The 61,659-nt window shown below is 43.5% G+C and overlaps 2 protein-coding genes across 2 annotated transcripts; both read left to right on the forward strand.

Annotated features, from left to right (window-relative positions):
* The first annotated feature begins 15,906 nt into the window (after positions 1-15,906).
* LOC311148678 (tripartite motif-containing protein 16-like) lies at positions 15,907-31,947 on the forward strand. The gene is made up of 5 exons (XM_084185658.1): positions 15,907-16,531; positions 29,863-30,045; positions 30,720-30,879; positions 31,005-31,064; positions 31,301-31,947. Exons 1-5 carry the CDS (start codon positions 15,941-15,943, stop codon positions 31,813-31,815), a joined length of 1,509 nt encoding a protein of 502 aa, XP_084041784.1. The 5' UTR covers positions 15,907-15,940; the 3' UTR covers positions 31,816-31,947.
* Positions 31,948-43,652: 11,705 nt separating this feature from the next.
* On the forward strand, positions 43,653-56,780 carry LOC311148978 (tripartite motif-containing protein 16-like). The gene is made up of 6 exons (XM_084186033.1): positions 43,653-44,235; positions 44,660-44,755; positions 54,191-54,424; positions 54,595-54,754; positions 54,881-54,940; positions 55,182-56,780. The coding sequence occupies exons 1-6, from the start codon at positions 43,654-43,656 to the stop codon at positions 55,688-55,690; spliced, it is 1,641 nt and encodes a 546-aa protein (XP_084042159.1). The 5' UTR covers position 43,653; the 3' UTR covers positions 55,691-56,780.
* Positions 56,781-61,659: the final 4,879 nt, after the last annotated feature.

The raw sequence follows: 61,659 nt of genomic DNA on the forward strand, positions 1-61,659 counted from the left end.
CTCCAGTATTACTACCATCACCACAGCAGCTAGATAACTGTGGTCTACATCCTGGGGTTTACCCAGGACATCCTCCAGTATTACTACCATCACCACAGCAGCTAGATAACTGTGGTCTACATCCTGGGGTTTACCCAGGACATCCTCCAGTATTACTACCATCACCACAGCAGCCAGATAACTGCCTATGCAAGACTCTAAGCCAAACATACTGCAAGCCAAACATGTTGAATAGCAGGTTTATTCATAGGGTCACAGTCATCATGTGACTCCCTGATGGATTACAATGAAAACCTTGTAGACTGATGTAGGACACTTTAATCCAAAGGTGAACGTCTTTAAACTGCATTTTTCTCATGATGTATTGCATGTGTCAAAGAAGTCAAGTTGTTAACCACTATGTCAAATTCTCCCAACATGTTTAATCCATCATGTGACACCTGCAGTGGCGATTTTAGCATGTAAATCTTGGTGGGGCAAATAAATAAAAAAGTGGGATGCATGCCAGCAAAGCCACTACACAACACAACACTAAACAATACATTAATTGCACTATAACGCTGACAAACGGTGCCCACAAACTGCTAGAGCCTCCATAAAGCTGTCCCAACAGCAGTCCCAACAGCAGTCTCAATACCTTACCACTGCTACACCTGGCTATCAGTGGAGCCTTGTCTGGCAGCGAAACAGTTCATTTTGCCTAATTTGCTGCCTTAAAAACAAATATATAGCTGATATGGCTGACTTGCTTAAACAAATGTGGTTTCTACTGACAATTGAGATGTACAAACTACGGCATAAGGGGACGACAAGCGGATAAGAGGCAATCCGTAATTTCGATTAAGACATTAATGAGCGATCTAGGACGGAGGTAGTCAATATAACTATTTGTTCAGCACTTTTGAAATGTACAGCGACAGAATTCAGAACATGGGCCGTTCTTACAGTGTTCTCCCTGTACACCAAGTCAGAAGCGTAGGATAAATAAAGGGGGCATACAAGCAGACAATGGAAGCTCTTACAATATTCGATGATTACATTTCTCTAAAACAGGTTATAGGCTACACGTGCACCACCAAGTCAGAACAGTAGGCGAAATTAAGAGGTGAAAATATACCAAATGATTAGGGTGAGGCACATGGGCTACTAACAGCTTACTACCCAACATACATCTCCCTGGCATATTAAATCATTTATGCAGCAGCATACAAGACATGTTTGGACTCCCCTTGTTGTGCTGTGTTCACTAGAACAGGAAGGTGGCGTGGCGGTCCTTCGTGGGCAAATGTTGTCATCAAACTTTGTCATCAAAGTCTGGCATTCTCTGGATTTATGGTGCTTTCAAGACAACTGGGAACTCAAAGAAAAAAAAAGGTTGAATCATGATGACGTCAGTGATCTTCAGGTCGTAGCTCTAGAAAGATGCCAGAGTTCCCGATTTACAATTCCGAGTTGGATGAAAGTTCAAAGCGTATTTTCCCAGTCGTAGCTCGTTTTTCCCGAGTTCCCAGTTGACTTGAACTCACTAAAGTCCGATTTTCTTTTCTTTTTTTTTTTTCTTTTTTTTTGGGGGGGGGATGGATCAGCTTAATATTGCAGATAGATTGTATCTTTTATCAATGTAATTGTCTGCATCACTTCCAATCCCCCATGTTTTTTATATATATACTCCCCTTTATTACTTTTCAACCCCGCCATCCTTTCCCTACTTGGAGTAAATTAGTGAACAACAATGCCCAGGCCTCTACTTCCAGCCTATACTTACTATCTACACCTTATGGACACAGTTAATTTTACAATAATTCTATTATATATATTTTTAGTTAATTTTTATTGCTCCTGAACTTCTTCTACTCTCAACCTCTCCGATCATTTTCATGATGTCCATCCGGTTTGCTTCTATATGCCATATCTTTCTAACTGTGCTCTTTCCCAAAAGCTCCCAACATACAACCTATATACATATTATGGACACAGTATGCTTACATTATTAGCTATCTTTGTTATTATTTGTTGTTATTTGTTATTAGTCCCATCCTTCAACTATATTCAATACCTCCCATCTATCTCTTAACACCATCCATATAGGATTTCTATTTGCCATATATATTTCAACCGTACTGTGATGTTTTACAAAAGTTCTGAACCTTTCTATTCTCATTGCTTCTACAGATTGTGAATTAAAAATAAACATTTTTGCTAAAAGTATTATTATAATATTGATCGATTGACTATGACTTTTCAGATCACCCAGTAATGCTTTCTGCAAGGTTAGCTCCAGGTAAATATTGCAATCCTTTAGCCATTCCTGGACCTGTGTCCAAAAACAAGCTACAAATGGACAGAACCAAAACAAATGATCTAATGATTCTGTCTCTTCACAGCAAAATCTGCAGAGCTGGGAAGATTGTATCCCCCATATAAATAACATTCTATTGGTAGCAAGAATTGTATATAATAATTTAAATTGAAAGATTCTAATTTTTGAATCCGGTGTCATTTTGCGTGTCAGTTCATAAACACTATGCCATGGGATCGGTACGTCAAAAATCTCTTGCCAACTATTTTGCAATCTATATGGGACGGCTGTCAATCCTTTGGTCCTTAAGTGAAACTGATATACTTTTTTATTTATCACAGTTTTCCTTAACCAATTATGTTCTTTAATGCAAGGCCGACAGACAAGTTCCTTACTTTCTCCCCCTTCCACTTTCCTCTTCCACTTTTGCGGTAAGGCTGCAATTATTTGGTTGTAATTTTGGGTAGAGCAGACATTTCCATATGTTTTTGTTAGCTGCATGTGCGACATAACTTCACCAGTCCTACCGATGATATCATTTACGAAGATTAAACCTTTTTTAAACATTCTGTCAAAAAATAAAGGTTTTTTGTCAATTAGTATATTTGAATTTAACCACAATATTTGTTGCATTATTTGTTCTGTCGTTTCTGGAGGATTAAATTGAAATTGCAACCAACTTTCTATGGCTTGTTTTAGAAATAGTGATATTTGGGAGATTATTTCCATTTCAAATAACTGCAAATGAGTTGTTGTAATCTGAATAAAGGGAAAAAGGCCTTTCTTGAACATTGGGTGAGACAATCTTACTAATTTGCTTGAGAACCAATTCGGATTTAAGTATAACTTTTGGATGACTGAAGATTTTAGTGATAGGTCTAATGCTTTAATATTTAATAATTTCTGTCCTCCGAATTCATATTCATTATATAAATATGCTCTTTTAATTTTGTCTGGCTTGCCGTTCCAAATAAAATTGAATATTTTTTTCTCATATAATTTAAAAAACTGTTCGCTAGGCGTAGGCAAGACCATAAGCAAATAGGTAAACTGGGATAATACTAAAGAGTTAATCTTTCCACAAATTGACAGGTATTTTCCTTTCCATGGTAGTAAGATCTTATCTATTTTTGCTAACTTTCTATTAAAATGTATTGAAGTGAGATCATTTATTTCCTTTGGGATATGTATTCCGAGTATATCCACATCACCATCAGACCATTTTATTGGTAAACTACATGGTAATGTAAAAATTGTATTTTTTAGTGATCCAATACGTAATATAGTACATTTGTCATAATTTGGTTGTAATCCAGAGAGGTTAGAAAATGTAGATCTAGATCCTCTATGAGGCTGTGGAGGGATTCTAGTTGTGGATTTAAATGAAAACATGAATCATCAGCGTACAATGACACCTTTGTTTTTAAGCCCTGGATTTCTAATCCTCTGATATTATTATTGGATCTGAATTTAATAGCTAACATCTCGATGGCCACAATAAATAGATATGCCGATAGTGGACAACCTTGTCTCACTCCTGTTGACAGTTTAAAACTTTCTGAGAAATAGCCATTATTTACTATTTTACACCTAGGGTTACTATACATGATTTTGACCCATTTTATAAGAGATTCTCCAAAATGGAAATGCTCCAGGCATTTATATATAAACCCCATTCGAACTTTATCAAATGCCTTTTCGAAGTCTGCTATGAATAGCAGGCCTGGTTTCCCATATTTTCCATAGTGTTCTATTGTTTCCAATACTTGCCTTATATTATCTCCAATGTATCTTCCATGTAAAAAACCTGTCTGATTAGAATGAATAATATCCGACAATACCTTTTTAATTCTATGCGCTATACATTTTGCTAGGATTTTTGCATCACAACACTGAAGTGTAAGGGGCCTCCAATTTTGTAAATTGACTGGATCTTTATATTTTCCACTTGTATCCTGTTTCAGTAATAATGAGATCAGACCTTCTTCTTGAGTGTCAGATAATCTACCATTTACATAGGAGTGGTTAAAACATGCTAATAATGGTCCTCTTAGTATATCAAAAAAGGTTTGGTATACCTCGACTGGTATGCCATCCAACCCTGGAGTTTTCCCAGACTTAAAGTATTTAATTGCATCCAGAAGTTCCTCCTCTGTTATTTCACCTTCACATTAGTCTTTCTGTGTGGCTGTTAATTTGACATTATCAATAGAAAAAACATCTCTACAATTAGCTTCAGTTAGAGGAGATGGAGGCGACTGAAAAGAAAACATATGCTTAAAGTACTTTGTTTCTTCCTTCAAAATATAATTTGATGAATTATGGGTGGCTCCGTCAATTGTAACCAGTTTCATTAAGTTATTTTTGGTAGCATTCCTATGTTGAAGATTAAAAAATAATTTTGTGCATTTTTCCCCATATTCCATCCAGTTTGCTATATTTTTATAATATATTACACTTGATCTTTCTTGAATAAGTTTCTCCATTTCTTTTTGTTTTTCCTCTAATTTATTCTGAGCCTCTATGTTACAGTTTTTATTGCCATCTATCTGTTCTGTTAGACCTTCTATTTCCTTTCTTAGTATAAACTCTTTTGACCTAAATTGCTTTTCTTTTCGAGATGAGTACTGAATTGCATGGCCTCTAAAGGCACATTTAAAGGTGTCCCATACAATAAGGGGATTCGCTGTACCTATGTTATGTTGGAAAAAATCAGTTTTAAATTCCTTTGTTCTAATTATAAATAAATTATCATCCAATAGGCTTTGATTAAATTTCCAATATCCTCACCCACGTGGAAATTCAGTTAGAGTAATTGATATGCCTATTATATGATGGTCCGACCGCATTCTGTCCCCTATCAACACTTTTTTAAACTTTTGGTGCCAACGAGAATGACATAAGAAAGAAGTCAAGACGACTAGCTTGATTGAGTCTCCGCCATGTATATCTCACTAGATCAGGATATTTAAGCCTCCATATATCTACTAGTTCTAATGTATCCATGACGTTCACGATTTCCTTAAGAGCATGTGGGTGATTGTTTGTGGTGTGATTTCCTTTACGGTCCATTGAGCTATTTAAAACAGTATTATAATCACCCACCATAATAATATTGTCTTGAATTGCTTGCAGGGTTGATAATTTATTATATATATTGTCAAAGAATTGTGGATCATCATTATTTGGTCCGTAAAGGTTAATGAGCCATATCTGTTTATGGTCCAATAACATGTTTAAAATAATCCATCTACCTTGCGTATCTATTTGGACAATTTGCACATTCGGATCGAAATTACTATTAATTAATATCATCACCCCTTTTGAATTTCTTTGCCCATGGGAGAAGTATATTCCCCACCCCCCCCATTCTTTTTTCCACGCAACTTCATCTCGAATTGTTGAATGAGTTTCCTGTATACAATAGATATTATATTCCTTCTCTTTGAGCCATGTAAATATTGTTCTTCTTTTGTTATTATCAGCTAAGCCATTACAATTATAACTGGCTATACTTATTTCACCATACACCATAATGAGATACAAGTTTCAAGTCTATTTATCATTATATATGTTTGTAAATTTACCAATAAAAAATACCGTAATGATTGAATGTCCATATAGCTGTACCGTGATATTTGCATTGCTACGGAGTAACCCTTCAATTGTTCTCCACTAATTCCCCCGCTAAAGCCACTCCCCATCCCAAGTTGAGCCGTCATCCCAGTGATCAGCATCCCACCCATGTCCCTCCGGATCCCTACGGCCTCGAGAGGCCAGGACCCATCCATCGAAAACAGCACACAGTGCAACCCACAAAACAGAAGCAGATTAACCGCCAAAAGCATTTCCAATGCTGTCACCTCTATATATACAGTGGGGAAAACAAGTATTTAGTCAGCCACCAATTGTGCAAGTTCTCCCACTTAAAAAGATGAGAGAGGCCTGTAATTGTCATCATAGGTACACATCAACTATGACAGACAAATTAAGATTTTTTTTCTCCAGAAAATCACATTGTAGGATTTTTAATGAATATATTTGCAAATTATGGTGGAAAATAAGTATTTGGTCACCTACAAACAAGCAAGATTTCTGGCTCTCACAGACCTGTAACTTCTTCTTTAAGAGGCTCCTCTGTCCTCCACTCGTTACCTGTATTAATGGCACCTGTTTGAACTTGTTATCAGTATAAAAGACACCTGTCCACAACCTCAAACAGTCACACTCCAAACTCCACTATGGCCAAGACGAAAGAGCTGTCAAAGGACACCAGAAACAAAATTGTAGACCTGCACCAGGCTGGGAAGACTGAATCTGCAATAGGTAAGCAGCTTGGTTTGAAGAAATCAACTGTGGGAGCAATTATTAGGAAATGGAAGACATACAAGACCACTGATAATCTCCCTCGATCTGGGGCTCCACGCAAGATCTCACCCCGTGGGGTCAAAATTATCACAAGAACGGTGAGCAAAAATCCCAGAACCACACGGGGGGACCTAGTGAATGACCTGCAGAGAGCTGGGACCAAAGTAACAAAGCCTACCATCAGTAACACACTACGCCGCCAGGGACTAAAATCCTGCAGTGCCAGACGTGTCCCCCTGCTTAAGCCAGTACATGTCCAGGCCCGTCTGAAGTTTGCTAAAGTGCATTTGGATGATCCAGAAGAGGATTGGGAGAATGTCATATCGTCAGATGAAACCAAAATATAACTTTTTGGTAAAAACTCAACTCGTCGTGTTTGGAGGACAAATAATGCTGAGTTGCATCCAAAGAACACCATACCTACTGTGAAGCATGGGGGTGGAAACATAATGATTTGGGGCTGTTTTTCTGCAAAGGGACCATGACGACTAATCTGTGTAAAGGAAAGAATGAATGGGGCCATGTATCGTGAGATTTTGAGTGAAAACCTCCTTCCATCAGCAAGGGCATTGAAGATGAAACGTGGCTGGGTCTTTCAGCATGACAATGATCCCAAACACACCGCCCGGGCAACGAAGGAGTGGCTTCGTAAGAAGCATTTCAAGGTCCTGGAGTGGCCTAGCCAGTCTCCAGATCTCAACCCCATAGAAAATCTTTGGAGGGAGTTGAAAGTCCGTGTTGCCCAGCGACAGCCCCAAAACATCACTGCTCTAGAGGAGATCTGCATGGAGGAATGGGCCAAAATACAAGCAACAGTGTGTGAAAATCTTGTGAAGACTTACAGAAAACGTTTGACCTGTGTCATTGCCAACAAAGGGTATATAACAAAGTATTGAGAAATTGTGTTATTGACCAAATACTTATTTTCCACCATAATTTGCAAATAAATTCATTAAAAATCCTACAATGTGATTTTCTGGAATTTTTTTCTCATTTTGTCTGTCATAGTTGACGTGTACCTATGATGAAAATTACAGGCCTCTCTCATCTTTTTAAGTGGGAGAACTTGCACAATTGGTGGCTGACTAAATACTTTCCCCCCCACTGTATATATATAACTATTTTAAAAATATTATGCATATCCTATTTTCCATCATATCAATTAATATGCGTAATAATGTTGGCAGTTCACGCGTTCACGCGTAGGATTTTAACATATAACCCGGATTGCCATTGTATTACATTTAATTCATTGACAAGCAATTATTATCCTAGCAAATAATTCTCTTCATATGACAAGGATTAAAAAGGATTTGCCAGTAGATTGTCGACTTGATTCATGATGATGACTGCTAGCTAAGATTTTGAAAGTATGATGTTAACATGATCAGTCCAATCAAAGCTACTGTAGATATAACGTGATTTGATGTAGTTTTATCTGTGGCCAATTACCTTGAGCCTTCTTGGATGGGCATTTCTAATGTAACTCTATGGCAGCACCCAAGGGGCTTGAATTTTCTAGTTCTACCCTTAGACTTGGCGGTGACTAGTCTCCCCATGAGTGACAGAACACTGAGCCAATCACGGTGCAACGCTCCGTATTTTCTGCTGGCTTGTCCCACCACCACAGAAAGCACTGAGCTAGGCTGAAACACCTGCATTTTGGAGCTACCTTACTCAAGAAAACAAAAAAGAGACCATGTTTGTATGCAGCTTTATTAATTCAATGACATATTATTATTTTATTTTTTTACATTGTTTGCAAACTGATATGTGACACATATTATTGCCAAAATAACATGCAAAACAGGCAAGCCCCCCCAAAAAACAAAAAACATGTTTATTTTTTTCATTTTCTTTAGCTAAATATGTGGGTCTCAAAACAGAATGACGGGTCGTCACTGGACACCTGTCCTTGTTCTCATCACATAAAGGGCTGTGAAAACAATGAACACAATATATTTTGGGATGTAAACCAGAAATATGAATCACTGATGATCCATACTGTTCTGATCTAATGAGATGGATGTAGGGTCTTCTGGGCCTTTCCCAGTCATGGAGGACAGAAACATGCAGCTGTGCACCTCACTGAAGACCACTACTGAATTGGGGGTAGGGAGGATATTGTGGCAGTAAATACATTTATGACAAGTTAGGGTTAGGCAGGATATTCCATGTCAGACTCTTTAATGCCACTTTTATCAACATCATAGACCCCAAAGGATGTTAATGAACCCTTTTTTAAGCTCATATGACTTGTCATATTTTGATAGAGGGCTGAAAACCTCAGCCGAATGGGTTACAATTGACAATTTCTCTCTAGATATCGCCTCTTCCACAGATCGCAGGTCAGGGTATATATTCTGTCAGACTTTTCAATACCACTTATCTCAACATATTAACACCCCAAAGGATGCCAGGTCAAGCTGTTTCTTGTAAGAAAAAACCAACATGTACAGAAATACAGTGATGAAAAAAAGCAGAAGTCCATTTGATAAAAAAGCATGAGTAAAAACACTGTCTAAGCTCTGTCCCACTCCCAAAATAATATGACCCAGGAATACACTGGGTATGTACCACACCGCTCATTCAGCTCTCCTCTCCTTCTTTCCTCTCCTTCTCCTCTCCTCTCTCAGCTCATCCTCCACTCTCACCCCAATCTAGGTCAAGTGAGGGCCGAAGGAGAGCGTGTTGAGAGACCTGCTGCTGACTCTTCAGGCAGTGAGTGATGCAGAGGGCCGAAGGAGAGCGTGTTGAGAGACCTGCTGCTGACTGTCAGGCAGTGAGTGATGCGGAGGGCCGAAGGAGAGCGTGTTGAGAGACCTTCTGCTGACTGTCAGGCAGTGAGTGATGCGGAGGGCCGAAGGAGAGTGTATTGAGAGAGCAAAACAGCTATTGGCTGAGTCACGTGAGCGAGAGGAACGAGAGCATTACGCACGTTGTTAGAACTTTTTACCAGTTGTAGGTGGGATATTTAGATTCTCATTATGGAGACACCTATTTCCAACCCTTTTCCCATTAAACATATTCATACGCTACAACTGATGCACGTCAAGAAATAATGGAGACAAAACACTGGAAAACGACTCTGAGGTGGTTTAAACTGCATTCTAATGTTGACTGCTTAAAGAAAACATTATCAAGTGAATCGCTTTATGCATGCTCAGTTCTTGGGTCTCGGGGGCTGCCAGAGTGGAACTTTGAAATGGAAGTCCTTCGCGTGGTTCTTTTTATGGGGGAAAATCCTCAATGAAACTGACATTAAATGAGGAGAATGATACATTTGCCTCTGTTGGCCATCAAGTAGCCTATTAATGTATATGCCATTATAGGCTACCATTTGATACAATAAATATGTTGAAATGACGATATCACTCAATTAGTGCCACTTGTGTAGCCTACCTGGAGCTGAAAAACCTATTTAATAAGTAGCCTATAACTTCAATTTGTTGTAGACTTGTGTTATTATTCAATTATTAATGGACATTTTTAGTTAATTAAATTTGAAATGATCAAAGCCGATCAGTTGTTAGAACGCAGTAGATTGATGGTAACAGTAGTCAGATTAGGCTATAGGTAAAACAAATTCTAAAAAATAAACACTGGCTGTTGTTGACAAGCATATTTAGTTCATATACATATTATTAATATTTAAATCAGTGATTGGTAACCAGTTTATAATAGTAATAAGGCACCCCGGGGTTTGTGGTATATGGCCATATCCCATACCCCATTGTGCCTTATTGCTTAATCATAGCAGTTAAACGAGTTAAATCAACATCCATTGATGGAAAATGATCTGGCGATTTTAATTAGGGCAAATTATCTTTTCTCTTGCCACATATTCAAATTCCTTTATTATGTTATGTCATAGCTTGCAATAATTATTATTTTGAGGAAACTCGAATTTTGTTTCTAAAGCCGTTACAAGTTACTATGATATTCCTTCTTAATTGGCTTGATAACATTATGGAAAAAGGGTTTATTGTATAATGATGGCAAGTCCTCTCTTGCTGTGAAAAAAATGAAATGGGGATAGTGTTCAGGCTTTTGTACGGGTTTTGAGTTGTCATTGGGTTAGAAATGTAGCTTCACCTGGCAACCCTGCCTCTGTGGCATAATGTATCTGACACGAAGCCGGCGCAGAAGAGTGTTATGGGTGGAAGATGGCACAATGATGCCATCTGTTGGTAAATGTTAATTACTGCAACTCCAGTGTTTTACCGGTGTACTTGAGATACCCGGATGTATTGCAATATACTGAACAAGACTGGTTACTCGCATCAATGCCTCTGTCTCGTCATTTAACATTCAAACAAAGAGTGGGAGATCTCAGCTTAATGCACGATACTTGTACGGCTCCGGTTAACTTGAATAAAGAAGTACTTATGTTATGTGTCAACGATGACCAGGACAACAGTGGTGACAACAAGTACAGTGAGGGGTCTTTGGGTGACCTCTTTGTGGGAACAGTCGCACTTGCAGGACCAGACGAGGACTGCTACCTACAAGACTAATGGAACTGATATTGTGTTCAAACTTGACACTGGAGCACAGGTCAACATCATTCCAGAGACTGAATTGTTACGGTTACAGGTAAAACCAGTGGTCTTCAGGGACATGCAGGTTGGTGCTGGAGGTAGATGATGAATCTCACAAGGTTCGGTTTTCATAGTAAAGGGAGAAACAACACCCATCATTGGGTTAAAGTCATGTAACTTACTGGGTCTAGTGAAATGGGTTCATATGGTGAAATGACTAATGTTGAGGATGCATATGCTGATGTTTTTCAGGGAATAGGAAAACTCAAGGTGCAGTCCAAAATGGAGTTAGATCAGCCAAATAGACCAGTGATCCATGCACCTAGAAAGGTACCATTATCACCAAGAGACTAGCTAAAAGCAGAGCTGCTGAGGCTAGAGTCCTTAGATATCCTAGACAAAGTAGAAGGGCCTACTGAATGGGTCCACTCACTAGTAATAGTTGAGAAGGAAGACGGCTCGCTCAGACTGTGTATGGATCCAAAAGAGCTAAACAAGCATGTAAAAAGGGAACACTTTCAGCTGCCTACCAGAGGGGAGATATTCTGGGACATAGCAGGGGCTAAACACTTCTCAAAGCTAGACGCCTCATCAGTGTCATGAACCCTGCATCCTGAGTCGGTTCCTGCCTGTGTTGCCATTTTTCTGCTCTGAATCTCCAGTTTCCTGAGGGTTCGTAAACGCTCCCGGCCTGGTTGCCGGGCGACGTTGCTAGGCGGGAGATCTCCCGATTAACCGCACCTGCATCGCATCAGTGGCCTGCACACCTGGTCCTGATCATCACCCTTCTTAAGACCTGACCTGACATCCATTCCCTGCCGGATCGTTAGCCATGAACAGTATGTTTGTCAGTGTATCAGCCTTGGAGTTTCTAGCGTTAGTTTTGTTGTTTTGCACCTTGTTGGCTTGCCGTGTACTTACCTCCGTTTTGTTTCTATCTGCAATCAAATCTCCCGGAACCTTCACCCAACCCCTGCCTGGTTGTCGGCGGCTGCCGAGCCATTCTTGGACCTACCACTGCACCTCCACCAACTCATCTCCGCCGTCCGCTCTGTCCTCTGGATTATTCTACATCGTTTTTTGAATCTGTTAAATAAATACTCACCTTCATTTCTACTCACCTTGTCCTGGTCTGCTTCTGGGTTCTGGCTTAGTAAACCGTGACAATCAGGGTTTTGGCAGATCAGTCTAGACAAGGAGAATACAAGGCTTTATACTTTCAATCCTCCTTTTGGTAGGTAGTCATTTAAAATGCTCCCGTTTGGTCTCACTTCAGCACCAGAAGTCTTTCATAGGACAGTCCAACAGATATCTGAGAGTGTGTCAGGCACCACAGTGTCCATTGATGATGTGCTAATATGGGGTCAGACTCTTGAAGAGCACAACACCAGGTTGAAAGCAGCACTTGATCTAGCCAGAGATAATGGGCTAAAGCTAAACGCAGACAAATGGGAATTCAGAAAGACAGAAATAACCTTCTTGGGTGAAAAACTAACATGTGAAGGTGTTCAGACAGACCAGAGCAAAGTGACAGCCATCAAGAACATGCCACTGCCTACCGATCAAGAGGACATACAAAGGTTCTAAGGGATGGTTAACTATGTGGGCTAATGTGTACCTAATCTGGCAACTCACACTAGTCAGATGAGAAGTCTACTGTGTAAAACTACAGAGTGGTGTTGGAACAGTAATCACCAGAAAGAGTTTTGAGGAGCTCAAGGCATTGATCATGCATGCTCCAGTACTTTGGTTCTATGATAAAAAGCGCAAAACCAAAATCTCAGCAGATGCCTCTAAAGCAGGTTAAGGTGCAGTGTTATTACAGCAGTATGGCACTAGATGGCGCCCAGTTGCATATGCCTCCAGGGCTCTGACAACTTCTGAGTGTAACTATGCTCAGATTGAGAAAGAGGCATTGGCAACGTCATATGCATGTGAGAAATTCAGTGAGTTTATCTGTGGTAAAACAGTGTGGGATGAAACAGATCATCAACCTTAAATTACTATTGTAAAGAAGGGTCTAACACACACACCACCAAGAGAACAGAGACTGTTTCTAAAACTTCAGAAATATGACTTGCAACTCGAGTACAGGCCAGGGAAAATAATTGTTATTGGCAGACACATTGTCCAGAGCTTTTGACAGCTCAGAACCAAACTAGATATAGGAGCAGGATGTAAACCTTATCAGAAAGAGTTGCCCAGTCTCAGATGAAATGTGGACAGTTATTTCATGTGCTGCTGCAGAAGATGAGTGTTTGCAAAAGGTAATTCAAGCCATAACATGCAGGTAGTCTGTATAAGCTATACCATACCCTTATGGTCAATACAGGGATGAGCTATCTGGACTTGATGGAATTCTGTTTAAGGGTTCAAGAATTGTGATACCAAGTTGTTACAGAAAAACACACTGATCAATATATATATATATATATATATATATATATATACAGTGGGGGAAAAAAGTATTTAGTCAGCCACCAATTGTGCAAGTTCTCCCACTTAAAAAGATGAGAGAGGCCTGTAATTTTCATCATAGGTACACGTCAACTATGACAGACAAATTGAGAAAAAAAGATCCATAAAATCACATTGTAGGATATTTAATGAATTTATTTGCAAATTATGGTGGAAAACAAGTATTTGGTCACCTATAAACAAGCAAGATTTCTGGCTCTCACAGACCTGTAACTTCTTCTTTAAGAGGCTCCTCTGTCCTCCACTCGTTACCTGTATTAATGGCACCTGTTTGAACTTGTTATCAGTATAAAAGACACCTGTCCACAACCTCAAACAGTCACACTCCAAACTCCACTATGGCCAAGACCAGAGCTGTCAAAGGACACCAGAAACAAAATTGTAGACCTGCACCAGGCTGGGAAGACTGCATCTGCAATAGGTAAGCAGCTTGGTTTGAAGAAATCAACTGTGGGAGCAATTATTAGGAAATGGAAGACATACAAAACCACTGATAATCCCCCTCGATCTGGGGCTGCACGCAAGATCGCACCCCGTGGGGTCAAAATTATTACAAGAACGGTGAGTAAAAATCCCAGAACCACACGGGGGGACCTAGTGAATGACCTGCAGAGAGCTGGGACCAAAGTAACAAAGCCTACCATCAGTAACACACTACGCCGCCAGGGACTAAAATCATGCAGTGCCAGACGTGTTCCCCTGCTTAAGCCAGTACATGTCCAGGCCCGTCTGAAGTTTGCTAGAGTGCATTTGGATGATCCAGAAGAGGATTGGGAGAATGTCATATGGTCAGATGAAACCAAATTATAACTTTTTGGTAAAAACTCAACTCGTCGTGTTTGGAGGACAACGAATGCTGAGTTGCATCCAAAGAACACCATACCTACTGTGAAGCATGGGGGTGGAAACATCATGCTTTGGGGCTGTTTTTCTGCAAAGGGACCAGGACGACTGATCCGTGTAAAGGAAAGAATGAATGGGGCCATGTATCGTGAGATTTTGAGTGAAAACCTCCTTCCATCAGCAAGGGCATTGATGATGAAACATGGCTGGGTCTTTCAGCATGACAATTATCCCAAACACACCGCCCGGGGAACGAAGGAGTGGCTTCGTAAGAAGCATTTCAAGGTCCTGGAGTGGCCTAGCCAGTCTCCAGATCTCAACCTCATAGAAAATCTTTGGAGGGAGTTGAAAGTCCGTGTTGCCCAGCGACAGCCCCAAAACATCACTGCTCTAGAGGAGATCTGCATGGAGGAATGGGCCAAAATACCAGCAACAGTGTGTGAAAACCTTGTGAAGATTTACAGAAAACGTTTGACCTGTGTCATTGCCAACAAAGGGTATATAACAAAGTATTGATAAACTTTTGTTATTGACCAAATACTTATTTTCCACCATAATTTGCAAATCAATTAATAAAAAATCCTACAATGTGATTTTCTGGAGATAAAAAATCTCATTTTGTCTGTCATAGTTGACGTGTACCTATGATGAAAATTACAGGCCTCTCTCATCTTTTCAAGTGGGAGAACTTGCACAATTGGTGGCTGACTAAATACTTTTTTCCCCCACTGTATATACACACACACTCCGGACTCCAACATTGCTCGTCCTAATCTTTTTATATTTCTTAATTCCATTCCTTTACTTTTTAGATTAGTGTGTATTGTTGTGTATTGTAAGTTATTACTGCACTGTTGGAGCCAGGAACACAAGCATTTCGCTACACCCACAATAACATCTGCTGAATATATGTATGCGTCCAATAAAATGTGATTTGATTTTTGAAAGTGTTCTATAATTCTCAATCCACGTTGCGTTGTGCCTAAGAACAGCCCTTAGCTGTGGTAGTGTATATTGGCCATATACCACACCTCCTCAGGCCTTATTGCTTAATTTAAACAAGTAAGTGTATTATAAGGCATTATAAAGGTCATTAAAATAATTATACATATGTTCTTCATAGAAACTGTTATCTTTTATATATTCTAACAACTCACATTTTAAGATTCATTATTTCATTTGTTCCATGTTAAGGCCTCTAACCTAGGAACAAAACTATCTGTCTCCCTCTTGCTGTTGCATGCAGTTCCTCTCTCTCTTCCTCCCTTCTTCTAACCCCTCCCTCCTTCTAACCCCACCCCTCTGACAGAACCAGGAAGTCAATCCCCCTGCCACAAACTCTCTTCTGAGGAAACGAAACTGATCTGAGTCTCTGTGTCGTCTGTCTGTGTGAGAGTGAACAACTGTCCAAATGTCTCAGCAGGGAGTTCTGCTGGACCAGGACCAGTTCTGTTGTTCTGTCTGTCTGGATCTACTGAAGGAGCCGGTCACCATCCCCTGTGGACACAGTTACTGTAGGAGCTGTATTGAGGGCTGCTGGGATCAGGATGTTCTGAAAGGGGTCTATACCTGTCCTCAGTGCTTAGAGACCTTCACTCCAAGGCCTAATCTGAGGAAAAATAACATGTTGGCTGAGATGGTGGAGAAACTGAAGAAGACAGGACTCCAGGCTGCTCCCCCTCCTGCTCTGTGCTATGCTGGACCTGGAGATGTGGCGTGTGATGTCTGCACTGGGACCAGAAAGCGGAAAGCCCTCATGTCCTGTCTGACGTGTTTGGCTTCTTACTGTGAGACTCACCACCAATCTCACTATGAATCTCCTGCTTTGAAGAAGCACAAGCTGGTCAAAGCCTCCGCACAACTACAGGAGAAGATCTGCTCTCATCATGACAAACTGCTGGAGGTTTTCTGTCGTACCGATCAGCAGTGTATCTGTTATCAGTGTACAATGGATGAACATAAAGGCCATGATACAGTGTCAGCTGCAGCAGAGAGGACTGAGAAACAGGTAAGACCAGAACTACTTGTTGGTGACTGTCTGATAAACAAAGAATTAAAGATACAGTACCTTGCAAAAGTATTCATCCCCCTTGGCGTTTTTTCTATTTTGTTGCATTACAACCTGTAATTTAAATTGATTTTTATTTGGATTTCATGTAATGGACATACACAAAATAGTCAAAATTGGTGAAGTGGAATAAAAAAAAAAAACTTGTTTCAAATAATTCTGAAAAATAAATAATGGAAAAGTGGTACGTGCATATGAATATGGCACCACATTAAACCTGCCAAGAGAGGGCCGCCCATCAAAACTCACGGACCAGGCAAGGAGGGCATTAATCAGAGAAGCAACAGAGACCAAATATAACCCTGAAGGAGCTGCAAAGTTCCACAGCGTAGATTGGGGTATCTGTCCATAGGACCACTTTAAGCCGTACACTCCACAGAGCTGGGCTTTACGGAAGAGCGGCCAGAAAAGAGGCATTACCACACGTTTGGTGTTCGCTAAAAGGCATGTGGGAGACTCCCCAAACATATGAAAGAAGGTACTCTGGTCAGATGAGACTCAAATTGAGCTTTTTGGCCATCAAGAAAAATGCTATGTCTGGCGCAAACCCAACACCTCTCATCACCCCGAGAACACCATCCCCACAGTGAAGCATGGTGGTGGCAGCATAATAATAATAATAATAATAATATGCCATTTAGCAGACGCTTTTATCCAAAGCGACTTACAGTCGTGCGTGCATTCATTTTTTTTTCATGCTGTGGGGATGTTTTTCATCGGCAGGGACTGGGAAACTGGTCAGAATTGAAGGAATGATGAATGGTGCTAAATACAGGGAAATTCTTGAGGGAAACCTGTTTCAGTCTTCCAGAGATTTGAGACTGGGACAGAGGTTCACCTTCCAGCAGGACAATGACCCTAAGCATACTGCTAAAGCAACACTCAAGCGATTTAAGGGGAAACATTTAAATGTCTTGGAATGGCCTAGTCAAAGCCAAGACCTCAATCCAATTGAGAATCTGCGGTATGACTTAAAGATTGCTGTACACCAGAGGAACCCATCCAACTTGAAGGAGCTGGAGCAGTTTTGCCAGTGGCTAGATGTGCCAAGCTTATAGAGACATACCCCAAGAGACTTGCAGCTATAATTGCTGCAAAAGGTGGCTCTACAAAGTATTGACTTTGGGGGGGTGAATAGTTATGCACGCTCAAGTTTTCTTTTTTTTGGTCTTATTTCTTGTTTGTTTCACACACAAAAATATTTTGCATCTTCAAAGTGTTAGGCATGTTGTGTAAATCAAATGATACAAACCCACAAAAAAACCATTTTAATTCCAGGTTGTAAGGCAACAAAATAGGAAAAATGCCAAGGGGGATGAATACTTTCACAAGGCACTGTACAGTAGGAACTAAGGCTGTTTGAACATGAGATCATTCAAGTGAAATCAATCCACGGCAGAACAAATATGAACACAAACCTTGAGTATATAGATATGTTAACCCAGAGTCTCCAAATGTATCACCATTTTCTAAAGTCAAACACCATTATCATTCGTTATCAAACATCATTATCATTCGTTATCAAACACCATTATCATTCGTTATCAAACACACAATCAGCTCCCCTGTTTTGTGCACTGTTAAAACTATAATCATTCACATAACAATATAATAATATAATTCCACACAGACACTTCCTCAACATATTAATCCCTAACTTCTATGGGCCCTATGTCCCATTACTATACTATTGATCTACTGGACAAATAAAGCTTGATAGCTCATTGAAGAGTGATTCTCCACAGAGGCAGCTGGGGATGAGTCAGCAGAAGGTCCAGCAGAGATTCCAGGAGAGAGAGAAGGAGCTGAAGGAGCTCCAACAGGCTGTGGAGTCTCTCAAGGTGAGTATTGTTGACCAGAGGAGAGGCATCATTTCACTTCTCTCCTCCAGTCAGAGAGGGAGAGATGCCCCTATCCAATCCCACTGGCTCCACTGTTGGGAACAGGCTGTCTGGACCCCTTTCAGAGAATAGACTGCTTAATGTAACCGGTGGGATATGAACCCAGGTCTACTGAGGAGAGAAACCAACATCTTGACTGTTTCACCAAGAGGTCATTCCCCATTAGGCTGACACTGATTTTGAAGTCGCAAGAGGGGTTACCTCATCACATAACCTTGAGTAACCATGAAAGACTCAAGTCCCCTATACATTAACATGGAGCTCTCTCTCTCTCTCAATTCAATTGAATTCAAAGGGCTTTATTGGCATGGGAAACATATGTTTACATTGCCACAGCAAGTGAAATAGATAATAAACAAAAGTGAAATAAACAACCAGAAATGAACAGTAAACATTACACTCACAAAAGTTTCAAAGGAATAGAGACTTTCAAATGTTATAACTCAAGTGCAAACAGAGTGAGCCGTGCACCAGACCGAGTTCTGGAGGTGAAATGGAAATGAATGAGGGAGAGTTAAGTGAGGTAGAAGGTGTGGTGAAGAGCTCAGAACCAGAGCCTGGCATCAATGGACATGATAAAGAAGAATCTGGTGCAGTAGGAGTTACATTGTTGGAGAAAGTGGATCCATACCTTTTGGTAGATCCATTTGTGGTTTCATTTTGGGTGGGAAAACAGTTGGGTGCAGTTGAATCAGTGAAGGTAACCTGTAGTGGACTTGTGATATTTGTTTGTGTTTCTTCTGACCAGAGGGAGTGGGCGCTCCTTGTCACGCAACTTGGGTCAAGATCTGTTTCTTGCTTTGCTCTTAGGAACAGGGCACCATTGAAAGGAGTGATTTCTGGGGTAGCGTTAAGTGTGGAGTTGGAGAAATTGAAGATAAAGATTCCTGGTGTTTGTGATTCCCGCCGTTTGGTGGGACGCAGACCCGGTGGTGAGCGTGGTGAAACATAGGAGTCAGTCCTTTTGAGTTTTGAGTCTTTACCAGAGAAAGTCATGTTATGATATATCAGTTATCTTGATTCAAGCTTTTGTGGCAAATCCATAAATTCAGGTGCAACGTTTATGGTCATTTCGCAGCAGTTTGTGGGAGGGAAATTCCAAGATGTTTTATGTGTGCGGAAGAGAATTGGATAAAGGATTGTTCTGGTGAATAAAGTGTGTGTCAACTTTTGGGATACCCATGTTGCTGGGGATCGGAAGTGTCCGGTGCGAGAGAGGCAGGTTGAGGTGGCTAGAGTCAGAGTAGTGCAGAAGGTGTCGTATGCTGAGACAGTGAAGAAAGTAGAGGAGGATGGGTCAAGGGTGAGAGATCCTGAGAGGATCCCTGTGAGTAGTAGATCTGTGCCAGCACAGAGGGATAGGCTAACGAGTGATATATGCTTCAGTAAAGATAGCTTCTTAGCATTCATAGCAATGGTTATCAACTGTACCGCACAAATGGAACGTAAATCAAAGAAAAAAGATGTTGTGGTGGCAGCTGCAGAGAAGTATTTGGGCATACAAGATTAGACTTCAGAAGAGTTACAGGGTGTGTTGAGTGGTCGTGTCCCGTCCTCCCAGGCCGTTGGCATGGTGCAGGAGCAGATAGGGTCAAAGTAGTGGAATGGGGTAGTGGGTATTTAATGAGTGTAGGGTTAGTTGGAAGGTTTTTAATTAAATGTTCCTTTCCCCTTTTCCCATTTTGTATCACAAATTAAAATAGATTTATATTATAGTCCAGTTGGGGCGGTAATGCAACATATTGGATGCCAACCGCCGTTAAACTCCAAAGAAGAAGAAACCTTATATTATGGCAATGTACAGTGTCTCTGCCTCTCTCATTCCATGACTTTTGCAGTAGTTGGTTGTGTGGGTCTCTGTCTGTCAGCACCCCATTCATAACCAATAGTTGATGGATATTTATAGAGCTCTGATCAGGACGACAATTGATTACTGGTGTACAGTTTATGGAACAGAGGTAAAGACTTGGCTTCAGAAGCTGGACAGAATCCAGTATATAGTTTTAAGGATATGTATTGGTGCATTTAAATCAACATCTGTATGTGCCTTACTGGTGGAGGCAGGTGAGATGCCTTTGTATGTACGGCGTAAAAAATGGTCATTATCTTATTGGGTTGAAAGGCTGTGAGGTTGAGCATCCCACTGCTACTGTTCTAGATGACTGTTGGGAATATACTAGTAGACAAGGCAGTGGTTTTGGTTGGACAGTTGGAAAGCTTGCTGATGAGAGTGGTTTGAGGGAGTTGGAGGGAGTTGGAGGTTGGCCCTTCTGTGGTGATAGGGGATGTTCCTCCATGGTTACTCCCAGACCCTGTTGTTGATCTAACCTTGGTAGAGAAAAGGAAAGATTGGTCAGAAGTCAGTGATATAGAGAAACTGGTTGACAATTACATTGGTAAAAGTTTTTATGCTTTTCTACCACTTTTCACAGATTGATCCAAGGACCCAGATAGTGGGCTCACAGGAGCAGGCGTTTACGTTCCTGAATTTGATGTGCAGATATGTAGAAGACTAACAGATGAACTGTCAGTATACTCAGTTGAACTGTTGGTGATAATAGTTGCCCTCCAGTGGGTGGAGGACGTACAACCTGTTAGAATTATAGTATACTCAGATTCTTTGTCTGTATTGAATAGTTTATAATCTGGTAAATCTAATAGGAGTGACCTACTATTGGAGTTATTAATGTTATTATGGAGAATTGAGAGAATGGGGGTAGTAGTGACATTCTGCTGGGTCCCAGCACATACAGGTGTGGAAGGGAATGAAACTGTAGACCAGATAGCTAAAAGAGCTTTGAAACTAGATATAATTGATATTAATGTTCCACTGGGTAGAGGTGAGGCCAAATGTAAGATCAGAGCCATTTTGATAGATGTGCGGCAGAAGAGATGGTACTCTGAGCACAAGGGCCGGCATTTATATGAATAGTTTACAGTTTTACAGAAAGGTTGATGGACCAAGATTCAAAGGTCAGATTAGGAAGGAAGATGTGGTGTTTACTCGATTGCGCTTAGGACATTGTACATTGAACTCGTCATTACATCTGGTTGGCAAGCATGTGAATGGTTTGTGTCTGGGGGGTACGGTCGATGAAACGGTGGAGCATGTGTTGTTATATTGTTGTAAGTATGTTGAAGAGAGGGAAAGATTGAAGTGTAGGGTCATTGAGGTTGGACGGGGTTGGGGGGGTTTGGAAGGGATTTTGGGGATGGGGGAGGGTCTATTAGAAGTTAGTAGGGCTCTTTATTTTCTCAGAAGTACTGAGTTAGGTAGGAGGATTTAGAAATGTTGGAAACCGTGATTGACCACACACTCCAGCACAGTAGGTGGCGGCATGCACCTTTAACGTTGGTTTGTGGACCGCCATTATATCATAGAAGAAGAAGTTGGTTGTGTGAGAGATTTGTTGTTCGTGAGGAGGGCTACTATTCTTTTTTCTTTTGGTTCTTGCGTATTTTCTGAATTTATTTTCTGATGGTGGAGGGTTTGTTTATTGGTTTCCACTGTTTATCGTTTAGAGTTGAGGGGGGAGTAGGGGTAGTTTGTTAGGGCGGCGTGATGGCCTCAACCGAGTGGAGATGAAAAGCTGTCGCTTCGGGTGCGTTCCGGAAAAAGGTGTGGAGGAAGTTTTGCTCATGGACGGCGAACAGGTTGGAGCAGAACATCTGCACTCTGCATCCAGAATGAACAAGGCGGTGGTTGTGTTAATGAAAAAGGTTTGTCTTGTTGTGAGTGGGATTTTTGTGAGGGGTGTGTTGGTGCAGATGTCGCCTCTTTCGATAAGAGTTGTGGTGGCTAATCTGCCTCCGTTTATTGCTTCCGAACAGACCCCAAGTAGTTGGTTAGTTTTGGTACATTTGCAAGTGGTTTTCGTGTGCTCTTGGCTGGGTGCCAAGCGGAATCCGTTAAACATGTCTGTTTTCATAGACAAGTGTTTGTTTCTTAACAAACTTCAAGGTTACACAGGGGAGGGGTTGAACACAGGGTTTGCTAGCACAGATAGTTTTTGGTGTTTCTAGTGTTGGGATCTTCAGTTATAGGCTACAAGCAGCAATATGATTGATAGGTAGGACAGGTATTGAACCCAAATAATCCCTACTCAGATGCGCTAACCTCAACCCTAGTAAACATGCATTATAAAAACCTTCTATATAAAATTATCTCATATTGGGAGTAAATATAGAAAAGAAAAAACACTGCATCTTCCAGCCCACCAATAAATGACATAATGCAACCGTCGCGGTTAGCATATTTACCTCAACATGCCCCTCGCTTCCGTGAGAAGGCAGAGAGCTCGATGCTGGTTGATGAATTTGACAATTAATGTACTAGGAAAATACGTTTTTGTCGACCAGAGGTGACTGAATTAATGTTCAGGCGTATTGATAATCATTATAGTAATGAAGTATAATTTCAAAACATGACCATAAAAACAGGTAATAATAAACATGAATCATCATTATATTACTTCACAGTAATGTGTTTTCAGTCCTTCCTCTTGCGTTAGCAGTGTGGAAAGGGACAGTAAAAAGCTCAGGCAGGAGTTTTCCTGTGAGGGGGAGTGGTGGTGTATCCAGGGAGAGAACTAAACTAATCTTCTGAAATGTCATTCATGGTCTTATGCTGCCATCTATTGGAATTATTAAGCAACTGCAGTAGTACTGAATAAAGTGTTTTTCCTTACTAATCCTTACTAAAATAGTGATTACTCAGAATTGCAAAATAAATGGCAGGGGTACCAGGAGGGAGGAGAGTACATTTTTTACATTTTAGTCATTTAGCAGATGCTCTTATCCAGAGCGACTTACAGTTAGTGAGTGCATACATTTTCATACTGTCCCCCCATGGGAAACGAACCCACAACCCTGGTGTTGCAAGCGCCATGCTCTACCAACTGAGCTACACGGTAGTAGTGCATGGCCAAGTGGTGGTGTGCAGGCCGTGGAGAAAGCGGTGGTGGGGAGGGTTGCAGCTGGGCTACATGAGCTGAGGCAGGTTTCTGTAGTAACAGAGACTCCGGTGGGCGAAGGCTTGGTGGGCTCATCCCAGGAAATATTGCCTGTCATTGGGGAAGAGGCTCTGATCAGGGGGGAAGTGCAGGGGGGCAGAGACTGGGGAGGAGGAGGACGGTACCGTGCCAATGGTGGAGGAGGAAGAGGGGGGAGGTGAGTCTGCGGGAGCAGAGGACAAGGCGTCTCGTTTTCAGATGGCTCATTGGATCCAGAGCTGTCAGGCTGAGGGCCCAGTATATACGGTGAGAGAACTTTCTAGGTTCCTGATGGAGACTAAAGGGGAAAAAGAAGGTTCTGCTGGAGTCTTATTTGATTGATCCTGGAAGGTTTGAAAGGTCAGTACAACACGTGATGAAGAATGAGGGGTTTAGTGTCCTCTCACCCAGGAAGCGGTATAGGCTGAGAAAATGGGTCATGGGTTCTTAAGGGCATGTCTTCAGAATCTGCTTAAATGGATGATTTTTTCTGGCATGGCGGCTTTATGGGCTTCTCTACTGGTTTCTGATTGTGGTGATTTCCCTCCCACCTCTTATGGAGATTTCACGGTTAGACTTCCTTAACATGAACGCCGGCAAAGACTGGGGGAATATGTCAAACAAAAACATTTAAATGCCCTGGCAGAAATCTTAGTGCAGGGGTAGCAAAAGAGGTGTGTAAGGGTAGGTTGTTAGTGTTTAGAGCCCAAATAATGACCTTGTCTTTGCTTTCATAAATGTGTCTGCACCTGGTCCTCTGTAGCTCAGCTGGTAGAGCACGGCGCTTGTAACGCCAGGGTAGTGGGTTCGATCCCCGGGACCACCCATACACATATATATATATATATATATATATATATATATATATATATATATATATATATATATATATATGCACGCATGACTGTAAGTCGCTTTGGATAAAAGCGTCTGCAAAATGGCACATTATATTATATTATAGTACAAGGCTCAGTTCTCTGTTTCACCAGAGGGGTTGGAAAAACAGAGTGGGGAAACCAAGAAAATCCCTTGTTTTACGTTTGTCTGATGGGCGGGTAACTTCTGTTGTGGGGAGATGAGGGTATACTGTATATAATATAATGTGGGGAGATGTTGGGACTACTGTATATATAGCCTCCCTACTGTCACTTTATTTTACTTCTGCTCTTTTTTTCTCAACACTTTTTTGTTGTTGTTTTATTCTTACTTTTTTGTTTAAAATAAATGCACTGTTGGTTAAGGGCTGTAAGTAAGCATTTCACTGTAATGTCTGCACCTGTTGTATTCGGCGCATGTGACCAATACAATTTGATTTGATTTGATTTGATGGGTGGGTAACTTCTGTTGTGGGGGAGATGAGGGAGCCTGATGGGTGGGTAACTTCTGTTGTGGGGGAGATGAGGGAGCCTGATGAGTGGGTAACTTCTGTTGTGGGGAGATGAGGGAGCCTGATGGGTGGGTAACTTCTGTTGTGAGGAGATGAGGCTGTGGAGTTGTACTCTGATTTATAGAGGGCAGAACTCTGTGATCCTCTGTAGCTCAATTGGTAGAGCATGGTGCTTGTAATGCCAGGGTAGTGGGTTCGATCCCCGGGACCACCCATATGTAAAAATGTATGCACATGACTGTAAGTCGCTTTGGATAAAACCGTCTGCTAAATGGCATTATTATTATTATTATTATTATCCTGGGTTTTCTCAGGTTCTGCTCACAGACCTTTCCAAACTCTCTCTGTCACAGATAAATCAAATAGACATTTCCCTGGCCTTTCACAAACTCTCAGCTGCTGTCTCTCAGACGGTCTGCCTGTGGATTTTTATAAAAAGTTCTGCGGAATTATTGGACAGAACGTGTGTTGCGTGAGTGCGTCGGGGTGTGGGAGCTGTCGCTAAGCTGTAGACGGGAGGCTTTTACTCTCCTGCCCAAAATAGGGATTTGAGCGACATAAAGAACTGGAGGCCTGTGGCATTGCTCTGTGTGGAATATAAGGTCTTTGCCAAGGTCCTCGTTAACAGACTGAAGTCCCACCTGGACTCTATTGTACAGAAGGACGAAACGTACTTTGTACCAGGACGCTCAATCACAAACAATCTGTTCATAATCAGGAGAAAGCCTTTGATAGGGTGGACCATGAATATCTGTTCAATGTGTTGTTTTGGTTGTGGGGAGAATTTTGTGGCCTGTGTTCAAATGTTAAATAAATAAATATAAATAATATGCCATTTAGCAGACGCTTTTATCCAAAGCGACTTATAGTCATGCGTGCATACATTTTTGTGTATGGGTGGTCCCGGGGATCGAACCCACTACCCTGGCGTTACAAGCGCCGTGCTCTACCAGCTGAGCTACAGAGGACCACGTAATGTCGTGGTCATATGCTGGGGCTTCATGTATGGTCAAGGTGTGGGGAGGGCTCAGTAGGCCAGTCTGGGTAGGGAGGGGCATTCACCAGGGATGCCCTCTGTCAGGGCAGCTATACACTCTTGTTATTGAGCCCTTTCTGGGCCTGCTACGCAGGAGGCTACAGGGAGTGTGGGAGCCAGTCATAGGGTTGGGGACAGGCATACCAGTGTCAGCATACGCTGATGACGTCTGTGTTGGTTAGGGATGAGCAGAACCTACAGGCCCTGGAGAATAGTTTGAGGGTGTACGAGGGGGCGTCTTCTGCTTAGGGAAACTGGGGCAAGAGTGAGGCTATGTTATGTGGGGCATGGAGGGACAGGGCACCTCTGCAGCTTACAGGGGGGTTGCAGTGGGGCTGTGAGTGGCTCAATATGCTTGGGGTGTATCTGGGCTCGGAGGGTTGGGATAGGAAGAACTGGGAAGGAGTGTCACAAGCGGTGGTGTCGAGGCTGACGAAGTGGAGGTGGCTCATCTCCCAAGTGGCATACAGAGGGACGGTGCTGATCATCAACAACTTGGTGGCATCCTCTCTATGGCTTAAATTGGCCATTCTCAACGCCCCCGGTGGTCTGCTTGTGGACCTGCAGCGTTCTGACTCAGCAGCACAGAGGATACTGTACCGTACGGAGGTGGGCTGGAGGGAACCAGCATGTGCTCTGTTGAGGAGGGCTGGTGGTTTGGGGCTGGATCAGCAGCTCTTCATCATGCGGCAGGAGAGACTCAATACAGCAGGGGTCTCTGATTTCTATGCTGCAGTACTGAGGGCTGGAGCAGCCTGAGGAGGGTCCACCACCGTTTCCACCACTGCAAGGGACAGCAGAGACTGGGGACTGGCAGGAGAGTCTGGAGGACTTACTGACTTTTAACACTCTGAGCTTAGTGGGAGTGAAGGGGCATCAGTGGCAGGGGGTTGTGGGGGCTGAGAGCATGGCAGGGTATAGGTGGAGGGTGCTCAATAAGCTCCCAGTGCTGGAAAGGTCAGGGGTCCTCCAGTGGAGGGTATTACATGGAGCCCTGGACACCAATAGTTGGTTTTATTTTTTATTTATTTTTTATTTCACCTTTATTTAACCAGGTAAACCAGTTGAGAACAAGTTCTCATTTACAACTGCGACCTGGCCAAGATAGAGCAAAGCAGTGCGATAAAAACAACAAGACAGAGTTACATATGGGGTAAACAAAACAAAGTCAAAAATACAACAGAAATACATATATATACAGTGTGTGCAAATTTAGCAAGTTATGGAGGTAAGGCAATAAAATAGGCTATAGTGCAAAATAATTACAATTAGTATTAACACTGGAATGATAGATGTGCAAGAGATTATGTGTAAATAGAGATACTGGGGTACAAATTAGCAAAATAAATAACAATATAGGGATGAGGTAGTTGGGTGGGCTAATTACAGATGGGCTGTGTACAGGTGCAGTGATCGGTAAGGTGCTCTGACAACTGATGCTTAAAGTTAGTGAGGGAGATAAGTGTCTCCAGCTTCAGAGATTTTTGCAATTCGTTCCAGTCATTGGCAGCAGAGAACTGGAAGGAATTGCGGCCAAAGGAGGTGTTGGCTTTGGGGATGACCAGTGAGATATACCCGCTGGAGCGCAGACTATGGGTGGGTGTTGCTATGGTGACCAATGAGCTAAGATAAGGCGGGGATTTGCCTAGCAGTGATTTATAGATCAAATCAAATCAAATCAAATCAAATGTTATTGGTCACATGCGCCGAATACAACAGGTGCAGACATTACAGTGAAATGCTTACTTACAGCCCTTAACCAACAGTGCATTTATTTTAAACAAAAATAAGAATAAAACAACAACAACAAAAAGTGTTGAGAAAAAAAGAGCAGAAGTAAAATAAAGTGACAGTAGGGAGGCTATATATACAGTAAAATAAAGTGACAGTAGGGAGGCTATATATACAGGGGGGTACCGTTGCAGAGTCAATGTGCGGGGGCACCGGCTAGTTGAGGTAGTTGAGGTAATATGTACATGTGGGTAGAGTTAAAGTGACTATGCATAAATACTTAACAGAGTAGCAGCAGCGTAAAAAGGATGGGGTGGGGGCGGCAGTGCAAATAGTCCAGGTAGCCATGATTAGCTGTTCAGGAGTCTTATGGCTTGGGGGTAGAAGCTGTTGAGAAGTCTTTTGGACCTAGACTTGGAACTCTGGTACCGCTTGCCGTGCGGTAGCAGAGAGAACAGTCTATGACTAGGGTGGCTGGAGTCTTTGACAATTTTGAGGGCCTTCCTCTGACACCGCCTGGTATAGAGGTCCTGAATGGCAGGGAGCTTTGCCCCAGTGATGTACTGGGCCGTACGCACTACCCTCTGTAGTGCCTTGCGGTCAGAGGCCAAGCAGTTGCCATACCAGGCGGTGATGCAACCAGTCAGGATGCTCTCGATGGTGCAGCTGTAGAATTTTTTGAGGATCTGAGGACCAATGCCAAATCTTTTCAGTCTCCTGAGGGGGAATAGGCTTTGTCGTGCCCTCTTCACGACTGTCTTGGTGTGTTTGGACCATGATAGTTCATTGGTGATGTGGACACCAAGGAACTTGAAGCTCTCAACCTGTTCCACTACAGCCCCGTCGATGAGAATGGGGGCGTGCTCAGTCCTCTTTTTTTTCCTGTAGTCCACAATCATCTCCTTTGTCTTGGTCACGTTGAGGGAGAGGTTGTTGTCCTGGCACCACACGGCCAGATCTCTGACCTCCTCCCTATAGGCTGTCTCATCGTTGTCGGTGATCAGGCCTACCACTGTTGTGTCGTCGGCAAACTTAATGATGGTGTTGGAGTCGTGCCTGGCCATGCAGTCATGGGTGAACAGAGAGTACAGGAGGGGACTGAGCACGCACCCCTGAGGGGCCCCCGTGTTGAGGTTCAGTGTGGCAGATGTGTTGTTACCTACCCTTACCACCTGGGGGCGGCCCGTCAGGAAGTCCAGGATCCAGTTGCAGAGGGAGGTGTTTAGTCCCAGGATCCTTAGCTTAGTGGCCTGGAGCCAGTGGGTTTGGCGACGAATATGTAGTGAGGACCAGCCAACAAGAGCGTACAGGTCACAGTGGTGGGTATTATATGTGGCTTTGGAGACAAAACGGATGGCACTGTGATAGACTACATCCAATTTGCTGAGTAGAGTGTTGGAGGCTATTTTGTAAATGACATCGCCGAAGTCAAGGATCGGTAGGATAGTCAGTTTTACGAGGGCATGTTTGGCAGCATGAGTGAAGGAGGCTTTGTTGCGAAATAGGAAACCGATTCTAGATTTAACTTTGGATTGGAGATTCTTAATGTGAGTCTGGAAGGAGAGTTTACAGTCTAACCAGACACCTAGATATTTGTAGTTATCCACATACTCTAGGTCAGACCCGTCGAGAGTAGTGATTCTAGTCGGGTGGGCGGGTGCAAGCAGCGTTCGGTTGAAGAGCATGCATTTAGTTTTACTAGTGTTTAAGAGCAGTTTGAGGCTACTGAAGGAGTGTTGTATGGAATTGAAGCTTGTTTGGAGGTTTGTTAACACAGTGTCCAATGAAGGGCCAGATGGTTGGCTCGGGTTGACCTGGGAGTTGGGGAGGGGTGTCCGTTTTCTGCAATGACAGACTGTTCATCATGTTTTTTCTGTGTTGCCAGGGTAATGCCAATACTGTTGACGCCTTAGGGTTGAGTTTGAGTTGTACAAAATGATCAACAGTGTGGAGTTGTTTCAGGAGGTATGGGGGCTCAGGGGGGCTATCTGTACGGCTGGAGAGGAGGGGTTGGATGGACGGTTGGAATGTGGTGTTGGGTACTGGATAATGTGATTGTGTGGAGGTTGTGGTGGCACGCAATGTGCTTTTAGGGGTGGGGGTGTTCGTGTAATGAGGATGGCTCATTAAAGTAAGCCAAGTCAGTCTCTCTCTCTCTCTCTTAACAGCGCTCTGCACAGGCAGCAGTTGAGGACAGTGATAAGATCTTTACCGAGCTGATCCGCTCCATTGAGAGAAGGCGCTCTGAGGTGAAGGAGCTGATCAGAGCCCAAGAGAAGGCTCTAGTGAGTCAAGCTGAAGGACTCCTGGAGCAACTGGAGCAGGAGATAGCTGAGCTGAGGAAGAGAAGCACTGAGCTGGAGCAGCTCTCACACACAGAGGATCACATCCATTTCCTCCAGGTAACTCAACTGCCTTGATACATGTGATATGAAGTTGCATTTTTTAATAGTGAATGAATTCGAAATGTCTCCTTAGCTGAAGACCAAAGAAGAGTTGTCCCTCTGTAAGTGATATTCAAACACCCTCTCAAAGACAACATACATGTTCTTTCTTTTACTTATTGGGTTTTGTTCTTCATCAGTCAGACGTCCTCCAGCTGACATTGGATCTGAATACAGCTCATCCAGAACTCAGCTTGTCTGAGGGAAACAGGAAGGTGACAGCCACTGATAAAGCTCAGCCCTATCCTGACTACTGGAGACAGGTGCTGTGTAGAGAGGGCCTGTCTGGAGTCTGCTACTGGGAGGTAGAGTGGAGCGGTGGATGGGTTGAAATAGCAGTGTCATATAGAGGGATCATCAGGAAAGGAAAGGTCCCAGAGTCTACATTTCTAGGTAACAGTCAGTCCTGGACTTTGGAGTGCTACCCCCCCCATTGTAGGGTTTTGCACAATGCTAATAAAACAGAAATATCTGTCCCCTGGTCCTCCAGAGTAGGAGTGTACCTGGACCACAGGGCAGGAACTCTGTCCTACAGCGTCAACTGCCTTGATACATGTGATATGAAATTAAAACTCAATGTGAAACTCTCAATCATTTGGTTCTGTTCTCTCGCTCTCTTTCTCTCCCCCCAGAGTTATCAGTCTCTCTCCAGTACCAGTGTATCTTCAGACTTACCCAGCATCGTTGTCCGTCCTCTTCAGTACTTTGGAGATGTGAGTAAGACTGTGTCTGAACTGAGAGAGAAACTAGAAGACATCCTTAAAGGAGAATGGACCAAGATCTCCACTACAGGTGTGTTGAAAATAATAAGAACATCAACTTTAGACCATTGAAAGTTCCCTACTAGTCATATACATGTGGAATATGGTATGATGATAACATTCCCTCTCTCTGTGAATGTGTTTGTGTGTCTGTAGTGAATATAGTGGATGTTGTACTGCCTCCAGAGCCCAAGACCAGAGAACAGTTCTTACAATGTGAGTCTCTTTATTCTGAAGTAACTAACAGTCTCTTTTTACTGACACTCCTAACAATCCCTCTAGAAATATATAGCAATAGTAGATCTAATCAAAGACTGGGTATCTATCTGACTCCTCATATTTCTCTGATTTGATCTCTGCTGTGCTCTAATCAAAGACAGGGTAGATACAGTATCTGACTTAACTTATTGTTCTAACTCCCCTCATTGGTCTCTGCTCTGCTCTTCTCCCAGATTCCTGTCAGCTCACACTGGACCCAAACACAGCAGGCACACGCCTCTCTCTGTCTAAAGGGAACAGAAAGGTGAAACGTACAGGCCAAGTCCAACCATATCCTGTTCATCCAGACAGATTCACAAACTACTGTCAGGTTCTGTGTAGAGAGGGTCTGTCTGGACGCTGTTACTGGGAGGTGGAGTGGAGTGGGAAGTGTGTTTTTTCAGCAGTCTCATATAAAGACATCAGCAGAACAGGGACAGATGGTAGATTTGGACTTAATGACAAGTCCTGGAGTTTAGTGTACTATAGTGGTAGTTATTGGTTCATACACAATAGTGTAATGACTAAAGTATCAGGCCCTCAGTCCTCCAGAGTAGGAGTGTACCTGGATCACAAGGCAGGAACTCTGTCCTTCTACAGTGTCTCTGACACAATGACCCTCCTCCACAGAGTGCAGACCACATTCACTCAGCCCCTCTATCCTGGGTTTTGGCTCAAAAATGGTACTGCTGAGCTGGTTAAACTGTAGTAGGGTCCACATAGATACTAGTCATGCTGGTGTAGTCTATAGCTGAGCTGGTTAAACTGTAGTAGGGTCCACATAGATACTAGTCATGCTGGTGTAGTCTATAGCTGAGCTGGTTAAACTGTAGTAGGGTCCACATAGATACTAGTCATGCTGGTGTAGTCTATAGCTGAGCTGGTTAAACTGTAGTAGGGTCCACATAGATACTAGTCATGCTGGTGTAGTCTATAGCTGAGCTGGTTAAACTGTAGTAGGGTCCACATAGATACTAGTCATGCTGGTGTAGTCTATAGCTGAGCTGGTTAAACTGTAGTAGGGTCCACATAGATACTAGTCATGCTGGTGTAGTCTATAGCTGAGCTGGTTAAACTGTAGTAGGGTCCACATATATACTAGTCATGCTGGTGCAGTCTATAGCTGAGCTGGTTAAACTGTAGTAGGGTCCACATAGATACTAGTCATGCTGGTGTAGTCTATTGCTGAGCTGGTTAAACTGTAGTAGGGTCCACATAGATACTAGTCATGCTGGTGTAGTCTATAGCTGAGCTGGTTAAACTGTAGTAGGGTCCACATAGATACTAGTCATGCTGGTGGTGATGGTCCCCAGATGTGATGATTCATTCTGCTCTGTTTTTATGTACAATGATTTGATTGATTTGATCTTCAGAAGATGTTATGAATTACAATTCAATGCATTCATATTATTTGTAAGTGCAACGTTTTAATCTTATACATTTACATTAATCATGATGTATGCTGTTAATGTATGTTGGTTGTCATTCAGAACCATTGAAATGTTATCTCAATTGGTTCTCTGTCTCAATGTAATTTTCCTTAGCATCATGGAACAGGTAGTGTTACTTACTTGCTAATTGAACTATATGGGCCGGTTTCCCGGACACAGATGAAGCCTAGTCCTAGACTAAAAAGCATGTTCAATGGAGATGTCCGGGAAACCGACCCTAAGTTTGGCATCTTTTATTCTCCCATACTGCTCAGTCAAGCAACATTAAACCTGTCCAGCAGGTGGTGCTGTTAACCCAACAATAAGAACCCAGCAGATATCTTGACTTGTCACTCAGTATATCAGTAATGTTCAGAATTGTACTTTAATATCATTGGAGATTGATGGTCTTTTTAATCCACTACCCAGAGTCAGGAACAGATGAAGTTAGGTCTGCTACTGTTCAGTTATTAACATTTACATTTACATTTTAGTCATTTAGCAGATGCTCTTATCCAGAGCGACTTACAGGAGCAATTAGGGTTAAGTGCCTTGCTTAAGGGCACATCGACAGATTTTTCACCTAGTCGGCTCGGGGATTAGAACCAGCGACCTTTCGGTTACTGGCACAACGCTCTTACCCACTAAGCTACCTGCCGCCCATTAAATATGATTCATGGTGATGGGAAATAAAAAATCCATCTAGTAGTAGTTTTCCTTTGCTATTTATTCCAAGGTGTGTCTTTAACTTGTAAATGGATTGTGTTGAAGCTGGCATGTGGTGTGGATGATAGAATAGAGTGAATAGAGGAGAGAAGAGAGGAGGAGAGGAGAACATCATATAGAAGACAGATAAGATAGAGAGACAATTCATACCCAGGGGAGTTACTGACTCTGGCCCAAATGACACCCTGTTCCCTACGTAGTGCACTAGGCTACTTCTGACCAGATCTAAAGTAGTGCACTACATAGGGAATAGGGTGGAGATTGGAGATTTGCTCACTGTCATTAGAATGAAGATTTCCATACAGGAGTTACTGTCTCTGTCCCAAATCTCTCCCTGTTCCCTACGTAGTGCACTAGGCTTCTTCTGACCAGATCTAAAGTAGTCTTCTAGATTTTACATGTTTTCTCCCTGTCGTTAGAAAATGACAATATGTTAATGACTTTAGTGGTTTCCTCCCCCTTTGTTTTTATTGGTTGTGTGTTATGTGTGTTGTTGTGTTAGGTTTTCCCCCTGTGTTCCTAATGGAAAATCCATTAACAATGAATCACAAACAAATTATATTCCAGTTGTGTTTAGACAACTTCATGGCTGATATCCCCCAGTTCTGTTAAGACCCATTGAACTGGGTCACATTCTAAATGGTCACTTGTATTGATAGTCCATACTGGGCCTAACTGGGGTTAACCATACTTCGCCCAAATATCATACTGTAGTATTATTGGTTGCCTCATTAGAATATCATACTGTAATGTTAGTGGTTGCCTCATTAGAATATCATACTGTAATGTTAGTGGTTGCCTCATTAGAATATCATACTGTAATGTTATTGGTTGCCTCGTTAGAATATAATTGTAATGTTACAGTGAGGGGAAAAAAGTATTTGATCCCCTGCTGATTTTGTACGTTTGCAAACTGACAAAGAAATGATCAGTCTAATTTTAATGGTAGGTTTATTTGAACAGTGAGAGACAGAATAACAACAAAAAAATCCGGAAAAAACACATTTAAAAAATGTTATAAATTGATTTGCATTTTAATGAGGGAAATAAGTATTTGACCCCTCTGCAAAACATTACTTAGTACTTGTGGCAAAACCCTTGTTGGCAATCACAGAGGTCAGACGTTTCTTGTAGTTGGCCACCAGGTTTGAACACATCTCAGGAGGGATTTTGTCCCACTCCTCTTTGCAGATCTTCTCCAAGTCATTAAGGTTTCGAGACTGACGTTTGGAAACTCGAACCTTCAGCTCCCTCCACAGATTTTCTATGGGATTAAGGTCTGGAGACTGGTTAGGCCACTCCAGGACCTTAATGTGGTTCTTCTTGAGCCACTCCTTTTTTGCCTTGGCCTTGTGTTTTGGGTCATTGTCATGCTGGAATACCCATCCACGACCCATTTTCAATGCCCTGGCTGAGGGAAGGAGGTTCTCACCCAAGATTTGACGGTACATGGCCCCGTCCATCGTCCCTTTGATGCGGTGAAGTTGTCCTGTCCCCTTAGCAGAAAAACACCCCCAAAGCATAATGTTTCCACCTCCATGTTTGACAGTGGGGATGGTGTTCTTGGGGTCATAGGCAGCATTCCTCCTCCTCCAAACACGGCGAGTTGAGTTGATGCCAAAGAGCTCCATTTTGGTCTCATATGACCACAACACTTTCACCCAGTTTTCCTCTGAATCATTCAGATGTTCATTGGCAAACTTCTGACGGGCATGTATATGTGCTTTCTTGAGCAGGGGGACCTTGCAGGCGCTGCAGGATTTCAATATTTCACGGCGTAGTGTGTTACCAATAGTTTTCTTGGTGACTATGGTCCCAGCTGCCTTGAGATCATTGACAAGATCCTCCCGTGTAGTTCTGGGCTGATTCCTCACCGTTCTCATGATCACTGCAACTCCACGAGGTGAGATCTTGCATGGAGCCCCAGGCCTAGGGAGATTGACAGTTCTTTTGTGTTTCTTCCATTTGCGAATATTCGCACCAACTGTTGTCACCTTCTCACCAAGCTGCTTGGCGATGGTCTTATAGCCCATTCCAGCCTTGTGTAGGTCTACAATCTTGTCCCTGACATCCTTGGAGAGCTCTTTGGTCTTGGCCATGGTGGAGAGTTTGGAATCTGATTGATTGTTTGCTTCTGTGGACAGGTGTCTTTTATACAGGTAACAAGCTGAGATTAGGAGAACTCCCTTTAAGAGTGTGCTCCTAATCTCAGCTCGTTACCTGTATAAAAGACACCTGGGAGCCAGAAATCCTTCTGATTTGAGAGGGGATCAAATACTTTTTTCCCTCACTGTAGTGGTTGCGTCCCCCCTTTTTCTTCTGTTGTGTTTTCCCTCAGTGTTCCTTATTGAAAATCAATTAACAATTCATCCCCGCCCAAATAATCCTATTACGGTTTTGTTTTAATCACTTTGGTACTATTTCCACAAGCAGGTGGTACATTTTCACAACTCTTAGTATAAAACTCCAAGCTGGTCACGCTTGTTACGCAGCCAGTCTTTCATTCAAAACCTGTCATTGTGCATTCATTTGGATTGGAAACATCTCTCACCACACAACCATTGATTCAAAATATAAATGTAATGAGAGCATTGGTTTGATCACCAAAACAACTTAAAACTACTCAATTGAAAGTATATCATTAACTACCAGTTAATCCAATAGCAATCACTGCAAGATAATTGTTTCAAATAACCCTTAGAAGTGCTGAAATTAATATGCTACAGTACTGTAGATGACAGTTTACATTAGGCAATACACTTACATTACCCAACAACATTGACAATCTATCATTTCCATGATATCTATCCAATGTGAAATGAAAGGTGTGATCAATGATGACATCCTCTACAATCATTCATGGGGAATTTTTTTTATTTTTCTGATGTAATTGCAACATATAGTACTGTCTGTAATTAGATGTAAGACATTTAAATGAAACATTACATGAATGAAAATAAAATAATGTTTAGCACGCATTAATTAGCATCAAGCCTATCTAGAGCATTTGGCCATAAATTCTCACCACATCAGTAAATGTCCTCATTGTTCAGGCACCGCTGGAGAAACCTTTCGGCATGTTGAATCAAAGCTTGATATTGGTCTGCATTGATGTCGTCGCATGCCTCTTCCATGGCCAGAAGGAGGGTGGCACGCTCATGGGGATGGCGATCGTACACCTTCCACCTCCATGATGAAAACAATTATTTAATAAGGTTGAGGAAGGAGAGTACCGGGGGCTGGTATAGGGTCACGAATCAGGGAGGGACCTGAAACCATGCCTGAACCACCTCTGAATGGTGGAACCTGACATTGTCCCACACAATGACATAGGTGACCCCTTCACCTTGACAGGCCTGCTCAATTTCATTGAGAAACCCAATGAGGTGTGCAGCGTGGTAGGATCCAAGTAATGGTCTACGTCCTACCACACCATCTTCAGAGATAGCTGCTGCTCTTGGAAATGTTTCCCCCGCGTTGTCCAGGCACTTGGACGGACGCCCGTTGGCAAATAGGGTTCCGCCCATGGCGCCAAGTTTTGGCCCAGGTTGAAGCCCGCTTCATCAAAAAAGATATACTAGTGATGGTTCACAGCAGCATCAAGCACCATCACCCTCTAAAAATATATTTTGGTTAGTTATTTTTACAGTATAGTTCCATTATGATATTGTGAAGTAGCATGTGCATTAATAGCAACAGTAATACAGTGTATTTATATAGTGCTGTACCTGAACATACTCGGCCCCCAGTTGTTTCTCTCAGAAGGCTCCAGGTCAATGTGTTCCATAGATACCTGGTGCCTCTTCAAAAGGCAGGTGATTGTTGGTAGGCTGATGGATGCCACATTGGCAACGGTGTCATCATTCTCCTCAATGGCCTGCTTTATTTCAGACAGACGTATGTCATTCCTGGCCCTCACCATTTCCACCACTGCCCACTCCTGCTGGTCGGTCAGCACACGACCACCACCATAGGGTCTTCTGTCAATTCTGAGGGTAGAACAAGAGTATACTGTGAGTAGATCATACTGGAAGAATACTGGAACAAGTTATGTGAATTTACATGCATTACAACATGTAATTTATTGTAAATGTAATGGTAAAGTGGTTGTCCCACTGGTTATAGGGTGAATGCACCAATTTGTAAGTCGCTCTGGATAAGAGCTTCTGCTAAATGACGTAAATGTAAATGTAAAGCATAGTGCATATCCAGCAGACTTACCGGTTTTCTTGGAGAAAATGTTCTTATGATCTTATTGACAGTTGATCTTTTCAGATTGGGGTGAACTAATCTGGCAGCCTCTGCCATGGTAAGGCCTCTGTTTACCACATGGTCAACAACGATGGCCCAGACTTCATTAGACACAACAGTTCCCTGCCGTCTGTCTCCCTCTCTCTGATGTCCAGCTCTTTGACGGGACCCATGTCCACATCTTTGACCTCTGACCTCTTTGACGGGGCCCATGTCCACCTCTTTGACCTCTGACCTCTTTGTCGGGACCCATGTCCACCTCTTTGACCTCTTTGACCTCTTTAATGGGGCCCATGCCCTCCTCTCTGATTGGCCCCTTGTCCACAAGCTCTTTGATTTCTTCCTCTCCCTTGCTGTCTATCCTGCTCCATGTTGAAAGAAATGTTCATAAACATCCTTTTATATGGTGACCAATTGTGGTTCCCACTATGTGGAATCAATTAGCAATAATGAGCAGTCATTATGTATGGTTATCATGTATCATACATGTTATCTAGATGTTTATACTTTACAAACACATTTTATTTCTGTAGTTCTCAAAATCCTTATATAGTAGACAAACCAGTTTAAAATCTATAGTTTTACCAAACGGTTAAGTGATTAACCATTAAGCGCAGTTAGACTAAGTGATGGTCAAATGTATTTAAACAAATGAGAAGAGAATCATATGAAAAGTATTGTGAGCATTGCATTGTGAAAGGCATTTACTTTATATGAAAGGTATTTCTAGATGAAACACTGATTAGGTTTGGTGAAAATGTTACTGTGTGGTTTTGTGTTTTGTACTTAGTCAATTGAAAATGTGCTTCAAGTTTTGAAGAAAAAAGTAACAGCCTTTTTGACGATCTGTGATGAGTTTTGTTCTAAGAGTTGTGAAATTTTACCACACACTTGTGAAAATAATACCAAGACAACACTGGGGAACAGGTTGTCTGGAATCCAGTAACAGTGGAAATTGACCCCCTCCTCTCTCTCTGTGAGTTATCAGTGCTCTGTACAGGCAGAAGTTAGTAAGTATGAGACAATCTTTACTGAACTGATCGTGTCCATTGAGAGAATACTCACTGAGGTGAAAAGGTTGATTAGAGGCCAGGAGAAGACTGCAGCGAGACGGGTTAAAGGACTCCTGGAGCAACTGGATAAGGAGATAGCTGAGCTGAGGAAGAGAAGCACTGAGCTGGAGCAGCTCTCACACACAGAGGATCACATCCATTTCCTCCAGGTAACTCAACTGCCTTGATACATGTGATATGAAGTTGAATTTTTTAATAGTGACAGAATTCGAAATGTCTCCTTAGCTGAAGACCAAAGAAGAGTTGTCCCTCTGTACGTGATATTCAAACACCCTCTCAAAGACAACATCCATGTTCTTTCTTTTACTTATTGGGTTTTGTTGTTCATCAGTCAGACGTCCTCCAGCTGACATTGGATCTGAATACAGCTCATCCAGAACTCGGCCTGTCTGAGGGAAACTGGAAGGTGACAGCCACTGATAAAGCTCAGCCCTATCCTGACTACTGGAGACAGGTGCTGTGTAGAGAGGGCCTGTCTGGAGTCTGCTACTGGGAGGTAGAGTGGAGCGGTGGATGGGTTGAAATAGCAGTGTCATATAGAGGGATCATCAGGAAAGGAAAGGTCCCAGAGTCTACATTTCTAGGTAACAGTCAGTCCTGGACTTTGGAGTGCTATCCCCCCCATTGTAGGTTTTGGCACATGATGGCACATACAGACTGACACTCAGGCTTCAGACATTTACTGTCTACCTGATCACCTCTTGGCTGTTGCAATCCTCTGTAAATGTGTCTCTTTTTCTCTTGATGTAAACTGTAGTACTGGCAAACCAGTCAAATCAGAAACTGGGATCATTGTTGATCCATTTATGATCAGATGAGAATATTTAAATCACCCTTGTACATGTATGAATACAAACAATTCTGTATTCTGAATCAATGTGATCTTTCAAAATAAAACTCATCATCATGACATTGGAATTGCTCTGTTATTGAATTGATTGACACAATGAATCAGCTATTTCCAGTCATCTATGTAGCAGTATATCCACAGGGGGAGGAAGTGCAGGGAGATGCCTCTGATATGACTGGGTGTCAGGTGGAAGGAGATCACAGAGCCTGGAACAGAGAAGAGAGGAAGGCTGGGAAGAGAAAGAAGCATTCATTTGGTTCAAACGTCTCTTGTCTGTCTCTAATACACCAGTAGGGGGCATCCTAACCCTAGCTTCCAGAGTTCAGAATACTATCCTCCATGTTGGCAGTTGGTTCCAACACTCCACATTCTAACTTCATCCTAACTACATATGGTGTCCATTGACATTCGAAATCTCCAACCCAGTTTGTCTCTGTGTACGAACAATGTAGCAGCAATAGGTGTGTCAGAAATACGTGCTCAGCCAGCCCCAGTAGGATGTACTGGGGGAGCCAGCTGGAAGCAGGCCATGGAGGACACCTGGAGCACCTTCCCTGACAGGGCCTGCTCCGTCAGAGGATAGCCCTTCCTGTGGACCTCAGACAGGCCCGCTACCAGGACAGACTGGGCCGCACACCCATGACCCAGCACTGAGAGAGGAGAGGAGGGAGGGGAGAGAAACAGAGAGCGAGAGGGAGAGAGACATTAACATTGACTGGCTCATTGATGTGGATGGTATTTGTGTCTGTGTCTGTCTGTGTGTGTGTGTGTCTGTGTCGTGTATGTGTCTGTGTCTGTGTGTGTCTGTGCGTGTGTGTGTCTCTGTCTGTGTGTGTGTGTGTTTGTGTCTGTTTGTCTGTTTGTCTGTCTGTCTGTCCGTGTGTGTGTCTGTGTGTGTCTGTGCGTGTGTGTGTCTCTGTCTGTGTGTGTGTGTGTTTGTGTCTGTTTGTCTGTTTGTCTGTCTGTCTGTCCGTGTGTGTGTCTGTGTGTGTCTGTGTGTGTGTGTGCCGTGTGTGTGCTTACTGATGACTCTGTCGGGGGAGAAGGGTGTTGTGATCTCCACATGAATCTAGGTAGCCATAACCAAATCAGCTAGTCACTGAGAGACGATATATCAACACAGAGATGGGCAAAATATACTGTACATCAAAAATGGATCTTGTTAAAAATACCAGATACTCTAAAGACTAATGTATCAAACTAAACTACAAAATAGTTTTGTAGTTGTATGTAGATAAAATACAAATACATACAGGTAAATAAATTTGCTAGTATACACCTTCACTACAACAACATTCTCAGTGACGGAAGAAAACAGCTGTTAACTTTCTATGACTGTGATATGAGATTGTTCATCTACCTTAGTTGAATGTACTGATGGTAAGTCTCTCTGGATATGAGTCTCTGCTAAATGACTAAAATGACAATGTAAAAATGAACAATTGCAAAGCACACTGGGTATTATTATTGGCCTTCTTTTGGGTGCAGAGCTCATTATTTTAATACCCAGCATATTTTTCAAGTGTTCTTTTTTACTTGTATATTTAGTTCATTTAGCAGACGCTCTTATCACACCATAGTGCTATCAGACTTCTGATACCAATGCAGGGTGAAAGCGGGGCCACAAGATGTGAACCGCTATAAAAAATGGTATAGAAAAGTATTTTGTATTTTCAAAATACATTGGAGTGTAGTTCATCCCAGCATAATTCAAATGACTAAATACTCAGAAGTAATTAATATATGTATTTCAAATGCATGTAACATAAATACAAACTATCTCTGCCGACTACCAAAAAAATCTGTGTACACTTCCTTATCAAAGAAACCACACCCCCTCTACATACAGAGTACACATTTTTGTCATTTACTAGTCACTTTATCAAACCATAGTGCCATCAGACTTCTGATACCAATGCAGGATGAAAGGGGAACACAAAATGTCCAACCCCTATAAAGAATGGTATAGAAAAATATGTTGTATTTTACAACAACAAAATGTTTTTTTACAAATTACAGGTCTCAAAAGTATCTTGTTCCAAATACATAGGATTGTAGTTCAGGCCAGTGCAATACAAAATGACAAAATAGTCAAAAGTCATTGAAATATGTATTTCAAATACGTATTAACAGAGATACTGCCCCCATCTCTGTCTCCACATTATCTTCTGTAACATGTTGAAGGGAATGCCTGCTGTTGGAAGCGTACTCCACCCTAAAGCCACTCTCCAATTAGGGCCACATCCTAGTTAAGCAGTACACCTTGCTGCAGTCAACTCTCTATGCCCGTTTGGTGAGCCACCATGCGGCTGGTGGGTCTCCAACCCAGCCACTATCTCAAAGACTATGGACCTCTTGATGAACTCTTTTGATGTAGTTTTGATTGGTATGGTGGCCAAAGACATTTCAGTTATAGTTTTGTTCTTAAAGGGATACTTCAGGATGTTGTCAATGAAGCCCTATATTTACTTCCCCAGTCAGAGGAACTTGTGGATAACATTTGTGGTGACAGAAATTGACTTAGGTACAAGGTAATTAAGGAAGATGACATACAGTTAGTCTTAAAGGTACTAAACGTAAGTTATTGTGTGAAGAAGATATAATGAAGAAAACATTCTGCCAGTAAAACTTCATTAGAACAGTGTGTCGCACAAGTTCCTCTTTCTGGTCCTCTGTCTAAACCAACTGTTCTAGGCGGAGTGCCAAAACAGCTTCTGGGTGAGGCGCAGCATCCTGTTGTTGATCCTCTGTCTAAACCAACTGTTCTAGGCGGAGTGCCAAAACAGCTTCTGGGTGAGGGGCAGCATCCTGTTGTTGATCCTCTGTCTAAACCAACTGTTCTAGGCAGAGTGCCAAAACAGCTTCTGGGTGAGGCGCAGCATCCTGTTGTTGAGATAGAAGTCACAACAGCTCAGCATTAGGGTTGAAAACTGAGATGTGTCAGTTCTCAGAACCCTGTTCCGAGAACTGAAACAACACCCTGATCTCTTGAGTTTGTAAGTGATTGCCCAGTAATTATGCTCTGAGGAGAGATAGGTATTTTATTTTTGCCTTTTCAATGCCTTTTCAAAGTGATTTGTGAAACATTTATTTTTAATAAAACTCCAGGACATTTTCCTGTTTAAACCGGTCCTTTGCCTCCAGTGTCCTGGTCCTGAAAACACCCTGCAGACAGATTATTCTACTACCAGGGATGGGATTAAACTACAAAATACAATTACAAAATACAGATACAAAATACCATCAAGATCAATGTATCAAAATAAACTACTAAATACTTGTATTTTGTAATGTATTTCATTCAATGTAATGTATTCATTTTAAATACAAAAATACATTTGCAAGTAGCCGATCCAAACACCAACAACATTCTCAGAAACAGTGACAAAACCTTTTTTCTTGCTATGACAGTGATACTGTATTTTGCTATCTACCTTAGTTGAGCAAGTCACTCTGGATAAGCTAAATGACTCAAATGTAAATGTATATGTGAAAATGAACATAATAAATTAACTGTAAAGCACACTGGGTATTATTATTGGCCTTGTTTAGGGGTGGAGCTCTTTAGAATAATTCTCAGCATGCTTTGCAATTATTCATTTTTACATCGACATTTACATTTTAGGCATTTAGCAGACGCACTTATCCAGGGTGACTTTTAATTAGTGCCTTCATCTTAAGACAGCTAGGTGAGACAACAAAATATTACAATCATATCAAGTACATTTTCCCTCAACAAAGTATTTATCAACATTTTTACATATACATTTATATTTAGTTAATTTAACAGACGTTCTTATCACACCTTAGTGCTATCAGACTTCTGATACCAATGCAGGGTGAAAGGGGGGGCCACAAGATGTGAACCGCTATAAAAAAATGCATAGAAAACGATTTAGTATTCTGAAAGTACAAAATACAAAATGCATTGGAGTGTAGTTAAGCCCAGTGTAATTCAAATGACAAAATATTCAGAAGTAATTAAAATATGTATTTCAAACATAAATACTAACCATCTCTGCCTACTACCCAACACTCTGTCACACTTCCTTATCAAAGAAACCACATCCCCTCTACATACAGAGTACACAGTCAAGTAGGAAGCCACTTCCTGTCCTCTGGTGTAGAGTTCCATGAAACAGAATGTCATCTTTGACACTGAACAGAAAGTCATCTTTGACACTGCCATTGCTTAACCTACGGGAGAGTGCACCAAAATGGCAGAGAATCAGGAACTGTTCTGTTGCTCCATCTGTCTGGATCCACTGAAGGAGCCGGTGACTACTGCCTGTGGACACAGCTACTGTATGGGCTGTATTAAAGAAAGCTGGGATCAGGATGATCTGAAAGGTGTCTATAGCTGTCCTCAGTGCAGAGAGACCTTCACTCCAAGGCCTAATCTGAGGAAAAATAACATGTTGGCTGAGTTGGTGGAGAAACTGAAGAAGACAGGACTCCAGGCTGCTCCCCCTCCTGCTCTGTGCTATGCTGGACCTGGAGATGTGGCATGTGATGTCTGCACTGGGACCAGAAAGCAGAAAGCCCTCATGTCCTGTCTGGTGTGTCTGGCCTCTTACTGTGAGACTCACCTCCAACCTCACTATGAATCTCCTGCTTTCAAGAAGCACAAGCTGGTCAAAGCCACCGCACAACTACAGGAGAAGATCTGCTCTCATCATGACAAACTGCTGGAGGTTTTCTGTCGTACCGATCAGCAGTGTATCTGTATGCTGTGTACAATGGATGAACATAAAGGCCATGATACAGTGTCAGCTGCAGCAGAGAGGACTGAGAAACAGGTAAGACCAGAACTACTTGTTGGTGACTGTCTGATAAACAAATAATTAAAGATACAGTAGGAACTAAGGCTGTTTGAATATGAGAGATATCAAATGAAATCGATCCTCAGCAGAACAAATATGAACACAGACCTAGAGTATATTGAGTTTGCTCCCAATGTATCACCATTTTCTGAAGTCAAACACTATTATCATTCCGAATGCCCTTTTAGGAGTTCAAAGTTCAGTCTCAACCCCTTGATACATGTACGTCTACCATAAAAACTATAATCATTAACATAGCAACATAGATAATGTCATATGATAAAGGGACTTCCTCAAGATTTTAGACCTTCCTCTCTATGGGCCCTATGTCACATTACTATAATATTGATCTACTGGACAAATAAAGCTTGATAGCTCATTGAAGAGTGATTCTCCACAGAGGCAGCTGGGGATGAGTCAGCAGAAGGTCCAGCAGAGATTCCAGGAGAGAGAGAAGGAGCTGAAGGAGCTCCAACAGGCTGTGGAGTCTCTCAAGGTGAGTATTGTTGACCAGAGGAGACACACAATTTCACTTCTCTCTTCCAGTCAGAGAGAGAGAGAGAGAGAGAGAGACAGAGAGAGGGAGAGGGGACTCTCTCCAATCCCACTGACCTCACTGTTGGGAACATGCTGTCTGGACTCTGTTCAGAGAATAGACTGCTTAATGTAACCGACGGGATATGAACCAGGTCTACCGCGGGAGAAAGCAACAGCTTGACCGTTACACCAAGAGGACATTCCCTATTGGGCTGAGGGCCGACACTGATTTTGAAATCGCAGGCGGGGCTACTTCATCACATAACCATGAGTAACCTTGACTGACTCATGTCCCCTATACATTAACATGGAGCCCTCCCCCCCCCCCCTCTCTCTCTCTCTCTCTCTCTCTCTCTCTCTCTCTCTCTCTCTCTCTCTCTCTCTCTCTCTCTCTCTCTCTCTCTCTCTCTCTCTCTCTCTTTCTCAATTCAAATCAATTCAAATGGCTTTATTGGCATGGGAAACATAAGTTTACATTAACAAAGCAAGTGAAATAAATAATAAACAAAAGTGAAATAAACATTCAGAAATGAACAGTAAACATTACACTCACAAAATGTTCAAAGGAATAGAGACATTTCAAATGTTATAATTCAAGTGCAAACAGAGTGAGCCATTCGCCAGACTGAGTTCTGGAGGTGAAATGGAAATGAATGAGGGAGAGTTAAGTGAGGTAGAAGGTGTGGTGAAGAGCTCAGAACCAGAGCCTGGCATCAATGGACATGATAAAGAAGAATCTGGTGCAGTAGGAGATACATTGTAGGACAAAGTGGATCCATATCTTTTGGCAGATCCATTTGTGGTTTCAGGGTGGGTGGGAAAGGAGTTGGGTGCAGTTGAATCAGTGAAGGTAACCTGTAGTGGACTTGTGATATTTGTTTGTGTTTCTTCTGACCAGAGGGAGTGGGCGCTCCGTGTCACGCAACTTGGGTCAAGATCTGTTTCTTGCTTTGCTCTTAGGAACAGGACACCATTGAAAGGAGTGATTTCTGGGGTAGCGTTAAGTGTAGAAGTGGATCAATTAAGGTTGAAGACTGCTGGGGTTTGTGATTCCCGCCGTTTGGTGCAACACAGATCCGGTGGTGAGCGTGGTGAAACAGAGGAGTCACTGTCAGTCCTTTTGAATTTTGAGTCTTTACCCGATAAAGTAAATGTAGGATATATCAGTTATCATGTTAGAACTTTGTGCCGAATCCACTGTGCTGATTCAGGTGCAACGTTTATGGTCATGTTGCAGCAGTTTGTAGGAGGGAGATTCCAAGATGTGGGAAGTGTGCAGGAGGGCATGGGATAGAGGATTGTGTAGTTTCGGTGGATAAAGTTGTGTGTGTCAACTGTTGGGATGCCCATGTTGCTGGGGATCGGAAGTGTCCGGTGCGAGAGAGGCAGGTTGAGGTGGCTAGAGTCAGAGTAGTGCAGAAGGTGTCGTATGCTGAGGCAGTGAAGAAAGTAGAGGAGGATGGGTCAAGGGTGAGAGATCCTGAGAGGATCCCTGTGAGTAGTAGATCTGTGCCAGCACAGAGGGATAGGCCAATGAGTGATATATGCTTTAGTAAAGTTAGCTTCTTAGAGTTCATAGCAATGGTTATCAACTATACCGCAGAAATGGATTGTCAATCACAGAAAATTGATGTTGTGGTGGCAGCTGCAGAGAAGTATTTGGGCATACAAGATTTGACTTCAGAAGAGTTACAGGGTGTGTTGAGTGGTGGTGTCCCGTCCTCCCAGGCCGTTGGCATGGTGCAGGAGCAGATAGGGTCAAAGTAGTGGAATGGGGTAGTGGGTATTTAATGAGTGTAGGGTTAGTTGGAAGGTTTTTAATTAAATGTTCCTTTCCCCTTTTCCCATTTTGTATCACAAAGTAAAATAGATTCATATTATAGTCCAGTTGGGGCGGTAATGCAACATATTGGATGCCAACCGCAGTTAAACTCCAAAGAAGAAGAACCGTTATATTATGGCAATGTACAGTGTTGTAACGATGTCTCTGTCTCTCTCATTCATTAACTTTCGCAGTAGTTGGTTGTGTGGGTCTCTGGTTATGAATGGGGTGCTGACAGATAATCATTGATGGATATTTATAGAGCTCTGATCAGGACGACAATTGATTACTGGTGTATAGTTTATGGAACAGAGGTAAAGACTTGGCTTCAGAAGCTGGACAGAATCCAGTATATAGCTTTAAGGATATGTATTGGTGCATTTAAATCAACATCTGTATGTGCCTTACTGGTGGAGGCAGGAGAGATGCCTTTGGATATACAGCGTAGAAAATTGTCATTATCTTATTGGTTTGAAAGGCTGTGAGGTTGAGCATCCCACTGCTACTGTTCTAGATGACTGTTGGGAATATCCTAGTAGACAAGGCAGTGGTTTTGGTTGGACAGTTGGAAAGCTTGCTGATGAGAGTGGTTTGAGGGAGTTGGAGGTTGGCCCTTCTGTGGTGATAGGGGATGTTCCTCCATGGTTACTCCCAGACCCGGTTGTTGATCTAACCTTGGTAGAGAAAAGGAAAGATTGGTCAGAAGTCAGTGATATAGTGAAACTGGTTGACAATTACATTGGTAGAAGTTTTTATGCTTTTCTACCGCTTTTCACAGACGGATCCAAGGACCCAGATAGTGGGCTCACAGGAGCAGGCGTTTACGTTCCTGAATTTGATGTGCAGATATGTAGAAGACTAACAGATGAACTGTCAGTATACTCAGTTGAACTGTTGGCGATAATAGTTGCCCTCCAGTGGGTGGAGGACGTACAACCTGTTAGAATTATAGTATACTCAGATTCTCTGTCTGTATTGAATAGTTTATCATCTGGTAAATCTAATAGGAGTGACCTGCTATTGGAGGTATTAATGTTATTATGGAGAATTGAGAGAATGGGTGTAGTAGTGAGATTCTGCTGGGTCCCAGCACATTCGGGTGTGGAAGGGAATGAAATTGTAGACCAGTTAGCTAAAAGAGCTGGCATTTATATGAATAGTTTACAGTTTTACAGAAAGGTCGATGGACCAAGATTCATAAGTCAGATTAGGAAGGAAGATGTGGTGTTTACTAGATTGCTCTTAGGACATTGTACATTGATCTCGTCATTACATCTGGTTGGCAAGCATGGGAATGGTTTGTGTCTGGAAGGTACGGTCGATGAAACGGTGGAGCATGTGTTGTTATATTGTTGTAAGTATGTTGAAGGGAGGGAAAGATTGAAGTGTAGGGTCATTGAGGTTGGACGGGGTTGGGGGGGGGGGTTGGAAGGGATTTTGGGGATGGGGGAGGGTCTATTAGAAGTTAGTAGGGCTCTTCTTTATTTTCTCAGAAGTACTGAGTTAGGTAGGAGGATTTAGAAATGTTGGAAACCGTGATTGACCACACACTCCAGCACAGTAGGTGGCGGCATGCACCTTTAATGTTGGTTTGTGGACCGCCATTATATCATAGAAGAAGAAGTTGGTTGTGTGAGAGATTTGTGGTTCGTGAGGAGGGCTACTATTCTTTTTTCTTTTGGTTCTTGCGTATTTTCTGAATTTATTTTCTGATGGTGGAGGGTTTGTTTATTAGTTTCCACTGTTTATCGTTTAGAGTTGAGGGGGGAGTAGGGGTAGTTTGTTAGGGCGGCGTGATGGCCTCAACCGAGTGGAGAAGAAACGCTGTCGCTTCGGGTGCGTTCCGGAGAAAGGTGTGGAGGAAGTTTTGCTCATGGTCGGCGAACAGGTTGGAGCGGAACATCTGGACTCTGCATCCAGAATGAACAAGGCGGTGGTTGTGTTAATGAAAAAGGTTTGTCTTGTTGTGAGGGGTGTGTTGGTGTAGATGTCGCCTCTTTCGATAAGAGTTGTGGTGGCTAATCTGCCTCCGTTTATTGCTTCCGAACAGACCCCAAGTAGTTGGTTAGTTTTGGTAAATTTGCAAGTGGTTTCCGTGTGCTCTCGGCTGGGTGCCAAGCGGAATCCGTTAAACATGTCTCTTTTCGTAGACAAGTGTTTGTTTCTTAACAAACTTCAAGGTTACACAGGGGAGGGGTGGAACACAGGGTTTGCTAGCACAGATAGTTTTGGGTGTTTCTAGTGTGGGGATCATCAGTTATAGGCTACAAGCAGCAATATGATTGATAGGTAGGACAGGTATTGAACCCAAATAATCCCTACTCAGATGCCCTAACCTCAACCCTAGTAAACATGCATTATAAAAACCTTCTATATAAAATGATCTCATATTGGGAGTAAATAGCCTCTGAATAGAAAAGAAAAAACACTGCATCTTCCAGCCCACCAATAAATGACATAATGCAACCTTGGCGGTTAGCATATTTACCTCAACATGCCCCTCGCTTGCCTGAGAAGGCAGAGTGCTCGATGCTGGTTGATGAATTTGACAATTAATGTACTAGGAAAATACGTTTTTGTCGACCAGAGGTGACTGAATTAATGTTTAGGCTTATTGATAATCATTATAGTAATGAAGTATAATTTCAAAACATGAAAGTTGTCAAGTGGTGGTGGTACCAGGAGGGAGGAGAGTAGAGCAGGGTCAAGTGGTGGTGGTACCAGGAGGGAGGAGAGTAGAGCAGGGTCAAGTGGTGGTGGTACCAGGAGGGAGGAGAGTAGAGCAGGGTCAAGTGGTGGTGGTACCAGGAGGGAGGAGAGTAGAGCAGGGTCAAGTGGTGGTGGTACCAGGAGGGAGGAGTGTAGAGCAGGGTCAAGTGGTGGTGGTACCAGGAGGGAGGAGAGTAGAGCAGGGTCAAGTGGTGGTGGTACCAGGAAGGAGGAGAGTAGAGCAGGGTCAAGTGGTGGTGGTACCAGGAGGGAGGAGAGTAGAGCAGGGTCAAGTGGTGGTGGTACCAGGAAGGAGGAGAGTAGAGCAGGGTCAAGTGGTGGTGGTACCAGGAAGGAGGAGAGTAGAGCAGGGTAAAGTGGTGGTGGTACCAGGAGGGAGGAGAGTAGAGCAGGGTCAAGTGGTGGTGGTACCAGGAGGGAGGAGAGTAGAGCAGGGTCAAGTGGTGGTGGTACCAGGAGGGAGGAGAGTAGAGCAGGGTCAAGTGGTGGTGGTACCAGGAGGGAGGAGAGTAGAGCAGGGTCAAGTGGTGGTGGTACCAGGAGGGAGGAGAGTAGAGCAGGGTCAAGTGGTGGTGGTACCAGGAGGGAGGAGTGTAAAGCAGGGTCAAGTGGTGGTGGTACAAGGAGGGAGGAGAGTAGAGCAGGGTCAAGTGGTGGTGGTACCAGGAGGGAGGAGAGTAGAGCAGGGTCAAGTGGTGGTGGTACCAGGAGGGAGGAGAGTAGAGCAGGGTCAAGTGGTGGTGGTACCAGGAGGGAGGAGAGTAGAGCAGGGTCAAGTGGTGGTGGTACCAGGAGGGAGGAGAGTAGAGCAGGGTCAAGTGGTGGTGGTACCAGGAAGGAGGAGAGTAGAGCAGGGTCAAGTGGTGGTGGTACCAGGAAGGAGGAGAGTAGAGCAGGGTCAAGTGGTGGTGGTACCAGGAGGGAGGAGAGTAGAGCAGGGTCAAGTGGTGGTGGTACCAGGAGGGAGGAGAGTAGAGCAGGGTCAAGTGGTGGTGGTACCAGGAAGGAGGAGAGTAGAGCAGGGTCAAGTGGTGGTGGTACCAGGAAGGAGGAGAGTAGAGCAGGGTCAAGTGGTGGTGGTACCAGGAGGAGGAGAGTAGAGCAGGGTCAAGTGGTGGTGGTACCAGGAGGGAGGAGAGTAGAGCAGGGTCAAGTGGTGGTGGTACCAGGAGGGAGGAGAGTAGAGCAGGGTCAAGTGGTGGTGGTACCAGGAGGGAGGAGAATAGAGCAGGGTCAAGTGGTGGTGGTACCAGGAAGGAGGAGAGTAGAGCAGGGTCAAGTGGTGGTGGTACCAGGAGGGAGGAGAGTAGAGCAGGGTCAAGTGGTGGTGGTACCAGGAGGGAGGAGAGTAGAGCAGGGTCAAGTGGTGGTGGTACCAGGAGGGAGGAGAGTAGAGCAGGGTCAAGTGGTGGTGGTACCAGGAAGGAGGAGAGTAGAGCAGGGTCAAGTGGTGGTGGTACCAGGAGGGAGGAGAGTAGAGCAGGGTCAAGTGGTGGTGGTACCAGGAGGGAGGAGAGTAGAGCAGGGTCAAGTGGTGGTGGTACCAGGAGGGAGGAGAGTAGAGCAGGGTCAAGTGGTGGTGGTACCAGGAGGGAGGAGAGTAGAGCAGGGTCAAGTGGTGGTGGTACCAGGAGGGAGGAGAGTAGAGCAGGGTCAAGTGGTGGTGGTACCAGGAGGGAGGAGATTAGAGCAGGGTCAAGTGGTGGTGGTACCAGGAAGGAGGAGAGTAGAGCATGTTCAAGTGGTGGTGCGCAGGCCGTGGAGAAAGCGGTGGTGGGGAGGGTTGCAGCTGGGCTACATGAGCTGAGGCAGGTTTCTGTAGTAACAGAGACTCCGGTGGGCGAAGGCTTGGTGGGCTCATCCCAGGAAATATTGCCTGTCATTGGGGAAGAGGCACTGATCAGGGGGGAAGTGCAGGGGGGCAGAGACTGGGGAGGAGGAGGACGGTACCGTGCCAATGGAGGAGGAGGAAGAGGGGGGAGGTGAGTCTGCGGGAGCGGAGGACAAGGCGGTCTCGTTTTCAGACGGCTCATTGGATCCAGAGCTGACAGACAGTCAGGCTGAGGGCTCAGTATATACGGTGAGAGAACTTTTTAGGTTCCTGATGGAGACTAAAGGGGAAAAAGAAGGTTCTGCTGGAGTCTTATTTGATTGATCCTGGAAGGTTTGTAAGGTCAGTACAACACGTGATGAAGAATGAGGGGTTTAGTGTTCTCTCACCCAGGAAGCGGTATAGGCTGAGAAAATGGGTCATGGGTTCTTAAGGGCATGTCTTCAGAATCTGCTTAAATGGATGATTTTTTCTGGCATGGCGGCTTTATGGGCTTCTCTACTGGTTTCTGATTGTGGTGATTTTCGGCCAAAAACATTTAAACGTGATTTTTTTGCAAGAGACACACAGTGATGTGATTAATGAAGTGTATTGGGGGTCTGGTGGAAGGGGGCGCAGGTGCTGAGCCATGGCACAAATCTTAGTGCAGGGGTAGCAAAAGAGGTGTGTAAGGGTAGGTTGTTAGTGGTTAGAGCCAAAATCAATGACCTTGTCTTTGCTTTCCAAAATGTGTCTGCACCTAGTACAGGGCTCAGTTCTCTGTTTCACCAGGGCCCAGGCAGGTGGGTCTCCTGAGTGGCGCAGTGGTCTAAGGCACTGCATCACAGTTCTAACTGTGCCACTAGATCCTGGTTCGAATCCAGGCTCTGTCGCAGCCGGCCGTGACCGGGAGACTCATGGGCGGCGCACAATTGGCCCAGCGTCGTCCAGGGTAGGGGAGGGAATGGCCGGCAGGGATGTAGCTCAGTTGATAGAGCATGGCGTTTGCAACGCCAGGGTTGTGGGTTCGCTTCCCACGGGGGGCCAGTATAAAAAATATATATATATATATATATATATGTATTCACTAACTGTAAGTCGCTCTGGATAAGAGCGTCTGCTAAATGACTAAAAAAAAAAAAAAAAAAAAGGTGTCCTATTGGAAATTCCATGTCAAGCTCTTCCAAGATGTCACTTTTTGCTCAAACTTCCAAGGCTTTTGGGAGAGGTGGGGACAGCAGAAGGGGGAGTAACTTCTGTTGTGGGGGAGAGGAGGGAGCCTGATGGGTGGGTAACTTCTGTTGTGGGGAGATGAGGGAGCCTGATGGGTGGGTAACTTCTGTTGTGGGGGAGATGAGGGAGCCTGATGGGTGGGTAACTTCTGTTGTGGGGAGATGAGGGAGCCTGATGGGTGGGTAACTTCTGTTGTGGGGAGATGAGTCTGTCGAGTTGTACTCTGATTTATAAAGGGCAGAACTCTGTGGTCCTCTGTAGCTCAATTGGTAGAGCATGGCGCTTGTAATGCCAGGGTAGTGGGTTCGATCCCCGGGACCACCCACATGTAAAAATGGTCTGTGAGCAGAACCTGAGAACAGGATAATAATAATAATAATAATAATAATAATAATAATGTCATTTAGCAGACGCTTTTATCCAAAGCGACTTACAGTCATGCGTGCATATATTTTTGTGTATGGGTGGTCCCGGGGATTGAACCCACTACCCTGGCGTTACAAGCGCCGTGCTCTACCAGCTGAGCTACAGAGGACCACGTAATGTCGCGGTCGTATGCTGGGGCTTCATGTATGGTCAAGGTGTGGGGAGGGCTCAGTAGGCCAGTCTGGGTAGGGAGGGGCATTCACCAGGGATGCCCTCTGTCAGGGCAGCTATACACTCTTGTTATTGAGCCCTTTCTGGGCCTGCTACGCAGGAGGATACAGGGAGTGTGGGAGCCAGGCATAGGGTTGGGGACAGGCATAGCTGTGTCAGCATACGCTGATGACGTCTGTGTTGGTTAGGGATGAGCAGAACCTACAGGCCCTGGAGAATAGTTTGAGGGTGTACGAGGGGGCGTCTTCTGCTTAGGTAAACTGGGGCAAGAGTGAGGCTCTGTTATGTTGGGCATGGAGGGACAGGGCACCTCCGCAGCTTCCAGGGGGGTTGCAGTGGGGCTGTGAGTGGCTCAAGATGCTTGGGGTGTATCTGGGCTCGGAGGGTTGGGATAGGAAGAACTGGGAAGGAGTGTCACAAGCGGTGGTGTCGAGGCTGACGAAGTGGAGGTGGCTCATCTCCCAAGTGGCATACAGAGGGAGGGTGCTGATCATCAACAACTTGGTGGCATCCTCTCTATGGCTTAAATTGGCCATTCTCAACGCCCCCGGTGGTCTGCTTGTGGACCTGCAGCGCAAGTTAGTAAACATTTTGTGGTCAGGGTCGCAGCGTTCTGACTCCCTCAGTGTCAAGGTTAGACACATCAGGAGCTTAGCGGGAGTGAAGGGGCATCAGTGGCAGGGGGTTGTGGGGGCTGAGAGCATGGCAGGGTATAGGTGGAGGGGCTCTATAAGCTCCCAGTGCTGGAAAGGTCAGGGGTCGTCCAGTGGATGGTATTACATGGAGCCCTGGACACCAATAGCTGGTTGGCTCGGGTTGACCTGGGAGTTGGGGAGGGGTGTCCGTTTTCTGCAATGACAGACTGTTCATCATGTTTTTTCTGTGTTGCCAGGGTAATGCCATTACTGTTGACGCCTTAGGGTTGAGTTTGAGTTGTACAAAATGATCAACAGTGTGGAGATGTTTCAGGAGGTATGGGGGCTCAGGGGGGCTGTCTGTACGGCTGGAGAGGAGGGGTTGGATGGACGGTTGGAATGTGGTGCTGGTTGGTGTATTGTACTGTGGTGTTGGGTACTGGATAATGTGATTGTGTAGAGGTTTTGGTGGCACGCAATGTGCTTTTAGGTGTGGGGGTGGGGGTGTTAGTGTAATGAGGATGGCTCATTAAAGTAAGACAAGTCTCTCTCTCTCTCTCTTAACAGCGCTCTGCACAGGCAGCAGTGGAGGACAGTGATAAGATCTTTACCGAGCTGATGCGCTCCATTGAGAGAAGGCGCTCTGAGGTGAAGGAGCTGATCAGAGCCCAAGAGAAGGCTCAAGTGAGTCAAGCTGAAGGACTCCTGGAGCAACTGGAGCAGGAGATAGCTGAGCTGAGGAAGAGAAGCACTGAGCTGGAGCAGCTCTCACACACAGAGGATCACATCCATTTCCTCCAGGTAACTCAACTGCCTTGATACATGTGATATGAAATTAAAACTCTCAATCATTTGGTTCTGCTCCCTCTCACTTTCTCTCTCTCTCTCTCTCTCTCTTTCTCCCTCTCTCTCTCTCTCTCTCTCTCTCTCTCTCTCTCTCTCTCTCTATCTATCTCTCTCTCTCTCTCCAGAGTTATCAGTCTCTCTCCGGTACCAGTGTATCTTCAGACTTACCCAGCATCGTTGTCCGTCCTCTTCAGTACTTTGGAGATGTGAGTAAGACTGTGTCTGAACTGAGAGAGAAACTAGAAGATGTCCTTAAAGGAGAATGGACCAAGATCTCCACTACAGGTGTGTTGAAAATAATAAGAACATCAACTTTAGACCATTGAAAGGTCCCTACTAGTCATATACATGTGGAATATAGGTATGATGATAACATTCCCTCTCTCTGTGAATGTGTTTGTGTGTCTGTAGTGAATATAGTGGATGTTGTACTGCCTCCAGAGCCCAAGACCAGAGAACAGTTCTTACAATGTGAGTCTCTTTATTCTGAAGTAACTAACAGTCTCTTTTTACTGACACTCCTAACAATCCCTCTAGAAATATATAGCAATAGTAGATCTAATCAAAGACTGGGTATCTATCTGACTCCTCATATTTCTCTGATTTGATCTCTGCTGTGCTCTAATCAAAGACAGGGTAGATACAGTATCTGACTTCACTTATTGTTCTAACTCCCCTCATTGGTCTCTGCTCTGCTCTGCTCTTCTCCCAGATTCCTGTCAGCTCACACTGGACCCAAACACAGCACACACACGCCTCTCTCTGTCTGAAGGGAACAGAAAGGTGACCAATACAGGCAAAGTCCAACCATATCCTGATCATCCAGACAGATTCACAAACCACTATCAGGTTCTGTGTAGAGAGGGTCTGTCTGGACGCTGTTACTGGGAGGTGGAGTGGAGTGGGGTGTGTGTTACAGCAGTCTCATATAAAGACATCAGCAGAACAGGGACAGATGGTGCATTTGGACACAATAACAAGTCCTGGAGTTTACAGTGTTATAGTGGTGGTTATTGGTTCATACACAATAATGTTGGGACTAAAGTATCAGGCCCTCAGTCCTCCAGAGTAGGAGTGGACCTGGATCACAAGGCAGGTACTCTGTCCTTCTACAGTGTCTCTGATACAATGACCCTCCTCCACAGAGTCCAGACCACATTCACTCAGCCCCTCTATCCTGGGTTTTATCTCTATGGTACTGCTGAGCTGGTTAAACTGTAGTAGGGTCCACATAGATACTAGTCATGCTGGTGTAGTCTATAGCTGAGCTGGTTAAACTGTAGTAGGGTCAACATAGATACTAGTCATGCTGGTGTAGTCTATAGCTGAGCTGGTTAAACTGTAGTAGGGTCCACATAGATACTAGTCATGCTGGTGTAGTCTATAGCTGAGCTGGTTAAACTGTAGTAGGGTCCACATAGATACTAGTCATGCTGGTGTAGTCTATAGCTGAGCTGGTTAAACTGTAGTAGGGTCCACATAGATATTAGTCATGCTGGTGTAGTCTATAGCTGAGCTGGTTAAACTGTAGTAGGGTCCACATAGATACTAGTCATGCTGGTGTAGTCTATAGCTGAGCTGGTTAAACTGTAGTAGGGTCCACATAGATACTAGTCATGCTGGTGTAGTCTATAGCTGAGCTGGTTAAACTGTAGTAGGGTCCACATAGATACTAGTTATGCTGGTGGTGATGGTCCGCAGATAAAAATGCTGAATTTTTCTGTACATTTATTTTTGTCTGACTGATTTAATCTTCTATTTAAAACGTAATAACGTATTTTTTATCAAATGAAATGTTTTAATTGGGAACATTTACATTAATCATGATGTTTGCTGTTAATGTATGTTGGTTGGCATTCAGAACCATTGAAATGTTTTCTCAATTGGTTCTCTGTCTCAATGTAATTTTCCTCTGTATCATGGAACAGGTAGTGTTACTTACTTGCTAATTGAACTATAAGGGCCGGTTTCCCGTACACAGATGAAGCCTAGTCCTAGACTAAAAAGCATGTTCAATGGAGATGTCCGGGAAACCGGCCCTAAGTTTTGCATCTTTTATTATCCCGTACTGCTCAGTCAAGCAACATTAAACCTGTCCAGCAGGTGGTGCTATTAACCAAACAATAAAAACAGCAGATATCTTGACTTGCCACTCAGTATATCAGTAATGTTCAGAATTGTACTTTAATATCATTGGAGATTGATGGTCGTTTTAATCCACTATCTAGAGTCAGGAACAGATGAAGTTAGGTCTGCTACTGTTCAGTTATTAAATATGATTCATGGTGATGGGAAATAAAAAATCCATCTAGTAGTAGTTTTCCTTTGCTATTTATTCCAAGGTGTGTCTTTAACTTGTAAATGGATTGTGTTGAAGCTGGCATGTGGTGTGGATGATAGAATAGAGTGAATAGAGGAGAGAAGAGAGGAGGAGAGGAGAACATCATATAGAAGACAGATAAGATAGAGAGAGAATTCATACCCAGGGGAGTTACTGACTCTGGCCCAAATGACACCCTGTTCCCTACGTAGTGCACTAGGCTACTTCTTACCAGATCTAAAGTAGTGCACTACATAGGGAATAGGGTGGAGATTGGAGATTTGCTCACTGGCATTGGAATGAAGATTTCCATACAGGAGTTACTGTCTCTGTTCCAAATCTCTCCCTGTTCCCCACGTAGTGCACTAGGCTTCTTCTGACCAGATCTAAAGTAGTCTTCTAGATTTTACATGTTTTCTCCCTGTCGTTAGAAAATGACAATATGGTAATGACTTTAGTGGTTTCCTCCCCCTTTGTTTTTATTGGTTGTGTGTTATGTGTGTTGTTGTGTTAGGTTTTCCCCCTGTGTTCCTAATGGAAAATCCATTAACAATGAATCACAAACAAATTATATTCCAGTTGTGTTTAGACAACTTCATGGCTGACATCCCCCAGAACTTTACCTGATGTTCTCTCTCTCAAACCATACACATTTACGGCATTTAGCAGACGCTCTTATCCAGAGCAACTTACCGTTAGTGCATATATATATACATGACTGTATGTCGCTTTGGATAAAAGCGTCCGCTAAATGGCATATTATATTATTATATATATTTTTCATACTGGCCCCCATGCTAATCGAAACCACAACCCTGGCATTGCAAACACCATGCTCTACCAACTGAGCTACATCCCTGCCGGCCATTCCCTCCCCTACCCTGGACCAATTGTGCGCCGCCCGGTCGCTGACGGCTACGACAAAGCCTGGATTTGAACCAAGATCTCTTGTGGCACAGCTGTCACTGTGATGCAGTGCCTTAGACCACTGCACCACTCGGGAGACTTTAGAAAGCAGACAACCTCAATATGGTTTCATTCCTGTAGTTATCAGGACACATGGGGTGTGGAACTATTATCTCCTTTCTAAGTGTGAACTTGTCCACTTCCCTTCATGGATTTAAAAGGAAATGACTGGTATATGTAAACTCCCTCTACCCCATGCCAACACCAATCCAATGCTGTACAATTAATTCCATAGCTTAACATGGGAAATGCTCACTGCCTCCCATAAGAGTCATTGAAGCGTTGGATGAGATAGGACCCTGCCTTCACCAGGGGATATTTGTTGGACCCGTCACAACAGGTGAGGAGGGCCTCATCCTCCAGCTGCCCAAAGAAAGCCAGGGACTGCCTTGTGCTCCAGTCTCCAGCAGGGGGCAGCAAAACCCTATAGACCTGAAAGGGAAAGTGAGGAGTAAAAACCTAAGGTGAATTTACATTGATGTTTCCATAGAGACCTGAGTCGTATTCACTAGGCACCAAACTGAAGATAATTAGCTGAAAGTCATCATTTACACTATACTGAGTGTAGCCTATGGATATAATATATTATCATATAATATAATACAATGATCTTTGACATCGTTCAGTAATTGAGTCATGTAGGGGATGGATGATCTTGGACATCGTTCAGTAATTGAGTCATGTAGGGGATGGATGATCTTGGACATCGTTCAGTAATTGAGTCATGTAGGGGATGGATGATCTTGGACATCGTTCAGTAATTGAGTCATGTAGGGGATGGATGATCTTGGACATCGTTCAGTAATTGAGTCATGTAGGGGATGGATGATCTTGGACATCGTTCAGTAATTGAGTCATGTAGGGGATGGATGATCTTGGACATCGTTCAGTAATTGAGTCATGTAGGGGATGGATGATCTTGGACATCGTTCAGTTCTTGCTCTGACGGGTCTGAGTTTGTGTGAGGGGCGTGTTTTTCTTTCAGAGGTTGTGATGATTGGTTGTGGTAGGAAGTTTCTGTTGTCAGACTGGAGGAGATGATGGTCAAACTGGAGGCAGACTGTTGGGTTCTTCTCTCAATCAGGGGTCAGAGGTTGATGGTTCAGTGTGCTGATGCATAGCTGCTGTATAATGTGTGACTTTATACATCTCAATTTGATTGAAATTACAGCTTATATACTCAGTGAATGCATCTGAATAGATAAGGCCTGACAAAATACTAACTCTATATACTGTGGTCTACATCCTGGGGTTTACCCAGGACATCCTCCAGTATTACTACCATCACCACAGCAGCTAGATAACTGTGGTCTACATCCTGGGGTTTACCCAGGACATCCTCCAGTATTACTACCATCACCACAGCAGCTAGATAACTGTGGTCTACATCCTGGGGTTTACCCAGGACATCCTCCAGTATTACTACCATCACCACAGCAGCCAGATAACTGTGGTCTACATCCTGGGGTTTACCCAGGACATCCTCCAGTATTACTACCATCACCACAGCAGCTAGATAACTGTGGTCTACATCCTGGGGTTTACCCAGGACATCCTCCAGTATTACTACCATCACCACAGCAGCTAGATAACTGTGGTCTACATCCTGGGGTTTACCCAGGACATCCTCCAGTATTACTACCATCACCACAGCAGCTAGATAACTGTGGTCTACATCCTGGGGTTTACCCAGGACATCCTCCAGTATTACTACCATCACCACAGCAGCTAGATAACTGTGGTCTACATCCTGGGGTTTACCCAGGACATCCTCCAGTATTACTACCATCACCACAGCAGCTAGATAACTGTGGTATACATCCTGGGGTTTACCCAGGACATCCTCCAGTATTACTACCATCACCACAGCAGCTAGATAACTGTGGTCTACATCCTGGGGTTTACCCAGGACATCCTCCAGTATTACTACCATCACCACAGCAGCTAGATAACTGTGGTCTACATCCTGGGGTTTACCCAGGACATCCTCCAGTATTACTACCATCACCACAGCAGCTAGATAACTGTGGTCTACATCCTGGGGTTTACCCAGGACATCCTCCAGTATTACTACCATCACCACAGCAGCCAGATAACTGTGGTCTACATCCTGGGGTTTACCCAGGACATCCTCCAGTATTACTACCATCACCACAGCAGCTAGATAACTGTGGTCTACATCCTGGGGTTTACCCAGGACATCCTCCAGTATTACTACCATCACCACAGCAGCTAGATAACTGTGGTCTACATCCTGGGGTTTACCCAGGACATCCTCCAGTATTACTACCATCACCACAGCAGCTAGATAACTGTGGTCTACATCCTGGGGTTTACCCAGGACATCCTCCAGTATTACTACCATCACCACAGCAGCTAGATAACTGTGGTCTACATCCTGGGGTTTACCCAGGACATCCTCCAGTATTACTACCATCACCACAGCAGCTAGATAACTGTGGTCTACATCCTGGGGTTTACCCAGGACATCCTCCAGTATTACTACCATCACCACAGCAGCTAGATAACTGTGGTCTACATCCTGGGGTTTACCCAGGACATCCTCCAGTATTACTACCATCACCACAGCAGCTAGATAACTGTGGTCTACATCCTGGGGTTTACCCAGGACATCCTCCAGTATTACTACCATCACCACAGCAGCTAGATAACTGTGGTCTACATCCTGGGGTTTACCCAGGACATCCTCCAGTATTACTACCATCACCACAGCAGCCAGATAACTGTGGTCTACATCCTGGGGTTTACCCAGGACATCCTCCAGTATTACTACCATCACCACAGCAGCCAGATAACTGTGGTCTACATCCTGGGGTTTACCCAGGACATCCTCCAGTATTACTACCATCACCACAGCAGCTAGATAACTGTGGTCTACATCCTGGGGTTTACCCAGGACATCCTCCAGTATTACTACCATCACCACAGCAGCCAGAAAACTGCCTATGCAAGACTCTAAGCCAAACATACTGCAAGCCAAACATGTTGAATAGCAGGTTTATTCATAGGGTCACAGTCATCATGTGACTCCCTAATGGATTACAATGGAAACCTTGTAGACTGATGTAGGACACTTTTATCCAAAGGTGAATGTCTTTAAACTGCATTTTTCTCATGATGTATAGCATGTGTCAAAGAAGTCAAGTTGGGAACCACTATGTCAAATTCTCCAAACTTGTTTAATCCATCATGTGACACCTGCAGTGGCGATTTTAGCATGTAAATCTTGGTGGGGCAAATAAATAAAAAAGTGGGATGCATGCCAGCAAAGCCACTACATAACACAACACTAAACAATACATGAATTGCACTGTAACGCTGACAAACGGTGCCCACAAACTGATAGAGCCTCCATAAAGCAGTCCCAACAGCAGTCCCAACAGCAGTCCCAACAGCAGTCCCAACAGCAGTCCCAACAGCAGTCCCAACAGCAGTCCCAACAGCAGTCCCAACAGCAGAGTCCCAACAGCAGAGTCCCAACAGCAGTCCCAACAGCTGTCCCAACAGCTGTCCCAACAGCAGTCCCAACAGCAGTCCCAACAGCTGTCCCAACAGCTGTCCCAACAGCAGTCCCAACAGCAGTCCCAACAGCAGTCTCGCAGTATCGCGAGATCTTGGCCAACAACCTCCTTCCCTCAGTAAGAGCATTGAAGATGGGTCGTGGCTGGGTCTTCCAGCATGACAACGACCCGAAACACACAGCCAGGGCAACTAAGGAGTGGCTCCGTAAGAAGCATCTCAAGGTCCTGGAGTGGCCTAGCCAGTCTCCAGACCTGAACCCAATAGAACATCTTTGGAGGGAGCTGAAAGTCCGTATTGCCCAGCAACTGCCCAGAAACCTGAAGGATCTGGAGAAGGTCTGTATGGAGGAGTGGGCCAAAAT

This window comes from Coregonus lavaretus, assembly GCF_964263955.1.
Source record: "Coregonus lavaretus genome assembly, chromosome: 21".
In the NCBI taxonomy this organism is placed as follows: domain Eukaryota; kingdom Metazoa; phylum Chordata; class Actinopteri; order Salmoniformes; family Salmonidae; genus Coregonus; species Coregonus lavaretus.

Coding starts and splice junctions, on each gene's coding strand:
- LOC311148678 (XM_084185658.1), top strand. CDS start 15,941: ATGTCTCAGCAGGGAGTTCTGCTGGACCAGGACCAGTTCTGTTGTTCT. Junction 30,046..30,719: donor ATCACATCCATTTCCTCCAG/GTAACTCAACTG, acceptor CTCTCCCCCCAG/AGTTATCAGTCTCTCTCCAG. Junction 31,065..31,300: donor CAGAGAACAGTTCTTACAAT/GTGAGTCTCTTT, acceptor CTCTTCTCCCAG/ATTCCTGTCAGCTCACACTG.
- LOC311148978 (XM_084186033.1), top strand. CDS start 43,654: ATGGCAGAGAATCAGGAACTGTTCTGTTGCTCCATCTGTCTGGATCCA. Junction 44,756..54,190: donor AGGCTGTGGAGTCTCTCAAG/GTGAGTATTGTT, acceptor CTCTCTTAACAG/CGCTCTGCACAGGCAGCAGT. Junction 54,425..54,594: donor ATCACATCCATTTCCTCCAG/GTAACTCAACTG, acceptor CTCTCTCTCCAG/AGTTATCAGTCTCTCTCCGG.